At 38.1% G+C, this 72,089-nt stretch overlaps 3 protein-coding genes across 3 annotated transcripts; 2 read left to right on the forward strand and 1 right to left on the reverse strand.

The window, feature by feature from the left end:
- The first annotated feature begins 8,468 nt into the window (after nt 1-8,468).
- On the forward strand, nt 8,469-10,255 carry LOC142181893 (uncharacterized). The gene is made up of 4 exons (XM_075255537.1): nt 8,469-8,700; nt 9,146-9,462; nt 9,767-9,871; nt 10,004-10,255. Exons 1-4 carry the CDS (start codon nt 8,469-8,471, stop codon nt 10,253-10,255), a joined length of 906 nt encoding a protein of 301 aa, XP_075111638.1.
- A 7,840-nt stretch (nt 10,256-18,095) lies between these two features.
- Nucleotides 18,096-24,209, forward strand: LOC107785062 (cytochrome P450 90A1-like). The gene is given in 8 exon segments (NM_001325393.1): nt 18,096-18,626; nt 19,205-19,354; nt 19,440-19,694; nt 23,123-23,209; nt 23,303-23,381; nt 23,652-23,758; nt 23,883-24,013; nt 24,098-24,209. Coding segments are annotated over 8 exon segments (1,452 nt in total).
- Nucleotides 24,210-45,189: 20,980 nt separating this feature from the next.
- LOC142181894 (zinc finger BED domain-containing protein RICESLEEPER 4-like) lies at nt 45,190-45,621 on the reverse strand. The gene has a single exon (XM_075255538.1). The coding sequence runs from the start codon at nt 45,619-45,621 to the stop codon at nt 45,190-45,192; it is 432 nt and encodes a 143-aa protein (XP_075111639.1).
- Between the last annotated feature and the right edge of the window lie 26,468 nt (nt 45,622-72,089).

Consider the following 72,089-nt stretch of genomic DNA (forward strand, 5'->3'; position numbering starts at 1 on the left):
GTTAAAAACTGGTTCAGAGTCGAACTGATTTTAAATAGTTTCAGATCCTATTGGCAGGATATCTAGTATTGCTCCTTTTATTCCTATAGACATGATTTCTAAAAAAAAAAGGGTACCGGTTCTTAACCTTATGGACATGATATCTGATTTTAACCATTTAGATCCTAAGAACATGGTGTTTAAATGTGACAATAACATGCAGAATTTAAGCAAGTCATATAGGCAGGTTCCCTAGATGTAGAACATACAGAATTTTAGTAAAAACAGGTCTTATAGATATGGTATCTAAATGCAGAATTAAACATGCATAATTTAAACAAACGGATCTTATAGGCATGATACCTAAGTGCAGGGTTAAACATGCAGAATTTAAAACAACAGATCTTATAGGCATGATTTGTACCCTTAAGCATGCATAATTACCCAGCCCTTTTCACTAGCCAACCCCAATGTTTATTACAAATTATTACAAACTGAATAATGAATTACATCAAGGAAGTATAAAAGAAAAGTTACAACCAGAGGAAGCCTGATTCTTGACTTCCTCTTTGAGTTATGGAATAAAACACCTCAAATGCCATTGTCTCAAAGCCTTTCTCAGATTTGAGTGTGTCAAAGTTCCCTAAGGGTTTCAAGGGGACCCCGGGAAGTGCTCACACTCAAGTTGCATAATCAAATAGAGATGAGTGCAGTGTGGAAGGCCAGCCCTTATGTGTCCAAGTTCAGAGGGAGCTCATGGGTCCCAAGGCAAGGCTCACATAAGAGGGGCAGAACTTAAGTCTAAGAATATGGTGGAAGTGCAGGAGTAGAGATTTAAAACTGAGTGGAGAATGTAGAGGGGAGAGGGGTAGTTTGGAAAGCAGTAGTAGTAAAAGCTAAAATTATACAACATCAGTAATAGCACAAAGGGGGCAGGGGTCTAGGAATACATTGCAAGTGGCTTATGACCCTAAGAGGGGTCAAAAATCTAGACATGCCCAGCAATAAGTTATGCTGGTATGCCCATAAACCAGCCAGGGGATACACACATAAAGAGGATAGGAAGTATGTGATCAGGGAGGGTCAGGTTTGGGTCATGCACATCAATGTCTAATGCTGGCATGCCCTCAAACCAACCAAGGAATACAAACACATAGAGGATATGGGGGGTTTGGGGTTCATAAATGACTGATAGAGTTCATATATAGGGTAAACATGAATTCAGAAAAGGAAGGGGCAGATTATAACATGCTTAACAATGCAACTTGATTAAAACACAAACAGAAATAGGCAAGAGTGAGGGAAATAGCAAAGAAAACATGTTGTTGTTGATGCTGGAAAGTTAATTAGAACATACCAGTAAAGAAGCAAATGCAGAAAGAAAAGCGAGCAAGTTCCCACAGCCTAGCCTTGGCTTTCAGTCGGCTAGACAAGGTAGTAACACAAGTAGTAACAGAGAAAAAAAGAGAGAGAGAGTTTGAGTGAAGTGTGTGTTTTGAACTCAAGTAGTTCATGTCTGAAAGGAGAGGGGTGCAGGGCATTTATAGACTTTTGAAAACATGTGAGAAATAAGATAATAAGTAAAGTTCAATACAAATATGAAAATAATCAACAGTCAGAATCAATCAACCAAGTGATTTCCCTTTAATTGAGGAATCACTTGTTTAACGGGGCTAACAGATTCAAAATAAGGAAAGAAAATTAGTTTGTAGGCAGAATGATTATTGCCATAAAAGAAGTAGTAAAACATTAAGTAAGCAATCGAGTCTAAGTACAGAAATACACTTATTTTGGGAAAAAGATTCAGTAAAGCAAAATAAAGAAAGAATCAATTAACTTTAACAGGCGAGTGAAATTAGAGTTTCACAAAAGAAAGGTTTGAAATCAGCCCCAAGATTGAAGATCAATCAAAGAAGGAACCTCAACATATAAATAGAGTGCACAAACACTAGACATGTGAAGCCAAACCTATTGGCAAAAGAAACAACATGCAATAGTAGCACAAAGTTCAGTAGATAGCAAACATTCGAAGTATGATAGTCCAGTAGGTCAAGTCACATTGAATCAACAGTGAAAAAAAATAGAGTATCGAAAGCATGCAAAGGGTCTCACAGTAACAGATGAGAAACCCTTTGAAAATTTAGGGTCTCAGGCATAGTCGAGTTTTAAAGATAGTAAAAACCCAGAATTAGAGGAATCACATAAAGAAAAGAGATTCAGAAACAAGGAACCTCAAGTCGAGTCAGGTATTCAAACGAACAATTTCAAACCCAAAGACATAGGTTCCTTCAACAATAATCAAGCTTAAAAGATGATAATCAAATAAATCGAACAAGAACTTAACCAGACAAACACTTATCCAACAAACAGTTTCAAAACTCGAATGAACCCAAAGTAACTAGGGTTTTCAATATGCTAACTCAGATAGGATAATAACATGAACAAAACATAGTAAAATCACAGACACATTATAATCAGAGAAAAAGATTTTGAAAAGAAAACTTGAAGGAAAAACCCTAATCGGAAAAGATGAAGAGTCTTTTTTTGAAAACAAAGTTAAAGAAGCTTCGAGAAGATGTTTAAAAACTCATGGCAAGCATGGATCTAAGGTACATTTGAAAGAAGTTGAAAAGGTCTTAGAGATTAGGACTTCAGAAGAACCCAAAAACAACGAGAAAGGCCATGAAAGTTACCGATCTAACCAGGAGAGTCAAAGGTCTGACTTGAATGGCCATGGCTGGCCGGAGAAAGGTCAGGGATGACCGGAGAAGGGTCATCGAGCAAAGACTGGGCCAAATCCCTTCAGAGTCTGGTCATGAGACCACAGAACCAAACACATAGAAGCCCTGAAAGGCTGGTATAGGTCTCCGATGACCTCGGAAGGCCATGGATTAGGGTGGATTAGGGTAGCGGCGGCTAGGGTTTAAGGGTGTTGTAGAGAGGATTTGGGAGATGAGGGATATCAGAGGTGGCATATGGTAACAAATGAAAGGGTTTGGGGGGGTAGTTCGGAATTAATTAAGGCAAGGGTAATTATTGGCCGTTGATCTGAATGATCAACGACCCGAATTAAAACGGGTAAGTGGGTGGTTTAATGAAACTGGGTTTGGGTCGGTTTAAATTGAAATTGGATTGGGGTTCAATTGAGGTAGAATTAGGTTACAATTGAAATAAAATCTGGCTAGATTTTAAATAGCCATTTTTTCCCATTTATTTTATAAAAAATAGTAAATTAAATTCTGAAAATAAATTGAAAGTACTAAAATGATTTGTAACACATAATTATCAATTTAAAAATACTGGACTTAATATTTATAAATATAAACGCAATTAAATCTTAAAAGGGGCTAATATTGCAATTATATGCAATTTAGCTTTAAAAATACTAAATAAATTTGTAAAAATATGCAAAACATATATTAGCTATATTTTAATATAAATATGAGAATCTAATAAATGAATCACCAAAATGATAATTTTGGAATTATTATTGGATTTTTATGAATAAAATAGGGGAATAAATTGATTTTAAAAACTTTTAAAAATTAAGGAAAAATAATAAAATATCTGGAAATACTTATATATGCATACATATGCTATTTTGAAGGTACTTGCATATTGAAAAATATATCGGGAAAATTGGGTATCAACATGTTATACATCATATTAGTGCGGGGTGATAAAATAGAGGCTTGCATCCAGTGTTTTATGCGATAAGAATGTGCCTCCTAAATTTATAGGTAAGTTCTACAGAGTATTAGTTAGACCGACTATGTTGTATGGGGCAGGGTGCTGGGTTAGGCAGTCAAGAATTCTCATGTCTAGAAAATGAAAGTGATAAATGAAGATGTTAAAATGGATGTACGGGTATACCAGGATTAATAAGATTAAGAATGAGTATATTCGGGCCAAGATAAGAGTGGCTCCCATAGAGGGAAAAATGATATGATTTATTCTTTTACTTGAGTAGGGACCCCTGCCAGATAGATTGAACTCTTTTCCATGTTGGCTTTGAGGCATGATGCGTTAGAGAACTTGGCAAAACACTCCATCATGAGTTGTATAGAGATAGAATCTGTCCAGTAACACATCAATAAATCATGCGAAGCAGATATGCACAATCTCCATCTTTGAATACTTTGGATGGTAGTTGAAGTCTGAATTTAGCTTCAATTGCTTCAGAGCTCTATTTAGGTATTTCATCACTAATATAAAGAGATAAGGTGACATTGCATCACCTTCTCTCAGCCCCTTCTTTGTATTAAATCTGGGAGTCAACACCCCATGATCAAACTAACATTCCTCACATACTCCATAATGAGCTTGACCAGTCTAGTAGGTAAACCAAGCTCCAATAATAATCCTTCCAAGAAGATCCACTCCACAGAATCATAAAGTTTCCTAATATTCACTTTGATCAATATCCAGGAGGTGATGATTTCTGGGAATAACCTTTCAGCAGGTCATGTGCTATGATCACACTATCCATAATGTTCCTCCCTTAAATGAAAACTGATTGTGAGGACCCTATTATTTGATCTACTACTGGCTTCAGTCTTCCTGTCAATATATTTGCTATGATCTTGTAGAGGGTTGTACAATAAGCAATTGGTCTATATTCCTTGATAAAGGATGGATTTGGAGACTTTGGTACTAATGTAACAGTAGTACAAGTCACCTATTTCAATAATTTTTCAGTTGTAAATAATTCTTGCACTCCTGTGATTACTTCATCTCTAATAAGTGGCCAGAACTCCTTAAAAAGCTCAGTTGGGTACCCATCTATACCAGGTGCTTTGTCCAGAGGTAAGTCTTAAATAACCTGTATGATTTCCTCTCTAGTTACTGGTAGAAGCATTTACTGCTGCTGTGCCAGTGTCAAGTAGGGACCATTTATGGCTATATTCACATCAAGTCCATATAGAACTGGAGCTGCTTCGCCTAGTAATTTTTGAAAGAAACCCAATAATTCCTTTTGTATCAGTGATGGATCTGTTAGTCTCATATTGGCTTCATTATAGATAGATAATATTTTGTTCGTTGCATGTATAGCTTTCAAGTATGCATGGAAATACTTAGAGTATGAGTCACCATAAGCAATTCAGGTTGCCCAGGATTTTTTTCTGATGACTTTCTCTTTAACTCTATGCCACTGTTTCAGTTGAATAAGTTTTAGATTTTCTTCCTCAATTAGTTGGGTATTAAAGAAATCTTCATTCAGTGATTCTGTGTGTTTCAGCTGCTAAGTTGTGCCAGTCTGAGATCTATAGAGGACATCTTTTTGTGCATGTCTTTACTTGGCTTCCGATATTAGCTTTAGCTTCCCAATACAGTATACATAGTGTATCCATATATGTCCTGTGCCCAAGTACATGCAACTACTTCTCTGTATCCTTCCTGTTTCAGTAGAACATTGAGCTGTCTATAAGGTCTTTTCCCTTTTGTTCTTTTGGTTTCTGTATTTACTATTATAGGAGTGTGATCCGAGTTCTCTGATGGCATGTAATCAGCCTCAACTCCATTGTAATAGTTGAACCAATCTACATTTTCAAAAGCCTAGTCTATGTGATTGTAAATTCTCTGCCATGCTTCTCTTTTGTTACTCCAGGAGTATTGGCTTCCTTTTTTGTGAGTTGCCCAACACCAATATCTTCCACATATTGCTGAAAGTTTGCAATATCTGAGATATACCGGTATACCATTGATCATGTCATCAACAAGTAGTATACTATTAAATCTCCAATGATAAGATAATATCCAGTGATCATTGTATTAATATGTCTCAGCTAACTCCATAAGGCCTTCCTATCTGCTATATTATGCATTCCATAAACAAAAGTAATAGAACTAGTGAATGTTGACTGCCTATCCTTGACTTGACAATGAATTAGCTGAGATGTGAGTCTAATGTTATAAGTGTTACTGTATTAGACCTCCATCTAATCCAGATTCTACCATTAGGAGCAGAGTTAGAGTTATCAATAAACTTCCACTCTACACCATTTTTTTGAATACTAGGAGCCTTAAGCTTCTTAACCCTAGTTTCCAAGCACCCAACTAAATCTATCTTGTTCTTGTTCAGAAATCTCTTAAATTCTCTTTGTTTAAAGGACTTGTTAAGTACTTTAATATTACAAGCACAAATAATTATTGAGAAGGGATGGGGAGAGGGGGCAGTTGTAGGGTTGATCCATTTCTCTAACCCTTGAGAGGATCCTGCATTTAGCCCCTGATCTAGAAGCCTTTGGTCATTCTCCTGTATCCTCACCACAACACATTGGTTTCTTTTAGCAAGTACATCAGAGTCAATGAGATGTTCTTTCCTATGCTTTGTCCCATGATATACAACTGCCTGTTTTCCTCTACCATTTATCTGGAACTGCAGGTCATCAATCTGTTGCTAAATAGTTTCAGTAGTGACCTCCTCTTTATCTTTAAGAGGCACCTTTTTAACTGGTTGCCCTGTAGGTTTAGATTTTCACTCCCATTTGGCCTTCATATTCTTCTTGTTGTTAGGTTTGTCAGCTGTTCGTGTTACCCCTGGTTTCTTATTGCATTCACCAGTTAGGTGCCCAAAATGGTTGCATTCCTGACTAAATTGTGGTGCCACTCATGCTCAATAACCTGCTCCCATAGTTTCCCATTTGATCTTTTTGTGGTAAGCCTATTAGGCATTGTGTGGGTAATATCTATTTCTATAAAAAACCTATCATAGGATATCCTTTCACATTGAGCAGTCAATTTATCAGTGCAGATTAGTTTACCTAGTGAGCTTGCAATTCTCCCTAGATTTTCCTCCGCTCATCACTAAATTGATAGACCTGGGAATGTGAACCATACTGGAATCACACACATAGGTTCATTTTGGATATTGAAATCAAGATCCCAATCCTTTAGAATCATTGGTTGATTGTTAAAGGTATAAGGTCCACTTTGCATAATTTGAAGTTTATCTTTCATAGATTCAAATCGAAAGAGAAAATAGCCATCATCATGAAGAAATACCTTTGGAGTTGCTACATAATTCCACACTCCATAGGCAAACTTCAATATCTCTTTGAACGGTGGATTTTCCCAATCACATAGCCAATTAAGGTTATTTTCCATTTCTGACATTGTTGATCCAATTCTTCTGGATTAAGTTTAACAACTTTAGTTCCATCCCTGATTTCTGGTGGGTAGAAGTTTAGTTGTAAACCTTGTTGTTGTACCCGATTTCCTTTGACCACATCTGCCATTGTCTTCGTGTTTTCTCTAGAACTAGCAGAGTAAGTCAATTTCCTTGCTGTTGTAGCCATGGTTACCTCTAGTGGATGCACTTTCGCCATCGGCAGCGCTTGAAGTACCGTAGGTGCACTTTCCATACCCGGCATCCAATGAGATAATTGCATAGGGGGTAATTGTTGAATCATCCCGGTTTCCGGAATTAGTTGATTATTATTATTATTATTATTATTATTATTATTATTATTATTATTATTATTATTATTATTATTATTATCATTATTATTATTATTATTATTATTATTATTATTATTATTATTATTATTATTATTATTACGAAAATCATTAGCACAATGTTGTTTGATTTTTTTACCCTTTAAAAAATCAATTTTATATTGAATAAAATATTATTTTGAATTACTTTTCTAATATTTAGGATTTTAAAATTAAGTCAAATTTTATTTACTGAATCGTTCCTTAGATTATTTGAATTATATAAGAAATCCTAAATCTTTCCTAAATCTTGTTTGCTTTTCAATTAATAAAAGAATAATGTCACTATATCAATTTATGGTACAGATTAGGAATATAGTGATAAAACTTCTTTTCAAGTTTTCTCCATATCCACACGTTACGTTTGTCTATTTTTCCCCTTAAATATAATTATTTTTTTAAAATAGAATAGAATAAATCTGTTAGTGGTAAATATTTATACAATTATGAGAAATAAGTATATTAACATAAATATACATTCTATGTTAGATATAATGATAACTGCCATTAATATTGTAAATGTTTGGGCAGAACATGAAGATTTTCAGAATATTGTAAGGGAAAGATGGCAAGGAGAGAATCAGTCTTGTAAACTAGCTACTATGTGGTACAGGCTGAAAGCAATGAAACCTGTATTTAAGAACTTAAGCAATAGAAGCTTCAGAAATATAGCAGAGAAGATAAACCAAGCAAGAATAGATCTTATTGAATACCAGCAAGAAATGAATAGGGATTATTCAGACCAACTAAGATGATGGAGAAAGAGGCCAGATTTCGACTAGAAAAATGGTCAAGTATTGAAGAGAAGATTCTGCAGTAGAAACCTAGAGCTCACTGGATTAATGTAGGGATGGAAACAATAAATATTTTTTTGCAATGATGAAAGACAGAACAAGCAGGAAAAATATTACTACACTAACAGCTCTGAATGGTGAGATCCTACCAGATCCTAAAAGTATCAAGAAGGAGATAGTGGATTTTATAGGGCCCTTATGGGAATTGCAGCTACAACTCTTCCTGTTGTTAACATGCAAATTGTGAAAAGGGGGCCTCAACTGAAACATCAGCAGGTAGTAGAACTGATCAAAGATATATCCAAACATGAAGTAGTTGGTAATGATAAAGCTCCTGGCATTAATGGTTATAATGCAGTCTTCTTCAAAAAAGCATGGGAGATTATCAAGGTTGATGTATATGAAGCAGTAGTGGAGTTCTTTGCTACTGGTGTGATGCCTAAGGCCATTAACTGTACTACAGTTACTTTACTACCCAATATCACCAACCCTACTACCATAAAGGACTACAGACCCATTTCTTGCTGCTCTGTGTTGTATAAGATTATCTCCAAAATCTTAGCATCAAGGTTGCAGAAAGTAATGAACTACCTGATTGATAGAGCTTAGGCTGGGTTCATTCTTGGGAGAAAAGGAGTTGATAATATCATTTTAGCACATGAACTGATTGAGGCATACTCAAGGAACCATATATCACCTAGATGTATGATCAAGGTAGATTTACAAAAAGCTTATGATAATGTGGAATGGAGCTATGTAACACAAGTCATGGAAGGTCTGGGGTTTCACTTAGTGGGTGTCATCCTGTATGCATAGTATGAGTTACTCTGTCTTGATAAATGGTGAGCTAACTGAACCTTTTCTTTCTGCTAAAGGACTCAGACAGGGGGATTCAATATCCCCATTTCTATTTGCTTTGGCAATGAAATATCTAAGTAGACTTCTCACTAATCTGAAGAATGAAAAGCAATTTCATTTTCACCCAAAGTGCAAAAAACTGGGCATTACTCACTTGAGCTTTGCAGATGATCTGTTATTGTTTTCTAGAGGTGATAATCAATCTGTTGCAATGCTGAAGCAATGTTTTGATCAGTTCTCCACAGCATCTGGACTAAAAGCCAACCTCAACAAGAGTTCGGTCTATTTTGGTAGAGTGTGCAAGGTAGATCAGGATATTAATCCAACAGCTGGGGTATACACAAGGTGAATTACCATTTAAGTACTTGGGGGTCCCTCTTACTACCAAAAAGATGAAGGTGGCACAATGGCAATCAATGAATGAAAAAATAGTAGCTAAAATATCATTATCGACTACAAGAAAGCTATCATATGCTGGTAGAGTTCAACTTATTCGAACTGCTCTCTTTGGAGTACAATCATATTTGTCTCAAATATTCCTGATGCCCTCCAAGGTGATCAAGCTTATTGAAGCATACTGTAGAAGCTTCATGTGGTCAGGAACTAATGTCATTACCAAATGTGCATTAATATCTTAGGACAAAGTTTGTCAACCTAAGAGTGCTGGAGGGTTGAACATCCTAAATCTTAAAAGCTGGAATAAAGCAGTCATTCTCAAGTTACAATGGGACTTGGCAACAAAGGTAGACAGATTATGGATCAAATGGGTTCACATGTACTACATAAAAGGGCACCCTATTGCTACAGTCAAAGGGCCAAAGCAAGCGAGTTGGATGGTTTAAAAGATCATCATTGTTGTTGGTCCAAATACACAGATGCAGGGAGATAATGGCAAATGCAGCAAGATCAAACAACTATATCTGCAGCAAATTGGATCATTAGCTAAAGTTGAGTGGAAAACAATCATGTTCAAGAATCTAGCTAGACCTAAAGCATTGTTCTCCATGTGGCTGATCATACAGGAAAGAATGATGACAACTGACAGGCTAATCATATGGAATATTAACGTGGATCCAATATGTATTTTTTATGGAAATCATCCAGAGACTCATGCTCATCTATTCTGAGAATGTACTATCACCACTAGACTATGGGCAGGAATTTTCAATTGGCTACATATCCAGGTGCAAATAAAGATGTGGAATCAACTAGTAGCCTGGTTTGTGGAGAAAGCAAAGAAGAAATCTGTTGAAGGGCATCTTTTGTGAATGGTTCTAGCTGAAACATTGTACAGTATATGGAATGAAAGAAACCATAGAGTTTTTGATAAGGTACACAGAGATACTAAGAGCATCATTAGAGAGATAGCATACACATGTAATATACGGGCTGTAAGCAAGCTTAGAGAAGTCCTGCAGCAAAAACTTCTATAGGGGTACAAGAGCTAAATGTGTAAAAACAGGGTAAAATAGTCTGGTAAGGATAGGAGTACAGGGTAAAGTTATGTATAGGCCGAGCTGGCCACTATACGATGTAATTTGATTTTTTGGTGATTAATAATATTGTGAATTACCAAAAAAAAAAAGATAACTGCCATTAATGTTTTATATGCTATATATTAAAATTGATTTTCTAAATTTTCAATGAGCTAATATCTTGAGTTTATATAATTTAAGTATCTTAGTAAAAATAAAAAAACAAAATAGAAAAAGAATAAGTATGAAATATAACTAAAGTCGACAATATTGACCAACACTTCTTCAATTTTCCTTATTCTTAAACATAGATTTATAACCATCATAAAATTAAAACTAATTATTTTTATATGATTTAATTATTTTAGCAAAAATAAAAATTAAAATAGAGAAAGAATTTTTGTGAAAAAATATGTTTTGATCCTTTAATATATATAATTGTATGTCCATTATCTTTTAGTCAAACACTCCTTTTATTAAATTTATGTATCAACATTTAAATACACAATCTAATTAACACTATGGCTATGTGAAATTATTTTAATATCCATAATTATTATACGATTTTATTTAATATCAAATCGTAGAAAGACTTTCAAAATGATAATTAAAAATTGCATATCAAGTATACATAATTGTCACGACCCAAAACTAGCCTGTCATGATGGCGCCTAACGTGGTACTAAGCAAGCCGACATTTACGAATTTACTCCAACACTTATAGCAAAAATGGACTTAAATTAGTTTAAAGAGTAAAACCTCTCATAAATAGGATAGAAAATCCAAAACACAACGCAAAACTCGCAACATCAGGGTGTCACTGAGTACATGAGCATCTAAATATCACAAGTCTGAAAAATACTGTCTAATATAGTCTGAAACTAAATACAATAAGCAAAAAATATAGGGAAAGAGAAACAAGGTCTGTGAAGCGTCGGACATCTACCTCAGAATCTCCTAGAAGATCAACTGTGCGATGAACTAAACATCCACCGTGTTCGAAAACACCTGGATCTGCATACGAAGTGCAGAGTGTAGCGTGACAACCAACTCAGTAAGTAACAAGACTAAATAAAGAACTGAAATTAGTGACGAGCTCGGCAATTATAGTTCAATTTCAGCAATTTCAACATAGGAAAATATGCATGCTTTCAAGTTTGACAACTTTAGGTCAAATCAGTTACCTCATGTCAAGTTCAATTAAAACAGAACGTAATATCTTTCAAAAAACTTTAAGACAGTGATATATGGCAGCTAACTGCAACAATATTGAAATCAAAAGCATCCTCTCAGAGTAATAGTCACTCAATCTTTCTCAATAGCTCAGCACTCGGCACTCGCACTCAGTAGGTATCTGCGCTCACTAGGGGTGTGTACTGATTCCGGAGGGGCGCCTTCAGCGTAAGCGATATATCAAGTCAATCATGGCATAAATCAATAAAATACATTGCGACGTGCAGCCCGATCCCATAAATATCTATAAATACACACACACACACACACACACACACACACACACACACATATATATATATATATATATATATATATATATATATATATATATATATATATATATATATATATATGTATGTATGTATGTATGTATAGCTCACAACTCGGCACTCATGCCCTAACTCAGTCACCAACCTCTCCAGTCTCTCGGGCTCTCAGAAATCATGAAAAACAACCCAAACAGAAATGATGTAATGTATCAACAAGGAATAAAAGAGACTAAGATATGATACACAAGTAAAACTGCGACTGAGTAGAAGACAACAAATAATTCAATAAGTACACGACCTCTGTGGGTCCCTACAGTACCAACACATAGCCTAAACATGATTTCTAACATGATTTGCAGTCAAATTTCTACAACACATGGAGAACATACAGCTAACAACAACTTATTCAACTTCACAGTTCCACGGAACATACCAAATCAAAATTCCTATGGTGCACGCCCATACGCATGTCATCTAGCAAGTGTATCACTTCCAAACTAGTCACAAGACCCATAATACGAGGTTTCATACCCTCAAAACAAGATTTAGAACTATTACTTACCTCAATCCGAGCAAATCTCTACTCCAACACACCTTTGCCTCCCAAGTCGGCCTCCAAATATCCCGAATCTAGCCACAAACAGTACGATACAATCAACAACGAGCTAAAGGAATCAATTTCACAAGAAAATACGAAGTTATTAATCAAAAGTCAAAAATTGACTCAAAGACGCCCCCGGGCCCACGTCCCAAAATCTGATAAAAAATATAAAACCCGATAGCCCATTCCACCACGAGTCTAACCATACCAAACTTATCAAAATCCAACACCAAATTGTCGCCCAAATCCCCCAAATCAACTCTCAATATCCCTAGCCTCAAACCCCCAAATTTCACCTCAAAATCATACAATGTAGGTGGGAAAATCAATAGGGAACCGAGATTATTTAATAAAAATGAGCAAAAGAGGCTTACCTCAAGAATTCCCTCGAAAACCCTCGCAAAAATTGCCTTAGACCGAGCTTAAAATGTTATAAATGGTGAAAAATCTCGGAACCCCCATTTATGAGACACTGCCAAGCTTTTTGCACCTGCGGTCAGTTAACGGCTTTTGCGGTAAAATCCTCCGCTTCTGCAGTATTCACTTAAATCCTCCACGCTCGTATCTGCGCTCCAGGTTCCGCACCCGCGGAGGCGCTTCTGCGGCCTTCTTTCCGCTTTTGCGGAATCAGTCCCCTCTCTCAACTCCGCATCTGCAGAGCCTTGCTTGCACCTGCGGGCTCGCAGATGCGGTCAACCCCTCGCACATGCGCCCTGCCCAGGCCAGCCCATCTCCGCACCTGCGCAAATCCAGCCGTATTTACAGCATCGCACCTGCGGCAAATACCTCGCAAGTGCGATCACACCAGAAGAGCTCCTGCTTCAGCAATGCACTAACTTTCAATTTCGATCCGTTAACCATCCGAAATAACCCCGAGGCCTTCGGGACCTCAACCAAACATACCAACAAGTCCTAAAACACGATACGAAGGTTGTCGAGCTCTCAAATCACCTCAAACAACATTAAAAACACGAATCGCACAAAGATTCAAGCCTAATGAACTTTGAACTTCCAATTTCTACAAGTAACGTCGAAACCTATCAAATCACGCCCGATTGACCCTAAATTTTTTACACAAGTCACAAATGACACCACGGACCTACTCCAACTTCCGGAATTTCAATCTGATCCCGATATAAAAAAGTTCACTGCCGGCCAACTTTCCAAAAATTCAACTTTTGCCATTTCAAGCCTAATTCAACTACGGACCTCCAAATCAAAATCCGGATACACTTCTAAGTCCAAAAATCACCCGATGGAGTTAACGGAACCATCAAAACTCCATTCCGGAGTCGTTTACACATAAGTCAACATTCGGTCAACCTTTTCAACTTAAGCACCCAACCTTGAGACTAAGTGTCTCGATTCATTCCGAAATCTCTCCAAACCCGAGCCGACTAACCCGATAAGTCACATAACAACTATAAAGTACAAAAGGAATAGTAAATGGGAGAACAAAGCTACAACTCTCAAAACGACCGGTTAAATCGTTATAATAATTTACTAATATTTATATAAAATTTCAAAGTTTTATACTTATTGATGAGATACACGCCCATAGCGCATATCCTAAAAATAGTAATAATAATATTGGTGGTGGTGTTATTCTGCGACTGGAGCTGGAGTTTATTTGGAAGTTAGTCAATGGGCCAGGATACATGAATATCGTTTATATTCATTTCTCAGGCTGGAAAAATCACTAAATAATAGATCTCTAATAACTGAAATCAGAAGGTGGGGAGAAAAACTTTCAAATTTCTTCTCAATAGCTGGGCGCAATAAATAAGTAGAAACTTATAGAACCACGCGAGAAACTCGCAAATTCACATCAATAATTTAAATTGTCACTTTGTAATGCGTATAAAATTAGGTAATTGGTGATATAATTCATTGAAAAAGGTACATACCCCTTTTAGATAGATATAGTATACAGATGGATGATCAAAACCATTTTCCCCTCCAACTTTTTATTAAAATTTAAAAGTCGAACTCCTCTGTAATTTTAGTTTATAGATTTTTTTTCTCCCGTATCCCAAGCAATGCCAAGTTTTCTCTTTAAATTATGAATTCCCCCTCATGTAATATTTTAAATTAAAATATATTATTTTCTACTTAATTCTTTATCTATAATTCAAATGATACCTATCTTACTTCAAATAATGATTTAAAAAGTAATTGACCGATGATTTGTAACGCAGTCTTAAAAAGAAGGGATTTTTACCTTCCTGTACTATATATGAAACTTTATTCTTCCTAATCAAGTTTTAATTTAATTACATGGTTATATACAATTTACAAATTATATACAAATAAATTTTAAATGAGTATTCCTTTATATTTGGAATTGAATAAGGAATATTAATTATTTCTTTTCCCTTTATGCTTGTCCCCTCTCTTTCTCTCTTCATCTCTCTACTCTACTTCTCTATTTTTTCCCAATTTTTAATCGTTTTATTATAGAGTTTTAACTTAGCAATTTCCTTTCATGCTGCACAATTGATGTTTGAATTAAAATTGTCAGTCAATAAATTTTGAAGGTATTTGATTCTCCACCATTGACAGCCATTAAAAAGTTTCGAAGCTTTGAATTCGAATTTGGATTTTCAAAAACTATTATTTGTTTGGATTGGGTATTGTTGCAAACAATTGAGAATATTAATTGGAATTTATATCTCAATTTTGAGGGGGTTTGGTGAAGCTTAGACTTGAGTTTGGCCAAATTTTAGAAGAAGAAAAAGAAGAAGAAACTATTATTTGTTTGGATTGGGTATTGTTGCGAAAAGTTGAGAATATTAATTGTAATTTATATCTCAATTTTGAGAGTGTTTGGTGAAGATTAGACTTGATTTTGGCCGAATTTCAGATTGAAAATATCAGATTGAAGAAGAAGAATACATGACATACAATATACTTACGAAATTATATTAAAATTGTATTATAGTTATATGTAAATCGTATTTAAGTTGTATTATATTGCAGTTATATATATTTTTTATTTGAATGTTGTATGAAAGTTGAAAAATAGTTGTATAATATATGAATCATTGTAAGAAATTTGTATTTAAGTTATAAAATACAATCTTTTTACGAAATTATATTAAAGTTATATGTAAATTGTATTTAAGTTGTATTATATTGTAGTTACATATATTTTTTATTTGAATATTGTATGAAAGTTGAAAAATAGTTGTATAATGTATGAATCATTGTAAGAAATTTGTATTTAAGTTATAAATACAGAAGAAGAAGAAGAAGAAGAAGAAGAAGAAGAAGAAGAAGAAGAAGAAGAAGAAGAAGAAGAAGAAGAAGAAGAAGAAGAAGAAGAAGATATATTAAAGGTGTAGTAAAATTGTATTCTGTTGTAGTTATATATATTTTTAATTTGAATGTTGTATGAATTTAAAAATAGTTGTATGATGATAAAATCTAGTATATATATATATATATATTTTATTTGAATGTTGTATGAAAGTTGAAAAATAGTTGTATAATGTATGAATCATTGTAAAAAATTTGTATTTAAGTTATAAATACTATCTTTTCACATAAAGTTGCTGATATGTATCAAAATTGTATTAAAAGAGAAAGTTTTGATTGGAATTTTAGAGAGGAAGAAGAACACACCACTTATAAATATATACAAATCAGATACAAAATATATACAAGACATATTGTATAAAATTTGTATGAAAATTGTATTTAAGTTGTAGATGTATTTAACTGGGTAAAAATAATGTATGAAAGTTGTAAATATATTGTATACTATATAATTAGCTGTATAAAATTTATTTTTAGTTTATATATTATTGTAGATGTATCAAATTTGTACGAATTTTTTTTCCTAATTTATAAATGTATCAAATTTGTACGAAATTTAATTGTTTCTCACTGAAAGAATACAATTTACGAGCACCTTGTTAATACTCCTATTTAATAGTACTAGTTAAAAGTCCTAATACTTAAAAATAATCAGTTACTGTCACCCTAATTAATAGTAATAAAAAGAATTAATTTGAGAAATTAAGCTTTCTTTCTCTTGGTCATCGTTGCCATCTCTATGTTGCAGGAATTAAAGTGATTTGTTGCGCGAATAAAGTGAATTGGCCAAGAATAAATCTGCTATTCAAAATCTAGAGATTTTCAATCTCTCTTGTATTTGTATATATGGTAACATTTTTTTGTTAACCTTTTACGCTTATAGAAAGAGGAGACGAGAGAAAATAGGAAAAGAATATACCTAAATCCCTTGATTTAAGACACTAATAATGAATAGTACATTGAGAGAGGCGGCAGAAAATAAGAAAGAGAAGAGGAGAGAAAAAAATGGTGTAATTTAATCCCATAATTTAAGGCATTAATTAATAATGGATTGTATATAAATTGTAAGCAAACCTTATTTAGGATAGGATTTCCAAAATTGGGATAATTTTGGTAATAAGGTTTTATATAGTGTATAGGAAAGAAAAAATCCCTAAAAAAAATTAGTCCTATCATTTACCGTTATACTATATGTTTATCAATATAATTTCGAACAAGTAATCAAAGTCCTCTACGTATATCCGAAGTTGAGATTTTCACATTTATCACTTTATTATGTTCTAAAATGGTCACTTTTAGAACGGTTATTAGAAAATAAGACTATGTTTTATATTACAAAATACAAATTTAGCTTCTTCAATTCAATCTGCAAAGAAATAAAACATGAAAATATTTAACTTTATTAACTTACGTATTGCCTCAATGTAAATAACAATCTTAGCTTACATAATTAATAAAAATTTAAAATTTGATTGTACGTTATTGCGTTAAGTTTGTGACTAGTACATTTTGGTGATCTCTTGATTACTCGGCTATTCTATTGAAAATGTTAGTAATAAACAGTTCATTATTTTTACTAGTACAAAATCATCCATTTAAAATTTAAAAACAAGTTTATAATAAAACAGGAAAGGAAAAGGACATAATGGAAAATTGCATTAAAGGATAGAGAAAAAGGAAAACTGGGTTATAATTGGAAGAGAATTTATATCATAAGGTCATTTAAATGTAACCATGGATTGGTTTCTATAGAAAGATTAATCAATAACCTTAAAAGGAGGACACACAATAAGTAACATTATAATAGTAGTATTAAAAAGTCTTTCCACTAAAAAAGGAAAAATATCCTGTGTTGCCATCCCAAGCCTTGATCCACCCCTCCACATTCTCTTTCTTTCCCCTAGACTAGATTTCATGGTAGATTCTCTCTCTATCTTCTCCATTAATAACCTTGTATTTCTCATTTTCCCATGTTTTCACCCTTCACTCCCTCACTACTACTACTACTACATAAGAAGCCACCCATAAACCATTTTCTCTATGTGAAAAACAACACAACAAATTAAACATGGACTTCATTATCTATCTTTTCCTCTCTTTCTCCATCTCCCTTATCACCTTTCTTCTCCTCCGGGCAGCGGCGGCCGCCCATTTTCGCCGCCGTAAAACCCGTCTCCCTCCGGGAACACTCGGCCTCCCTTTTATCGGAGAAACCCTCCAGCTAATCTCCGCCTACAAAACCGAAAACCCTGAACCGTTCATCGATGACCGGGTTTCTAAATACGGCAATATTTTCACCACCCATATATTTGGTGAACCGACGGTTTTCTCGACTGACGCGGAGACGAACCGGTTCATTTTGCAGAACGAAGGCCGGCTCTTCGAATCTAGTTATCCGAGTTCCTTACAGAATTTGCTAGGGAAGCATTCGCTGTTGCTCATGAGAGGCAGTCTTCACAAAAGAATGCATTCTTTGACCATGAGTTTTGCTAATTCTTCTATTCTTAAGGACCATTTGTTGGCCGATATAGACCGGTTGGTTAGGCTTAATTTGGATTCCTGGACCGGTCGTGTCTTCCTCATGGAGGAGGCCAAGAAGGTAATCTATATCGTCCTACAAAATATTTTTCATTTAAAAAAATCAATTAATTTAAAATTTTGTTGTTAATATTCCAAAAAGGCATATAAAAATTTCAATTAAAAGAGAGTGATAAGTGTATTATTTTAGTGAAATACTCTTTTTTATTAAGCTATTAAATGAGTTTGCAAATACCACAAATATAAAAGATGAGGGAAGTGTCGATTTTTGTAATTCAACGAATAAGATGTAAGCGGCGCATGCCAAGCAAAAAAGGAGAAATGAGTTTTCATGGGTTAGAGAATAAAGAAATGGATAGATGAGTCAGATTTCATATGCTTGGTGTTGGTGGGGTACGTATATCATAAGTTGGGCTAACTTTAGTGTACACCAAAGGAGTAGTATTATGCATGTAATAAGTAGACAGGGGCGCAATATATGGTATGTGGTAGTAATTATCACGAAAGCATAAAACCACATGTGCATGTCCATCAGAAAGAATGTGATGTTATCATTCTCCTTCGTTTTTAATATTATGCCTTTAGTTTTCATCTAAAGTTAGAAGGTTCCATTAGTATTAACAAGTGATGGATGTGCAGATAACGTTTAATCTAACAGTGAAGCAACTGATGAGTTTAGATCCATGCGAGTGGACAGAGAAGCTGATGAAAGAGTACATGCTTGTGATTGAAGGATTCTTCACCATTCCTTTGCCCTTCTTCTCTTCTACCTACCGCAAGGCCATTCAAGTAAGTGGAGTATTATATATATAATTGTGTTTTTGGAGAATATACTACTCCTATTAATTAATGATTGGTTGTTATTCAATTTCAGGCGAGAAGGAAGGTGGCGGAGGCGTTGGGATTAGTGGTAAAAGAGAGGAGGAAAGAGAGAGGAGGAGGAGAGAGATTAAAGAATGATATGTTGGAGGCCTTGTTTGAAGGGGACGGCGTCGAAGGATTTTCAGATGAGGTAATTGTGGATTTTATGCTGGCTTTGCTTGTCGCTGGCTATGAAACTACGTCTACTATTATGACCCTTGCTGTCAAATTCCTCACTGAGACACCCCATGCTCTTTCCCTCCTCAAGGTGCTCTTTCTCTCCCTCTCTTCTTTTCATGATATTAAGCTTTTGTTAGATTAGATATATGAAATTTATTACAATCTTAAATATATATGTCATTTTTCCTTCAATTGTGTGGTACGGTGATCACTTGATTAATGAAATGGATTAGGTCTTATTTTTTTTAATTTTAAACAGCTAATTTCTTCTCATTGAAATTTGCTGAGGTGCACTTAAATTGGCACAAATACCATGATTATAAATAAAATGTCATGTCACAGTTATTAAAAATAAATGAGCATATTAAAGTTAAATAAATGTTAAATCTAAAAAAATTAACCATCTTTTTGAACACATAAAGATGAAGAGTCATATTATAAAATAGAATTAACTATGGAGACCTAAATAATGATGAATTTTTGCGTAGTGGACCCTAAAGTTGCTACCACATGTTGGTCTTGTTTTTCTTCTTCAATAGTAGATGAATTATCTTCTTATCTAAATTCTCATCCAAGCAGGATCTCCACACATTCCCCGCTCCCCGCCGCCTACAACAATACACTTGGCATCAATTTCCACACAGTACAAACCCAAGGAATAATTTCTCCCCCAAAATTTAAAGTCCTCATATTCTCGAAAATGGCAGTCTCCCTTTACAACCAAAAACCTTTGATCTACGTAATTCTTTATTGACCTTTTGCTAGACTCAGTACTCAAGAAACTAAAATCGCGCCACCTTTTAACTTATTTAATTTGTAAACCAATATTTTAAATTCTAAAGTATATTTTTCTTTAATTTTTTTCTTGGGGTGGGGAGGGGTTTTGTTTCTCTCAGCTGGTGATCCTCTATCCGAATCTTCCTCCAATTCCTCGTTTTTTATTTCAATATATTCACTCGCTTTCAGTTTTAGTAAAAGAAAAAAAAAATACTTCGTCATATGCTATGTTCCTTGGATGCATGTTTCAGTTTGACCTTTTCCCTACTCTTATTATATATTTAAATTCAAAATGAGATACACGAATCTTTTAGCTAATTTTTATAGGAATAAAAGGTTTAGCATGTAATTAGGAATATTTAAACCCCAAAAAATGAATATAATTTCATAAAATGGCCTTTGTGGCCGACAAAGTAGAGAGATTGGCAATTGGTATACTCAAGAAAAAAGATTGTTCGGTAGCCCCATGTGTCCCTAGCTAGACTCTTTGTTATATCAACATCACACGTGCATCTAAGTTCATACCACATACCACATTGAATCCAATACCCTTTCTAGAAATATCAATATGCCCCATTACTTTATCTTAATTTGCATGTATTATTTTATTGGTAATTGCTGGTATTATGTGACACAACACAACCCAAAAAGATAAGTGGATATCGAATGCATTTTGGACCCTTGCGAGCCTAACTTGGAAATCTTTAATGTGTTTTTACTTGAAATACAAAAAAGAATTGACGCATTAACATATATTCCCATATGTCCACCTTATTATTAATATTTATATTAACCAATAGAACATAACATAAATTGTAAGTATGTGTCATTAATTGTTGGTGCAGGAGCAAGGCGCTTTTGTTAATTAAAATACTTCTTCTATCCCATTTAGATACTCAGTTCAACATGCTAAACTATTTAAAATAAATTTTGAGTAGATTAGATAAAAGTATTCCTTCTGTTCCAATTTCTGTGATGCAATTCAACTTTCAAGAGGTAAATGAGTTTTTTTTTACTATTATTTTTTTCATTTTCCTTTTAAATATTCTGAATTATTAATTATTGTGACTTATAATACTTTTTATGTAGTTTTAAATATGTAAATTTTATTTTAAAAAACTTAGAAATTTTATGTCCAAATTTGCGGTCTAAGAAAGTTGACTTTTGAAATTCAAACGTATCACGTAAAAACGGAGACAATATAAATTACAACTTTTAATAATTTAAAATATTTGAAGAGAAAGTTGTATTAAAAAATTGTTTGAATGTGTCATGTAAAGTGGTACACATAGTTGTTAATTTTTCAATGGAGAGCATAGTTTACATGTACTAAGACATGTGACCTATAGTCAAAAGTTAGGGGTGAAAGTAGTCAGGTAAAGAGGAGAATAGTCAGAGAAAAGCAGTAGCATCTGGTCTATGCTCTGTAGAATAAAGGAAAAAACTGGATAACTAGGGATACAACCACTGGACAAAATGATGTTGCCTTCTCCTTAAAGCCTGAACATACTTTTGCACGCCTACGTTTGTCTTTTTATTTTCTCTTTAAATATTTTATCTAATAAATTGGGTTATTTAGTTACACATAAACCATCAATTTTACATGTTGTAACCTATTGTCTTTCTATATATATGTTGATATAATTTATTATGTGCAGTTACATATAATTATTTGTTTGATGATATAATAGTGCCTAAGTATTTTTTATATTGCTAGTGTATAGAAGCAGAGGTGGAGCTAGCACGCCGGTTACGAGTTTGGTCGAACTTAGTAATTTGGGTTCAAGCTCTGTTTTTTCTTGAGGAAATATATATTATTAATTTAGAACTTAATAACTTAAAAAAATAAAATTTCGACCCATTAATTTCAAATCTTTGCTTCGCCCCTATATAGAAGCTAAACTTTTATTTAGTCTTTGCAAAGTTGATTAATTCTTTTATGGCTTCTTAACCTTTTTAATTAGTTCCACTAGGATTCTCTTTATGAATTTTTTATGCATATCCTTTAAATTTATGTAAACTTATTTTCTTTTTGGTTCATTTAAAAAAGATGAAGTTTTCATAGCCATATTTAAGATCATAAGTTTTAATAGAACTATAGCCACACAAATATTATAATATATTTAAAATCACAAGTTTTATAAATCTTTTGTGGCTCGTGCGCTCTCAAATAAGAGCAATAGTTGATTTAGACTATTGTAAGTTGAAAAAGGGAAAGAGTTTAGGAAAAAGGTGTATGCTGATTTTTCAAATTAGAAGTCAGAAAAAGTTGACAGCATATTGGTGAACTTGAACCACGGCTAACTTAGATGACTTGTCAATCTGATTCCTAATTTCTTAGGAGGGTTGAGTCTATTGTCTGCTCTGTGTGTGTTAATTGCAGCCACATGCCCACCATTTTTAACTTTTCCTTTCGTATTACCTCATCCCAATAACTCTGATCTTTGTTCTTTTTTACTCTATCCTTAAAAGCTCAAGTCCCTTTTTTTGCTTTTTATAATTGTAATATGGTTTGATATTTTAGCATTAATTAATTTATTCTCTCGCTTTTCAAGTCATTATTTTAACAACTTGCCTATACCAACTGAAATTCAATAATCTATCAGACTTTTTACGCTTGCTAATTGAGTCGTATTTATTTAATAGAGGAGGAGGAAATAATATCTTTTTTGAACACAATATTAGCCTAGAACTTAGCGAAGATGAATTATTGATTATATTTAAAACTTGTTTTGGCAGGAGGAGCACGAAGAGATCAGGTTAAGAAAAGGTGATGTTGAGTCTCTACTGTGGGAAGACTACAAGTCCATGCCCTTCACTCAATGTGTAAGTGCTTTATTTAACAAACTCATTATTATTTAGCTTAAATTTTCTTATCCGTTCAGCCCTCATGATATACGCCTATGCTTTTATGTTCAGGTTGTTAATGAAACTCTACGAGTAGGTAACATAATTAGCGGAGTATTCAGGAGAACTATGACCGATATCAATATCAAAGGTAAGATGCTCGTCTTCTTGTTGGTGAAAAGGGGCGATTTCCCTCTCAATGTGTGTAACGTGGCACTTCCGATATGACTGTGTCACAATGTCAATAGCCATCAATAGCGTATTCTCGTCTAATGTCATTAATTTGGGGGACGACCAGGCCTATGATTACTTCAATTACCATATGCACTTGTTTAGTCATGACAAGACCATGGTTATGTTCTTCATATGATCAATATTTGGTACTTTATCTAATTGATTGAGTCTTATGATATCCTTTCAGGTTATACTATTCCAAAAGGTTGGAAGGTTTTTGCTTGTTTCCGAGCTGTTCATCTAGATCATGAACATTTCAAAGATGCCCGTACATTCGATCCGTGGAGGTGGCAGGTGCGTCACTATGTCCATATCTCTCTTTACTACTCTTTCTACCTGAACTCCCCTGTTACCAAAATAAAGAAAAGTAAAACGTTGACTTACATGAATAAACATTTACCAAAACTTCTGTAAACAGAGCAATGCAGGATCAACGAGCTCACCTAATGTATTCACTCCATTTGGCGGAGGACCACGGCGTTGCCCTGGTTATGAGCTTGCTAGAGTAGAGCTCAGTGTTTTCCTTCACCACTTAGTGACTCGTCATAGGTATGTTCGCCTTGCTATGTCGATATCACTTTCCAAACACAAAGTGTAAAGATGGTTTTGTTGGTGCAAATTTTTGCTTTACAGTTGGGTACCGGCTGAACCAGATAAATTAGTTTTCTTCCCGACGACAAGGATGCAGAAGCGATATCCAATTATCGTCCAACGTCGAAGCTTGTTTGACCCATGTAAAGAATGAGGCATCCGTGTTAGCAGAGAGGAGAAGAGGAGTAGAAAGGCACTTAAGGTTGTAGGAAGCAAAGTGGTAGTGAATGAAATTGCATGAAAATTAAATAAGACAATGATATATAGGTCGAGCATATACATAGGAAATTAAATTATTTTGTAGTGAAGTGAAGGAAGATTTTATTTGTTGGTTTATTTATTTTTTTGAGCTAGTGGTTATAACGTAAAGGGCAGGAAATTCTCAGCAGAGACCAGTTTATCACCTTCCTGCTCCCTTCCTCATGAATCCTAAGATTCCTAACTAAGAGAAAACTTAATGGTTTCCAAATGTAAATGAACACAAGTCTGTTTAACGGCATGTAAGCAATTTCATAGGTTGCCAAAGGCGAGCTATGAAACTGCATACTAGCTATGTGGACGGGTGAGATGTGCGCTAGGGGTGTATATGGTTACAAGATGTACTTTCAAATGCGTGTAAAAATTTATTAAAATAATAATAAATACAAGTGAATATGAACACATAACTTTAAATATATACTGGACATAAATTTAAGTGTAGATTATTAGATGAGCATCTAGCAAGAGAGCACTGTGCAACTAGATCTAGCGGCAGGTCTATTATGCGAAACTTTCAATAGAGAGGCAATCTCAAACTTTGAGGAAATCAGAAGGGCAAAAGGTAGAATCATCTAAGTTTTCTTCCTAAGTCCTCATCAGTGACGAGGGGGCCAAAAAGTTTATCCCATCCAGAAAAGAATAAGTAGATGAAAGTCATGCAAGAAGAGATGAAATCTCTATAGGAAAACGACATGTACATGTCGAACTTTCAATTGGTAAAAGGCCCTCACGTGCAAGTAGGTCTTTCTACTCAAGAAAAATAAAAATGACAAGTTGGTCAAATACAAAACTCGATTAATGGTAAAAAAACTTCGAACATAAGAAAGTTGTTGATTTTGATAATATTTTCTTACATGTTGTCAAATGACTTATATTCGAATAATTTTGGGCTTAGGAACTAGTCTAGATTTTGAAGTGGAGCAGTTGGATGTGGATTTCTTCACGGAGATTTAGAAGAGGATTTATATGAAGCAGCCAAAAGGATTTGAAATAGCTGGAAAAAAAATATGGTGTGCAAATTGAATAAGAGCCTTTATGAGTTGAAGCAGATACCAAGGAGGTGGTATATGAAGTTTGACTCATTCATGAAAAGTCAAACATAAACAAAGACTTTTTCAAATCCATGTGTATACTTCATAAGATTTTCTTACAACAATTTTATGATTTTGTTGTTGTATGAGGATGACATCTTAATTGTAGGACAAGACAAAGAGATGATTGTCAAGTTGAAGGGAGATTTGTCCAGGTCGTTTGACATGGGCCTAACACAACAAACTCTAAGGATGAAGATTGTTCGGGAATGAAAAAATAGAAAGTTGTGGCTATCTCAAGAAAAGTACATTGAGCGTGTAGTGGAACACTTCAACATAATTAGTACTAAGTCCATTAGCACACCTTTTACTAATCATCTAAAGTTGAGCAAAAAGATACATCCTATAACAATGGAATATGCTGCTATGTGGCTTGAGTTAGACAAGCTGAGAAGGATCTTATGCCACATGTGACTGGACTAATGAGACCATAGCTAGAGTTTCTTATCTTACCAGTCGAAAGTCTGATGTATGCATTGGTATGCACCAGACTTAATATTATCATGCAGAACGTTGTTAGCAGGTTTCTTAAAAGTTGGAGAAAAAAAAAACATTGCATGCAATCAAGTGAATACAAAGGTACCTGAGAGGTACTACGAGAAACTGCTTGTATTTAGAGGATGTAATCTACTCTTGAAGGGTTACACAAATACTGATATGGCAGGTGACTTTGATAAAAAAAATCTACTACTAGATACCTGTTTATATTTTACGGGGAGCTATATCATCGCAGTCGAAATAATGTTCCATTATAAATAGATCATCATTTCATTCATTTTCAACACACCAAACATTAAGAGCAAAGTATCACAAATAAGGTGTGAGAAAATAGTCATGAGAAAAATAGAGAGTGAGTGATATTATTGTAAGGTGAGAATATCAAAAGACGATTATATCTTTGAGTGTTATAGTGGTCTTTGGAGTATTTTACTCAGGCCTATAAGTTATAAATTCCTTACTATACTGATATAGTTGCTCTTCTTGGGGTTGTGAATTTCTCCCTTATTTAGAAGGATTTTCAACGTAAAAATATTAGTGTCGTTGTCACTCTTTTATTGTTATTGATTACATATCTTGGTGCTATGTTAGTATCTCGGTTTTATTATAGTGGATATTATTTTTGTAGCATATTTACTTTCACAATTGATTTCAGAGCACAGGTTCTGTTCGTTCACAAAAATGGTATTCAATATCGATAGTACTATACTTAGTAAGAAAATATCTAGAATAAAGTACGATGCAGTGAAATTCAATGGAGATAGTGGTTTCTCAACATGGCAAGAATGATGAGGGATCTGCTCATCCTACAAGGATTATATAAAGCATTAGATGGTGATGCCAAAAAGCCCGATTACACGAGACTTGAGGATTGAGTTGACTTGGATAAAAGATTTCTAGTACGATCATGTTGCACTTATTAGATGGCGCGATAAATAACATCATTGATGAAGATACTGTGGATGAAATTTATACAAGGTTGGAAAGTCTATACATGTCCAAAATTCTGATAAATAAATTATACCTAAGTAGTTATACGCACTACATACGGGTGAAGGTACAAATTTTTTGTCTCATTTAAATGTGTTTAACTGAGTGATCACACAACTTGTCGGCCTCGTAGAAAAAATCGAGGAAGAAGATAAATTCATCTTGCTTTTGAACTCGTTTCCATCTTCGTACGATAATTTGGCAACAACCATCATGCACGGTAAGATCATCATTGCGTTGGAGAATATCACATCGGCTCTTCTACTCAATGAGAAGATAAGAAAAAAGCCTGAAAATCCAGGACATGCTCTCATCATAGGAGGTAGAGTCAGGAGTCATCAAAGGGGTTTGAGCAACTATGGTAAATCTTGAGCTTATGAGAAGTTTAAGAATCGATTTAAATCAATAGACAGAAATTGCTACATTTTTGATCAACCAGATCATCTCGGAAGAGATTACCTAAGTCCAAGGAAGGCCAAAGGTAAAGAAGAATGACAACAATGCAAATGCCACGGTATAAAATAATGACAATGTTATTCTTTTCATAAATGAGGAAGTGGAATTCATGCACATGGCATGTCCAGAGTCAGAATGGGTGGTTGACAAAAAACGTCTTGTTATGGCACACCATTTAGAGATCTTTTTACATATATGTAGCAGGCTATTTCCGAATTATGAGAATGGATAACACAAGTTGCTCAAAAATTATGGGGATAAATGACATTTGTATTAAGACAAGTGTTGAATGAATATTGGTTCTAAATAATGTGAGGCATATACTTGATTTGCGGATGAACTTGATCTTAGGAATAGCCTGCAACCGAGATGGATACAAGAACTATTTTACAAATTAAAAATGGAGACTCACCAAAAGATTATTGGTTATTGCAAAGGGATTTCTTGTGGCACGTTGTAGAGGCGAAACACAGAAATATGTTGAGGAGATTTTTATAGATTTGTGGCTTAGAAAAATGAGCCATATGAGCGAGAAGGAATTGCAGATTCTTGCTAGGAAATCACTAATTCCTTTTGCCAAAGCCACGATGGTAAAACCTTGTGCCTACTATTTATTTGATAAGCAACATAGAGTCTCATTTCAGACATTGTCTCAAAGAAAATTACATATACTTGATTTCATATATTCTAATGTTTGTGGTCTAATAGAGACAAAATCGATGGACAATAATAAATATTTTATGACTTTTATCGATAATGCTTCACGAATATCATGAATTTTCATCTTGAAAACCAAAGATCATGTATTTCAAGTTTTTTAGAAATTTCGCACTCTAGGGTAAAGGGAGACGGGTCGTGTCACTATCCAAAATCTTCTATAGAAGTCGTGATGGCACCTAATTTCTAAAACTAGGTAAGCCTAACACTTAACGTCTATTTAAAACAGTAAAACATGATATGACATAAAAAAGTTTAATAAAAATGTGAAATAAGAGTAATACAAGCCACAACGGCAATACTCAACAAAACTCACCAGATCTAGGTAATATATAGTCACAAGCTCTAACTGAATACACAGGAATATCCGTAAATACAGTGCTTTCTGAAATATATAAACATTAGAATTAAAACAAGTGGGTGACTTCGAGGCATGTTGTCGGATCATGCAAGGATACCTTGAAGTCTCCGGTGTACCAAAAGCCTCACTGTTGCTCAGCCCGATCTGAAGTACCTGGATCTGCACAAAAATATGCAGAAATATAGTACGAGTACACTATAAATCGGTACCGAGTAAGTAACAAGACTAACCTCAATGTAGTAGTGACGGGTTCAAGTAGTTTGATACTCACTAGACAAATAACTTGTATAATAAATATATCAAAGAAGATTGGTAATTGAAATATAAATGAAAATAATAATCATAATCCCTTTAGAACATGTAATAACAACTCAGTGTAATAAAATTCATCTTTGACATGAAACATCAAATAGAGGTAAGGCATGTGATAAAATGTCAAATACGGCCATTAACTCAGGCAATTGCAAAACGTAAGCTTTTAAAAATAATTATGAGAATAAAATATCAACCTCGTCTTAACACAATCACAACAATAAGAAGACACCCGGAAATATCACATAGCATCATCAAAATGTCACCCTTATTACGCTGCAATGCACATAACAATGGTATGCACCCTTATTTCGCCACATGCGCATATAGCCATCCTTATTTTGCCGCGTGGGCAACCCGAGATAATGTCACCCTTATTTTGCCCCACGTGCACAAAAATAGACACAATCGCACGGCCAAAAACTTCGTGCTAACACCCCCAATCAATCTGCTCAACTTGTGCACAAGTGCCATGGTACCATAAAAATGATAATGCCAAGTGCCACAATATCACAACAATGGTACCACAGTTTCCTCAAATTGCTAAGTCAATAAAATGATCATGATCAAATAGTCATAAAGGGATCTCACAAGTTTCTTATAAAGTTCATTATCACATTAAGGTATTTTAATAGCCTATGGTCTATTCTAATCAAAACCTGTCACGACCCCAAAATTCCACCTTTAGGATCGTGATTGCATCTAGTCTCTTAGACTAGGTAAACCTGACACATGATTATATTTAGCAGAGATAACCAACTTAACTATTAATTATAAACTGATAAATAACATAACATAAATGAACTGAACAATAGTTATACTTTTTCAAAAACTAGTTGTACGGAGTCATAAGCTCTACTGAGATACCTGGATCTGTACAAAAATACATAGAAGCATAATATAAGTACATCACAAGCGATACCCAGTAAATATCAAGACTAACCTCGGTATAGTAATGACGAGGTTCAAGTTAAGACGCTCACTAATCATATAACATGTGAAAAATATCACGAACCAAAGATAATTAATTATCTAATAGAATTACACACATGGCAGCTCATGCCCACTCTATCAATCACCCTCGCACGACAAAGACCTCATGCCACAATATAGGTTACACTCGCACGACAAAGACCTCGTGCCACAATATAGGTCACACTCGCACGACTAAGACCTCGTGCCACAATATATACCAAAACCGCATGACAAAGACCTCATGCCATAATATATATCACGACCACACGGCAAAGACTTTGTGTCACAACATATACCACAACCGCACGACAAAAAACTCGTTCCACGACATATACCACAAACACATGGCAAAGACATCCTGCCACAATGTATATCACAACCCATGTCAGTTATCAATAATACGTTCAAGAGAAATTCATCAAGAATCAAATAATGTAATGCATGCTAATAACTCTCTTTTTTTTTATTTTTTCTGTTATGCCACCAAATATTTAACAAAATATGAGATTAAAACTCCACGTAGGTAAATTTACCTTAGCAACTAAAGTAAATGACAGAGATACAGATTAGCACATTGGAAACAACACAACAATATATGTAATGCATGACACAGAAAAGAAGTCATACCACCACACTAACCTCATAAATAAAATACCTCCAGGCCATCACATGTTAACCCTACATAGCCCCCTTGTCTCGCCGCATGCGCAACAATAAAATAAATGCACGTCTTGTCTCGCCACACGTGCATCAATAATTATCCCATCGTGTCTCGTCACATGCGCAAACCTGATATATACATAGAGCCGGTCTTGTCTCATTGTATGTGCTATGTCAATAATAATAATAATAGCATAGCGGAAACCTTGCGCAAATACCCCGACAATCCGCTTAACAAGTCCACGTGTGCCAAAATCACAACAACTCAACATACCAACAATTTTCATTAAGACATCAACTCACAAATCTGTCAACGCAGTGCACAAGGATAATCAATAAGGGAAAAAGGTTGGGTGTTCAACATATATGATAAATTCAACTAACCCAAATAGCAACAATTTCACAAACGCCCAACTTGGACAATTAAGGAAATAAAATCCTAAAGCATAATCTCTAACATGAAATATGAACTCAAGTAATCATCCACAATAGAAAACATGCAATGTAGAGATCTCACAATCAAAATAAGGCAATAAGAGAAACCTCGAGTCAAATCCGGTGATAACCAACACATATACGCCATTGTATATACTCATCATCTTATGTACACGTCGTTCACATAGTACAAAAAATGCAATTAGACCAAATCCTACGGAAAAGTTCCCCCCACAAGGTTAGGCAAGATACTTACATCAAAAGCCCTCAATCAATACTCTAAAAATATTTTCCCTCTAAAATTCACCTCCGCTCTGCTCAAATCTAATCAAAACCGACTTAATAACATCAAACAATCCAAGGGAGACCAATTGCAATTAATAAAGTCAAGATCTTTACACAATTTTTTAAAAGTCAACCCGGGGCTCGCCGGTCAAAACCTTGATCGAAGGGTAGATCTTGACTACCCATATCCCCACGAGTCCAAATATTTGTTTGGTTTTCAATTCCGAGTCAAATTAAACTCTCGAATATCAAATTTTTATTTTTCAAGACATAGTCAAAATCTCCAAAATAACTTCAAATCTCATAATTTACATGTTAAATCTCATAAATAATCATGTTATATAATAAAAAATTGATCAAAATCATTTAACCAATAGTTTTGTATGAAAATCTCTCCTCGAAATAGCCCCCCACCGAGTCTAGGACTAAAAATGTGATAAATGAAGCTAAGTCCCCAAATACACAATATATAACCAGCTGCAGATGTCGCATTTGTGACCTTGAGTACACATTGCTCGCAAAAGCGAACCTTTCCAAACCCTCAGAAGTCGCAAATGTGACATAAAGTCTGCAAATGCGATACAATGATCACAAATGCGGCATGTCCAGTCCCCAACTACCTATCGCAAATGCGATACAAAACCTCGCAAAAGCAGATAGCCTAGAGTCGCAAATGCGACTCCCATATCGCATTTGCGATACATGCCCAGTTCCCCCGAGATTCAAAAAAGTGAGAAATGTCTTGCAAATGCGACCATCTACTCGCAAATGCGAGAACATCACACCAGCAAATATCTGAACCTCACTCAGAACTATCTGGAACACATCCGAAACTCACCTGAGCCCCCAAGACTCTACACCAAACACTCACACAAGTACATAACCATCATACAAACTCGCTTTCTCTCTCAAAGCGTCAAAATGACATCCAAAATCACGAATCAGACACCAAAACACATAAAAATCACAATGAACTTCAAGAATTGCTAGAAACACAACCATGTGTCCAATTCCTATCAAACCAACTCGGAATGATACCAAATTTTGCATACAAGTTCCAAATGACATAGGGACGTATTACAAGTACCAAAACCAAAATTCGAACCCGATAGTCATAAAGCAATCCTTGGACAAACTTAGGAAATTCATAAACCTTCAAATTGCCATCTTTCGCCAAAAAGTGCCAAATCAACCCAGGAGTCTCTGAGTCCACTCCCGGGAATACGCCTAAGTTGAGAATCACTATCAGGACCTAACGAAATCATCAAAACTTTGAGAATCATTCTAAAACGGGAATCATACTTTCAAATCAATCTGAATCACTCGAAAACCGAAACTGGCCATTCACACAAGTCATAATACATCATACGAAGCTATTCAAGATCTCAAAGCACCGAACATGACGCTAAACTTCAAAATGACTGGTCGGGTCATTACAAAACCACACATAGTACCCTAATACATACTCATCACATCATGTACACATCACTTATCACATCATAGAAATCAACAATTAGGATTAGCACCTAAGAGGTATTTCCTCCATACAAGGTTAGGCAAGATACTTACCTCAAATTAACCAAATACCGATGGCTCAACTTGACCTTCTTCCTGAACCTCATCACACCCTTCATAGGCGGTACTCTTAGCAGAACCCTCTCATCCACCATGAATGCCACATCATAAGCGCTCCGATTAGCATAACTCTTCTGCCTAGACTATGCTGTGCGAAGCCACTCCTGAATCAACTTCACCTTCTCCAAAACATCCTGGACCAAGTTAGTGCCCAACAACCTAGCCTCCCAAGCTCAAACCAACCAAACGGAGAAAGACATCACCTCCCATATAAGGCCCTATAAGGAGCCATTTAGATGCTTAACTAGTAACTGTTGTTGTAGGTAAACTCTGCTAGTGGTAGAAACTGATCCTATGAACCGCCAAAATCAATAACAAAGGAACGTAATGTGTCCTCCAATATCTGAATAGTACGCTCTGACTGTTTGTCCGTCTGGGGATAAAATTTCGTACTCATCTCGACATGTGTGCCCAACTCTCGCTGCACATCTCCTAAAATATGATGTGAATTGCGTGCCTCGATCTAAGATAATAGACACTGGCACACCATGAAGCCGAAAAATCTCCCAAATATAAATGCGAGCCAGTTGCTCTGAAGGGCAGATAGTCATGACTAGAATGAAGTGTGTAAACTTGGTTAGCCTGTCCACAATAACCCACACAATATCAGATCTCCTCAAAGTCCATGGATGTCCAACTACAAAATCCATAGTGATACGCTCTAACTTTCACTCCAGAATATCAAGCCTATGAAGCAAGACACTCGGTCTCTGATGCTCGTACTTCACCAACTGACGGTTCAAACACTGAGAAAAATACTCAACAATATCCTTCTTCATCCTCCACCACCGATAGTGTTGCCTCAAGTCCTGGTACATCTTCGCGTCACCCAAATGAATGAAATACCGCGAACTATGGGCCTCCTCAAGTATCCACTCATGCAACCCATCTACATTTAAAACACGGAACCGACCCTGCATTGTCAATACCTATCATCCCCAATTATAACCTCATTGGAATCACTGTGTTTCACCATGTCCTTAAGGAAAAGCAAGTGGAAGACAGTTGGACTACGAAAGCAAGAACTCTGCTGTACTCCGAAATATCTAACCTCACAAACCGATTGACCGAAGCCTAAACATCCAATGCTAATGGTCTATCTATAAATGGAATATAAGTAGGAATTCCGGAACCCGATCATTAATTAAAATCAAAATGTCAATTCAAAAAGTTAATCCGGGCCTGCACCCCAGAACCAAACAAAAACCACACATTTCGAATATATGTTTTTCATCCAATTCCAACCTCAAATCGACCCTCAAATCACCAAGTCTCACCCTCCAAAATCATAGTAAAAAATCCATATATTTCACCTTGAATTCTCGTAAAGTAGGTGTAATAATCAATGGTAATCAATATCTAACACCAAAAGTAAGTAAAGATCACTTACCCATTCAATTGTGAAGAAAAGCACTCTAAATTCGCCCCTAGCTGAGCTCCACAACTCCAAATATGGGAGAAATAACAAAACCTTTCTAATATAAAACTTCCCAACAAAACCTCACCTGCGGTCTACTTAGTCGCACCTGCGATGCCGCATCTACGAAAAAACCATCGCTGATGCAGAAATGACAAACTTCTCGTCTACACGCTTCTGTGGACCCCAAGCCATTTCTGCGGCTCCGCTTCCGTGGAAGAATTTACGCACCTGCGCACCATGGTCTACATCTGTGGACTTCCTCTTCCATCCTCTTCCTTCACACCTGCAGCTCCGCATTTGCGGCCAAGCCCTCCGCAGACGCAAAAACACCAGAAGATCATAGTCTTCAGCAATGCCAACAAATCCATAAATGTTCTGATTATAATCTAAAACAACAACGGGGCCTCCGGGACCCTGTCCCATCATACCAACCAACCCCAAAATATAATAGATACCTACTCGAGGCCTCAAATCACCCCAAATAACTTCAAAACCACAAATTGTACCTCAATTCAAGCCTAAGGAAACTAATGAACTTTTCAAATTCAAAACTTATGCCGAAGAAGCCTAATAAACTTGTAATGACCTCAAATTTTACATGCAAGCCCTAAATGACACAACATCACAATTCCAACTCCCGAAACCAAAATCCGAATCCGATACCATAAAGTTCAACTCCCAGTCAAACTTAACAACCTTCCAAACCTTCAACTTCCCAACTTTCGCAAAAAGCACCATCTGAACCTACGGACCTCCAAATTCACATCCGGATATACGCCAGTTCAAAATCACCATATGGGTCTGTCGGAACCATCAAAATACTATTCCAGATTCGTCTACACAAAAGTCAAGCTTCAGTCAACTCTTAGAACTTAAGCTTCCAACCTTGGGACTATCCCAATTCACTCCAAAACCTCGCCGAAACTAAACCAACCACCTCGACAAATCACGTATCTACAACTACACATAAGAAAGGCATCAAATAGGAGAAACGAGGATAAAATAGTCAAAAGGACCGACCGAGTAGTTACATTCTCCCCTTCTTCAATAAATGTTCGTCCTTGAACGAGTATATTGACATACCTGAAGTGCCAAAATGGTGAGGATATCGACTCCACATATCATGCTCGGTCTCCCAAGTCACCTCCTCAACCTGTTGACCTCTTCACTGAACCTTTATCGATGTAATGTTCTTTGACCTCAAATAAATGACCTGCCTGTCAAAAATAGCCACCAGGTCCTCAACACAGGTCATCCTTATCCAATTGTACTAAGATAAAACCTAGCTCATGTGACGGATCACCATAATACATCCGGAGCATGGAAACATGGAACACCGAGTGAACTCCGGATAAGCTGTGTAGTAATACAAGTCTCTAGGCCACGTCACCAATTCTCTCAAGAATCTCTTAAGGGCCAATATACTGAGGGCTCAACTTGCCCTTCTTCTTGAACCTCATCAAACAATTCATAAGCGATACTATAAGCAAAACCCTCTCATCCACCATGAATTCCACATCACGAGCCCTTCAATCAGCATAACTCTTCTGCCTAGGTTGCGCTGTGCGAAGCCACTCCAGAATCAACTTCACCTTCTCCAAAGCATCATAGAAAAAGTTAATGCCAAACAACCTAGCCAATATATCGAGGGCTCAACTTGACCTACTTCCTGAACCTCATCGCACCCTTCATACCCTTCATAAGCGATACTCTTAGCAGAACCCTCTCATCCACCATGAATGCCACACCGCAAGCCCTCCGATCAGCATAACTCTTCTACCTAGACTGCAATGTGCGAAGCCACTCCTTAATAAACTTCACCTTCTATAAAGCATCATGGACCAAGTTAGTGCCCAACAACCTAGCCTCCCAGGATCAAACCAACCAAACGGAGAAAGACATCGCCTCCCATATAAGGCCTTATAAGGAGCCATTTAGATGCTCAACTGGTAACTGTTGTTGTAGGCAAACTCTGCTAGTGGTAGAAACTTATCCTATGAACTGCTGAAATTGATAACACAGGCACGTAACATGTCCTCCAATATCTGAATAGTTCGCTCTAACTGTTTGTCCGTCTGGGGATTAAATGTTGTACTCATCTCGACATGTGTGCCCAAATCTCGTTGCACATCTGTTGATACCTAATTTTCCCTATATTTTTATATGCATAAATACCTTCAAAATAGCATATACATGCATATATAAGCATGCACAAGGTTTTTATAATTTTTCCCATAATTTTAAGGATTTAAATTGATTTATTTCCTTCACTTTTATTCATAAAATCCCCAATAATTATCCCACAAATTATTGTTGTGGTAATTTAGTCATTTAATTTCTATATTTATGCCAAAATATGGTTAAAATATTTTTATGCATTTTTTTATAATTGTATTTCGCATTTTTAAAAGCTAAATTGCATATAATTGCAATATTAGCCCCATTAATGTATTAATGTATAATTACAACGCAAAATTGATCTCCTATATTTTTAAAATTTTAAATATCTATATTAAATTATTTTTGTACATGAAATTATTTTTTAGAAATTATTTATCATTTATTATAAATTATATAGGGAAAATTGGCTATTTAAAATATAGCCAGATTTGCATTTCAATTGTGGCCCAATTTAAACCCAACCCCAGCCCAATTTTAGATTAAAAACACCCGGCCCAAACCATGAACCTGCCTACCCGACCCATCAAATCCTGGCCGTTGATCTAAAAGATCAATGGCCCTCGTCCGTTCTTACCATTTTTTATTCCAACGACCCCCTAACCCTATCTCATTTCCTAAATCTACCGCCTCTGTATTATCTCATCTCCTCTCCTCTCTCAACCCCTCAACCTAACCCTAGCTTCTTCAACACTGACTCCCTTCTCCGGTCTTCTCCGGTGATCTCCCTTCAACTCCTAAGCATCCAATGGCTTCTCTATTGCCATGCTCGCCTTCTCTAAGGCCTTCATGGGCCCTGGGCCACGCTGACTTGCATCTAGAGTTTTCCATCTGGTCTATTCTTGGCTACTTCAGTATGATATCAAGCGAAATCATGTTGTACTTGTTACGATCCTTGAGATTTTAGACAGGTTCTTTCATCTCTACTCGGGTTTCTTCTGAAACCCTAATTTTTGCTTACATCTCCTAGATTTGTACGATTTTTAAATGATTTGAGTCTGTTTCTTTGATGTTTTACACTATCCTTGTAACTCTTTACAAGAATCATCGATTTCAAAGTATTTTCACCTTCTTCTCAAATTAGGGTTTTCGGAACTTCTTCTAAAACTTTGTTTAAACCGATTCTTTATGTTTAAACTTCTATCTCTTGCATATTTTGACCGATTCTATGATTTTACTACCTGTTCAACTTGCCTATGTTGAAAACCCTAATTTATTACTTCTAATCTTGGGTTTCTGAGTTTTGTTTTGATAACGTGTTCAGTTAATCTATATGTTTCTGTGATTCTGTGATTTTACCCTATGATTGCTTGTTAAGGTTCCTAATTATGGCTATCCTTGCCTATTGTGTGATTTTACCCTATTTTATTCACTAACGTTTCTGATTCTTCACTTCTCCTACATGTATCATGCTTATTCTACTAATTCAGAATATGCTCTACATGAATCCCTAATTTATTTATGATTTTTGTCCTACTCAACCTCTTAGAGTTCTGGATTTTGCTTACTATGTGCTTGCTCTTATAAAGTTGTGCTAAATCAGTGTTATTTTCTACTTTTGAATCCTTGAGTCTTTGTGATTGATCTTTCACTGATTTCGCATGATATCTCTACTGATTTTTAACCTTGTAAAATATTTGCTGACCTTATTCTACGGTCAATTATGCTATTAATTGATTTCTTAAGTCTTTTCCTTGATTGAAATATGCTGAACCTAGCCTCTATTACATGTTGGGTACTTGTACTATGCAGGAAATATTTCCTTATTTGTTGTGCTCAACCTTATACGATTTCCTTCCTTATTTGCCACATGATTATTACCATTTGAAGTTGACTCCTCAATTAAAGGGAGTGCTTACCTTGATTTCACGACTGATTGATTCTAAGTCCCCATAATTACTGATGAACTTTGATTTTTACCTTATTTGCTACCTGCTTTCAAACTATATATACACAGTAGGGGTGGGCATATATCGGGTAAAACCGATAACCCGAACCGTTAATTACTTATTGGGTTATCGGTATTGGGTTATTGGGCTAATGGTTCGGTAACGGGTTAAAACAAATTTCTTATTGGGTTATCGGTTCGGGCTCGGTTTATCAAATCTATTATTGGGTAAACCGATAACCCAATAAGGGTTTACTAATTTACTAGTATACCCTTTAGTCTAGTAATAATACTAGGGTTTCATACTTTCATTTTCATTAGTCTGTTTGTCCGCCTCCTCACAGTCACAGCCTCACTAACTCCTTTCCTTTCCTGTGCTTGAGCCTTGAAGTCCTCAGTCCTCACTCCACACTCCTCAGTTAAGCTGAAGCCCTCAGTGACAAGTTAAGCTCAAGCCCTCAGTGCTCAAGCCCTCAGAGTCCTTCATTTCTAAGGCGGAAAAGTCCTTCAGTATCAAAACACTGAGGCTCAGTCAGTCAGTCAAGCCCTTAGTCCACAGTCCTCACCCAGTTCTCTACTAGTCCGCCACCTGCCACACGGCTGAAGCAGTCAAGCCCTCACCAGTTCTCTGCCTCATGACTCACGCAGTCACGCCCACACGACTGAGCCCGTCAAAACTCAGTTTTCTATATCTTTTTCCGGCAGAGCGTTGCACTAAGGTTAGTGTTTCATATCCCATTTCTGAATTCGTCTTAGTTTGGTATCTTAGAAATCAATTTTTGCATATTTTCCTTTTTTATGAAGCTCGAAAGAGTGGGGGTTACAAAAGAAGTTAACTAAATGGGAAATCGAAAGGACGCAGAAGCGGGACCAAACTAAGACTGATTGGTCTTAGTTTCCCTAAAATGTTTGGTTTCTTGAATTTATACTACACTGATTGTTTGGTTTCCTTTTTCATACTATACTGATTTATACTATAACATATTGTTTGGTCTCAGGTGCACTATCACATATTGTGCAAATTGTGTCCTGTCTACATACCAAGTATTGAGCATTTATTAAAAAAATATGTGTTTCATTTTAAGATTTTAAGCTAAATATGTAGTTATATATGTTTCATTTTAAGATTTTGTTGTCTCGCTACTTGATTTCTTTTAAATCAAATTCACAGTGACACAAAAACATGGCTGAAAATATCATGATTGATAAGGTGATTGGTGAAAGTGGAGCTTCTAATTCAAATGCCACATCACAATCTCAATCAGTTCAATCGAAAGCAAAAAAACAAAGAAAAAAGAGGTCTGTTGCATGGGAATATTTCGACCAAATTATTGATCCGGAAGGAAATCAAAAGGGTGTTTGTAAACATTGCAAAAGAGAATATTTTGCCGATTCAAAAGATAATGGTACGAAATCACTCCTTACACATATGGCCAAGTGTTTAAAAATGCCTTTAGATGTTGCAAAAAGTCAATCAAAACTAGGCTTTAACCCTATTCCGGGGGGTAATAAGGGTGATGTAGCCGTTGTTCCTTGGAAATTTGATCAAGAACAATGTAGGAAGGCTTTGTGTCGTATGGTGATCGTTGATGAACTTCCTTTCAGCTTTGTTGAAAAGGAAGGTTTTATGAATTTTATGAAAGTTGTACAACCTTTTTTTCGAATTCCTTCACGTAGAACTGTGACTCGTGACTGTTTTGATCTTTTCAATGATGAAAAACGTAAGTTGGTGAAGCTTTTTAAAGATCAGAGAGTTTGCCTTACCACTGATACTTGGACTTCCTTACAACGAATAAATTATATGTGTATTACTGTTCATTGGATTGATAGTGAATGGAAAATGCATAAAAGAATTGTCAACTTTTGTCCAATTTCTAGTCATAGGGGGAAGATATGGAAAATAGTATTGTTAATTGTTTGAAAGAGTGGGGGTTACAAAAGATTTTCACTGTCACAGTTGATAATGCTAGTTCAAATGATGTAACGGTGAAGGAGCTTTCTAAGAAGTTAACTAAATGGGGGACCAATTCTATGAATGGTAAGCACCTTCACGTGAGGTGTATGGCTCATATTATGAATCTTGTTGTTCAGGATGGTATAAAAGAATCAATTGTGTCTATTGAACGTATTAGGCAAGCAGTGAGATATATCAGGCAGTCTCCTGCTAGGTGGAAAAAGTTTCAGGAATGTTGTGATGAAGGAAATCTAGTTAGGAAATCTTTATGTTTGGATGTTCCTACAAGGTGGAATTCTACATACTTAATGTTGAACAGGGCTATTGAATATGAGAGTGCAATTTTTGAATATGTTGATCCTGATATTGGCTTGTCACATCATCTTGAGTTTGTTGATATTGTAAATGGAAGTCCTGCAGATACACTTTTGAGTAGTGATTGGGAGGATGTAAAGAAATTGACAAAATTTCTTGAAATCTTTTATAAGCTTACTGTAAAGGTATCTGGCTCACTTTATGTTACATCAAATCATCATTTTCTTGAAATTTGTGAAGTTGCTGTTTACTTGAAACAATTGATATTAAATGAAGATGTTTTGTTGGGTTTAATGGCAAAGAAGATGAAGGAGAAATTTGATAAGTATTGGGGTGATCCAGAAAAAATGAACAAAATGATTTTCATTTCATGTGTTTTGGATCCTCGGTACAAGTTTGATTCTGTTAGTTTTGCACTTGCGAAGATGTTCGAAGAGAAAGGGCCAATTATCGTGAAGGGAGTACATACATACATGACTTCATTGTTTGATGAGTATGTAAAGTCTTATTCGAAAGATAAAGTTTGTCGTCCCTCTTCATGTTTATCTAACTCTTCATTGGACACAATGGAAACTTCAAATGGATCTTTTGGTTCTTTCTTTGAAGAATTAAAAAGACATAAAGCTGGGATTGGAGGTTCAGATTCTAAATCAGAATTGGAAAAATATCTAACAGAAGAAGTTGAAAATGAAATAGCAGACGGTAATATATTGCTTTGGTGGAAAGTAAACTCACCTAGATTCCCCATTCTTGCTGAGATGGATCGGGATGTATTATCTATTCCTATTTCAAGTGTTGCATCTGAATGTGCATTTAGCACTGGAGGGCGTATTCTTGATTCATTTAGGAGTTCATTGACTCCTAAATTGGTGGAAGTTCTCTTGTGCCTTCAAGATTGGCTTCGAAGTGAGCCATTACCTGTAAGTGTTGAGGAAGATTTAGATGTTCTCGAGCAACTAGAACAAGGTAGCAATATTTTAATTTGTTTGATTGTATATTATTTTTATAAATAGTTTATTTAATATTTTTGTTGTTTGACTTGTTAATATATATTATCATAGATTTTGCCAATCTTGGAAACGAACCCTGCGATGATGATATGTAGAATCTTAGATAGTTGTAAGTTAAAACTTTGGTAAGTTAATTATTCAACTTATATGTTATACATAGTATGATTACAAATATTACTTGCTTAATATATTTTCTTGTTATGGTGTGGGCAGGTAAGAGTGTAGTTACAACCGGTAGGAAGATAATTGGAGCAACAAACCCATTGGAGTCTGCTGCTGGCACCATTCGTGGTGATTATGCTATTGACATTGGGAGGTAAAACATCTAATTTCCCAGTTTAGTGTTTGCTATAACGTACATTTGTCTCAAACCAATGTGCCAATAGTTAGGATCATTATGTCTTCAAGCACTCCTTATCGGTTTACCCGATAAGGTAAAACTAAAACTAAGATTGCTGATTGTTGAACGCTGAATATTACCTAAAATTAAGAGTGCTGAACGCTAATATTTGTACAAAGTAAATTTTGTACAAAGTTTACTGGAAGCTGCTATATATGACACTTCAAGCTAAACTACAGCTGAGTAACAAGAATCAAACTACAGCTGCTATATTGAACACATAATAATGACACATAAAAAAAATATGATAACAGAAAACTGCACACAAAGCTGCACATAAAACTAACATTTCTCACAATAATTTCAGTTTAAAGTTAAACTTCTCACTGAATAATTTCAGCACACAAAGCTGTACATTTTTTGCCTCAAACTAAACATACCCAGTATGGCAGTACCTCAATTGCCTGTGCATACAAAATGCAAACAGCTCAACTTCCAATCTAACAAAAATAGGAGATAAAAAGATCCCAACTTTCACAACCCAAAAACAGATGTATACACAGTAATGTCCAAACTCCAAAGTAATAGTTCAAACACATTAATAACAATGCAAAGTAGTATCAACCTTAGGATTAACAAGTCCAATTGTCCAAAGTCCAAACATAATACATAAAACAAGATGACAATAACTACATCTTACTTTCCACCATCCATCATCACCTTCTTCAATCCTTTCATAGTGACTCCAAACATGTGAGATAGCTTTGAGACCACAAAGTCGAGGCATGGTTACACCTATTAAACATAACAAGAAAATATATTAAGCAAGTAATATTTGTAATCATACTATGTATAACATATAAGTTGAATAATTAACTTACCAAAGTTTTAACTTACAACTATCTAAGATTCTACATATCATCATCGCAGGGTTCGTTTCCAAGATTGGCAAAATCTATGATAATATATATTAATTTCCTTCTTAGCGCTCTTAACAGAATTGTGGCTATCAACGAAGCCATAAAAGAAAAGGTGAACTTGGCACAAATGCCATTTTCTGTTGCAATGCTCAGCACTATGACTTTGGTGAAAAATCATTAGCAACTGAACACGAACAGAATCTGATAAATTCTGCACCCAATGATTATCCAAGGAACAGATTTACGTTTTTTTAATCGCTGAGCAATCAACATCACTATCAGGATAAGAGCTCGAAATACCGAATTACATAACATCATTCAACAGAGAAGTTGTCAACTGAGTTTTAACATGGTGTTAGGAGTGCTGGAAGACATAATGATCCTAACTATTGGCACATTGGTTTGAGACAAATGTACGTTATAGCAAACACTAAACTGGGAAATTAGATGTTTTACCTCCCAATGTCAATAGCATAATCACCACGAATGGTGCCAGCAGCAGACTCCAATGGGTTTGTTGCTCCAATTATCTTCCTACCGGTTGTAACTACACTCTTACCTGCCCACACCATAACAAGAAAATATATTAAGCAAGTAATATTTGTAATCATACTATGTATAACATATAAGTTGAATAATTAACTTACCAAAGTTTTAACTTACAACTATCTAAGATTCTACATATCATCATCGCAGGGTTCGTTTCCAAGATTGGCAAAATCTATGATAATATATATTAACAAGTCAAACAACAAAAATATTAAATAAACTATTTATAAAAATAATATACAATCAAACAAATTAAAATATTGCTACCTTGTTCTAGTTGCTCGAGAACATCTAAATCTTCCTCAACACTTACAGGTAATGGCTCACTTCGAAGCCAATCTTGAAGGCACAAGAGAACTTCCACCAATTTAGGAGTCAATGAACTCCTAAATGAATCAAGAATACGCCCTCCAGTGCTAAATGCACATTCAGATGCAACACTTGAAATAGGAATAGATAATACATCCCGATCCATCTCAGCAAGAATGGGGAATCTAGGTGAGTTTACTTTCCACCAAAGCAATATATTACCGTCTGCTATTTCATTTTCAACTTCTTCTGTTAGATATTTTTCCAATTCTGATTTAGAATCTGAACCTCCAATCCCAGCTTTATGTCTTTTTAATTCTTCAAAGAAAGAACCAAAAGATCCATTTGAAGTTTCCATTGTGTCCAATGAAGAGTTAGATAAACATGAAGAGGGACGACAAACTTTATCTTTCGAATAAGACTTTACATACTCATCAAACAATGAAGTCATGTATGTATGTACTCCCTTCACGATAATTGGCCCTTTCTCTTCGAACATCTTCGCAAGTGCAAAACTAACAGAATCAAACTTGTACCGAGGATCCAAAACACATGAAATGAAAATCATTTTGTTCATTTTTTCTGGATCACCCCAATACTTATCAAATTTCTCCTTCATCTTCTTTGCCATTAAACCCAACAAAACATCTTCATTTAATATCAATTGTTTCAAGTAAACAGCAACTTCACAAATTTCAAGAAAATGATGATTTGATGTAACATAAAGTGAGCCAGATACCTTTACAGTAAGCTTATAAAAGATTTCAAGAAATTTTGTCAATTTCTTTACATCCTCCCAATCACTACTCAAAAGTGTATCTGCAGGACTTCCATTTACAATATCAACAAACTCAAGATGATGTGACAAGCCAATATCAGGATCAACATATTCAAAAATTGCACTCTCATATTCAATAGCCCTGTTCAACATTAAGTATGTAGAATTCCACCTTGTAGGAACATCCAAACATAAAGATTTCCTAACTAGATTTCCTTCATCACAACATTCCTGAAACTTTTTCCACGTAGCAGGAGACTGCCTGATATATCTCACTGCTTGCCTAATACGTTCAATAGACACAATTGATTCTTTTATACCATCCTGAACAACAAGATTCATAATATGAGCCATACACCTCACGTGAAGGTGCTTACCATTCATAGAATTGGTCCCCCATTTAGTTAACTTCTTAGAAAGCTCCTTCACCGTCACATCATTTGAACTAGCATTATCAACTGTGACAGTGAAAATCTTTTGTAACCCCCACTCTTTCAAACAATTAACAATACTATTTTCCATATCTTCCCCCTATGACTAGAAATTGGACAAAAGTTGACAATTCTTTTATGCATTTTCCATTCACTATCATTCCAATGAACAGTAATACACATATAATTTATTCGTTGTAAGGAAGTCCAAGTATCAGTGGTAAGGCAAACTCTCTGATCTTTAAAAAGCTTCACCAACTTACGTTTTTCATCATTGAAAAGATCAAAACAGTCACGAGTCACAGTTCTACGTGAAGGAATTCGAAAAAAAGGTTGTGCAACTTTCATAAAATTCATAAAACCTTCCTTTTAAACAAAGCTGAAAGGAAGTTCATCAACGATCACCATACGACACAAAGCCTTCCTACATTGTTCTTGATCAAATTTCCAAGGAACAACGGCTACATCACCCTTATTACCCCCCGGAATAGGGTTAAAGCCTAGTTTTGATTGACTTTTTGCAACATCTAAAGGCATTTTTAAACACTTGGCCATATGTGTAAGGAGTGATTTCGTACCATTATCTTTTGAATCGGCAAAATATTCTCTTTTGCAATGTTTACAAACACCCTTTTGATTTCCTTCCGGATCAATAATTTGGTCGAAATATTCCCATGCAACAGACCTCTTTTTTCTTTGTTTTTTTGCTTTCGATTGAACTGATTGAGATTGTGATGTGGCATTTGAATTAGAAGCTCCACTTTCACCAATCACCTTATCAATCATGATATTTTCAGCCATGTTTTTGTGTCACTGTGAATTTGATTTAAAAGAAATCAAGTAGCGAGACAACAAAATCTTAAAATGAAACACATATAACTACATATTTAGCTTAAAATCTTAAAATGAAACACATATTTTTTTAATAAATGCTCAATACTTGGTATGTAGACAGGACACAATTTGCACAATATGTGATAGTGCACCTGAGACCAAACAATATGTTATAGTATAAATCAGTATAGTATGAAAAAGGAAACCAAACAATCAGTGTAGTATAAATTCAAGAAACCAAATATTTTAGGGAAACTAAGACCAATCAGTCTTAGTTTGGTCCCGCTTCTGCGTCCTTTCGATTTCCCATTTAGTTAACTTCTTTTGTAACCCCCACTCTTTCGAGCTTCATAAAAAAGGAAAATATGCAAAAATTGATTTCTAAGATACCAAACTAAGACGAATTCAGAAATGGGATATGAAACACTAACCTTAGTGCAACGCTCTGCCGGAAAAAGATATAGAAAACTGAGTTTTGACGGGCTCAGTCGTGTGGGCGTGACTGCGTGAGTCATGAGGCAGAGAACTGGTGAGGGCTTGACTGCTTCAGCCGTGTGGCAGGTGGCGGACTGGTAGAGAACTGGGTGAGGACTGTGGACTAAGGGCTTGACTGACTGACTGAGCCTCAGTGTTTTGTTACTGAAGGACTTTTCCGCCTTAGAAATGAAGGACTCTGAGGGCTTGAGCACTGAGGGCTTGAGCTTAACTTGTCACTGAGGGCTTCAGCTTAACTGAGGAGTGTGGAGTGAGGACTGAGGACTTCAAGGCTCAAGCACAGGAAAGGAAAGGAGTTAGTGAGGCTGTGACTGTGAGGAGGCGGACAGACAGACTAATGAAAATGAAAGTATGAAACCCTAGTATTATTACTAGACTAAAGGGTATACTAGTAAATTAGTAAACCCTTATTGGGTTATCGGTTTACCCAATAACAGATTTGATAAACCGAGCCCGAACCGATAACCCAATAAGAAATTTGTTTTAACCCGTTACCGAACCATTAGCCCAATAACCCAATACCGATAACCCAATAAGTAATTAACGGTTCGGGTTATCGGTTTTACCCGATATATTCCCACCCCTACTGTGTTGCACCATGTCCTTAAGGAAAAGCAAGTGGAAAACAGTTGGACTACGCAAGCAAGAACTCTGCTGGACTCCAAAATATCTAACCTCACAAACCGATTGGCCGAAGCCTAAACATCCAATGCTAATGATCTATCTATAACTGGAATATAAGTAAGACTCCTGGAACTCGATCATTAATTAAAATCAATATGTCAACTCAAAAAGTCAATCTGGGCCTGCACCCTAGAACCAAACAAAAATCACACATTTCGAACACCCATTCTGATACGAGTCCAAATATATGTTATCATCCAATTCCAATCTCAAATCAACCCACAAATCACTAAGTCTCATTCTCTAAAATCATAGTCAAAAATCCTTAAATTTCACCTTGAATTCTCGTAAATTAGGTGTAATAATCTATGGTAATCAATATCTAACACCAAAAGTAAGTAAATATCACTTACCCATTCAATTGTGAAGAAAATCACTCTAATATAAATATGCCCGGCAAAACCTCACCTGCGGACTACTTCGTCGCACCTGTAATGCCGCATCTACGGAAAAACCAAAGCAAATGCAGAAATGACTTACTTCTCGTCTAGCCGCTTCTGTGGACCCCAAGCCATTTCTGCGGCTCTGCTTCTTCGGAAGAATTTACGCACCTGCGCACCATTATGCATTTGCAGACTTCCTCTTCCAGCCTCCTCCTTCACACCTGCAGCTCCGCATTTGCGGCCAAGCCCCGCGCAAATGATAAAACACCATAAGATCACCGTCTTCAGCAATGCCAACAAATCCATAAATGGTCTGAACACAATCTGAAACAAGCCCGGGGCCTCCGGGACCCTGTCCCATCATACCAACCAACCCCAAAATATAATAGAGACCTACTCGAGGCCTCAAATCACACCAAATAATAACAAAACCGTAAATTGTACCTCAATTCAAGCCTAAGGAAACTAATGAACTTTTCAAATTCAAAACTTATGCCGAAGAAGCCTAATAAACTTGTAATGACCTCAAATTTCACATGCAAGCCCTAAATGACACAATATCACTATTCCAACTCCCGGAACCAAAATCCAAATCCGATACCATCAAGTTCAACTCCCGGTCAAACATAACAACCTTCCAAACCTTCAACTTCCCAACTTTCGCAAAAAACACCATGTGAACCTATAGACCTCCAAATTCACATCCGGATATACGCTAGTTCAAAATCACCATACGGGTCTGTCGGAACCATCAAAATACTATTCCAGAGTCGTCTACACAAAAGTCAAGCTTCGGTCAACTCTTAGAACTTAAGCTCCAACCTTGGGACTAATCCCGATTCACTCCAAACCCTCACTGAAACTAAACCAACCACCTCGACACATCACGTTACCATAAATACACATAAGCAAGGCATCAAATAGGAGAAACGAGGCTAAAATAGTCAAAAGGACCGACCGGGTCGCTACATTTTCCTTTTCTTAAATAAATGTTCATCCTTGAACGAGTATACAGACATACCTGAAGTGCCAAAAAGGTGAGGGTATCAGCTCCACATATCATGCTCGCTCTCCCAAGTCACCTATTCGACCTGTTGACCTCTTCACTGAACCTTCATCGATGCAATGTTCTTTGACCTCAAATTCTGGACATGCCTGTCAAAAATAGCAACCAGCTCCTCAACACAGGTCAAATCCTTATCCAATTGTACTAAGATGAATCCTAGCTCATGTGATGGATCACCATAATACTTCTGGAGCATGGAAACATGGAACGCCGGGTGAACTCCGGATAAGCTGTGTGGTAATGCAAGTCTCTAGGCCACGTTACCGATTCTCTCAAGAATCTCTAAAGGGCCAATATACTGAGGGCTCAACTTGCCCTTCTTCCTGAACCTCATCAAACCCTTCATAAGAGATAATCTAAGCAAAACCCTCTCATCCACCATGAATGCCACATCACGAGCCATTCGATCAGCATAACTCTTCTGCCTAGACTGGGCTGTGCAAAGCCATTCCTGAATCAACTTCACCTTCTCCAAAGCATCATAGAAAAAGTTAGTGCCAAATAACCTAGCCAATATACCGAGATAATAGACACTGGCACACCATGAAGCCGAAAAATCTCCCAAATATAAATACGAGCCCGTTTCTCTGAAAGGCAAATAGTCATGACTGGAATGAAGTGTTTAGATTTGGTTAGCCTATCCATAATAACGCACACAACATCAGATCTCCTCAAAGTCCATGGATGTCCAACTACAAAATCCATAGTGATATGCTCTCACTTCCACTCCGGAATATCAAACCTATAAAGCAAAACACTCGGTCTTTAATGCTCGTACTTCACCAACTGACAGTTCAAACACCGAGAAAGATACTCAAAATTATCCTTCTTCATCCTCCGCTACCAATAGTGTTTCCTCAATTCCTGGTACATATTCGTGTCACCGAAATGAATGAAATACCTCGAACTATGAGCCTCCTCAAGTATCCACTCATGCAACCCATCTACATTCGAAACACGGATCCGACCCTACATCCTCAATACCCATCATCCCCACTTATAACCTCATTGGCATCATCGTGTTGCACCATGTCCTTAAGGAAAAGCAAGTGGAAGGCAGTTGGACTATGTAAGCAAGAACTCTGTTGGACTCCGAAATATCCAACCTCACAAACCGATTGGCCGAAGCCTAAACATCCAATGCTAATGGTCTATTTATAACTGGAATATAAGTAAGACTCCCGGAGCCCTATCATTGATTAAAATCAAAATGTCAACTCAAAAATTCAATCCGGGCCTACACCCCAGAACTAATCAAAAATCATAGATTTCGAACATCCATTCCGATACGAGTCCAAATATATGTTTTTCATCCAATTCCAACCTCAAATTGACCCTCAAATCACCAAGTCTCCCTCTCCAAATTAAGAGTAAAAAATCCCTAAATTTCACCTTAAATTCTCGTAAATTAGGTGTAATAATCTATGGTAATCAATATCTAACACCAAAAGTAAGTAAAGTTCACTTACCCATTCAATTGTGAAGAAAAGCACTCTAAAATCGCCCTTAGCCGAGCTCCACAACTCCAAATATGGGAGAAATAACAAAACCTTAATGATATAAAACTGCCCGACAAAACCTCACCTGCGGTCTACTTAGTCGCACCAGCGATGCTGCATCTACGGAAAAACCATCGCTAATGCAGAAATGACTAACTTCTCATCTAGCCGCTTTTGTGGACCCCAAGCCATTTCTGTAGAAGAATTTTCGCACCTGCACACCATGGTCTGCATCTACGGACTTCCTCTTCCAACCTCTTCCTTCACACCTGCAGCTCCGCATTTGCGGCCAAGCCCCCCGCATATGCAAGAACACCAGAAGATCACAGTCTTCAGCAATGCAAACAAATCCATAAATGGTCTGAACACAATCTGAAATAACCTCAGGGCCTCTGGGACCCTGTCCCATCATACCAACCAACCCCAAAATATAGTAGAGACCTGCTCGAGGCCTCAAATCACACCAAATAACATCAAAACCACAAATTGTGCCTCAATTCAAGCCTAAGGAAACTAATGAACTTTTCAAATTCAAAACTTATGCCAAGAAGCCTAATAAACTTGTAATGACCTCAAATTTTACATGCAAGACCTAAATGACACAACATATCTATTCCAACTTCCGGAACCAAAATCCGAATCTGATACCATCAAGTTCAACTCCCTATCAAACCTAACAACCTTCCAAACTTTCAACTTTCACAAAAAGCACCATGTGAACCTACGGACCTCCAAATTCACATCCGGATATACGCCAGTTCAAAATCACCATATGGGTTTATCGGAACCATCAAAATACTATTACAGAGTCCTCTACACAAAACTCAAGCTTCGGTTAACTCTTAGAACTTAATCTTCCAACCTTGGTACTAATCCCGATTCACTCCAAAACCTCTTCGAAACTAAGACAACCACCTAGACAAATCACGTAACTATAATACACATAAACAAGGCATCAAATAGGAGAAACGAGGCTAAAATAGTCAAAAAGATCAACCAAGTCGTTACATTCTCCCCTTCTTAAATAAATGTTCGTCCTTGAACGAGTATACAGACATACCTGAAGTGACAAAAAGGTGAGGATATTGGCTCCACATATCATGATCAGTCTCCCAAGTCACCTCCTCGACCTGTTGACCTCTCCACTGAAACTTCATCGATGCAATGTTCTTTGACCTCAAATTCTGGACCTGCCTATCAAAAATAGCCACCACCTCCTCAACACAGGTCAAATCCTTATACAATTATACTAAGATGAAACCTAGCTCATGTGACGGATCACCATAATACTTCCGGAGCATGGAAACATGGAACACCGGTGAACTCCGGATAAGCTGTATGGTAATGCAAGTCTCTAGGCCACATCACCGATTCTCTCAAGAATATCTAAAGGGCTAATATACTGAGGGGTCAACTTGCCCTTCTTCCTTAACCTTATCAAACCCTTCATAAGCGATATTCTAAGCAAAAGCCTCTCATCCACCATGAATGCCACATCACGAGACCTTCGATTAGCATAACTCTTCTACCTAGACTGCATTGTACGAAGCCACTCCTGAATCAACTTCATCTTCTCCAAAGCATCATAGAAAAAAGTTAGTTCCAAATAACCTAGCCTCCCAGGCTCAAACCAACCAAACGACAAAAGACATCGCCTGCCATATAAGGCCTTATAAAGAGCTATTTAGATGCTCAACTGGCACCTATTGTTGTAGGCAAACTCTGTTAGTGGTAGAAACTGATCCTATGAAACATCGAAATCAATAACATATGCACGTAACATGTCCTCTAATATCTGAATAATGCGCTCTGACTGTTTGTCCGCCTGGGGATAAAATGTCGTACTCATCTCGACATGTGTGCCCAACTCTCACTGCACATCTCTAAAAATATGATGTGAATTGCGTTCCTCGATCCAATATAATAGACACTGGCACACCATAAAGCCGAAAAATCTACCGATTATAAATGCGATCCAGTTGCTCTAAAGGGCAGATAGTCATGACTGGAATGAAGTGTGTAGACTTGGTTAGCATGTCCACAATAACCCATACAACATTAGATTTCCTCAAAGTTCGTGGATGTCCAACTACAAAATCCATAGTGATACGCTTTCACTTCCACTCCGGAATATCAAGCCTATGAAGCAAAACACTCGGTCTTTGATGCTCGTACTTCACCTACTAACATTTCAAACATCGAGAAAGATACTCAACAATATCATTCTTCATCCTTCGCCACCAATAGTGTTGCCTCAAGTCCTGATACATTTTCACGTCACCCAAATGAATGAAATACCGCAAACTGTGGGCCTCCTCAAGTATCCACTCATGCAACCCATCTACTCTTGGAACACGGATCCGACCCTTCATCCTCAACACCCATCATCCCCAATTATAACCTCATTGGCATCACCATGCTGCACCATGTCCTTAAGGACAAGCAAGTGGAAGACAACTGGACTACACAAACAAGAACTCTACTGGACTCTGAAATACCAACCTCGCAAATCGATTGGCCAAAGCCTAAACATCCAATGCTAATGGTCTCTCTATAACTGGAATATAAGCAAGACTCCCCATTCTCTCAGCCTTCCTACTCAAAGCATCGGCCACCATATTGGCCTTTTTGGCATGATAGAGAATGGTGATATCACAGTTTTTAGTAGCTCTAACCACCTTTGTTGCCTCAAGTTAAGATATCTTTACTTGAATAAGTATTGTAGACTCCTGTGATCTGTGAACACCTTACATGACACGTCGTAAAAATAATGCCTCCAAATCTTCAACATGTGAACAATGACTTCCAATTCCAAATCGTGCACTGGGTGGTTTTTCTCATGGGGCTTCAACTGACACAAAGAAATCACTCCACCCTCCTACATCAACACACACCTGATGCCAATTCATGAAGCATCACAATAAACTATATAAGAACCTGATGTTGAAGGCAAAACTAGAACCGAGATACAGTCAAGGTAATCTTGCACTTTTGAAAGCTCTCCTCACATTCGTCAGACCACCTAATGGGGCACCCTTATGGGTCAATATAGTCAAAGGTGCTGCAATGGACGAGAAACCCTTCACGAAACGGCAATAATACCCAGCTAATCCAAGGAAACTCCGGATCTCAATAGTAGAAGATGGCTTGGGCCAACTCTGAACTGCCTTAATCTTCTTCAGATCTACCTTAATCCCCTTATTGGACACCACGTAGCCCATGAATGCCACAGGATCAAGCCAAAAATCGCACTTAAAGAATTTAGCATATAGCTTCTTCTCCCTCAAAGCATGCAACACGATCCTCAAGTGTCCTCTCGGCTGCAAGAATACACCAATATATCATAAATGAACAGGATGATGAAGGAATTAAGATATGGCTAGAACACGCTATTCATCAAGTGCATAAAGGCTTCCGGGGAATTGATCAGCCCAAAAGACATCACCAAAAACTCATAGTGACCATAGCAAGTCCTGAAAGCAGTCTTCGGAATATCTGAAGCTCAGATCTTCAACTGATGGTACTCCGATCTCAAATTAATCTTCAAGAATACCTTTGCGTCCTATAGTTTATGAAAAAATAATCAATACATGATAGTGGGTACTTGTTCTTGACTGTAACCTTGCTCAACATCCTGTAGTAAATACACATCCTCATAGACCCAACTTTCTTCTTCACAAATAAAACTAGATTATCCCAAGGCGAGACACTCTGCCTGATGAAACCCTTATCAAGCAACTCCTGAAGTTGTCCTTTTAATTCCTTCAACTCCATTGGTGCCATGTGATATGGTGGAGTAGAGATGGACTGAGTGCCCAACACCAAGTCAATACTAAAATTACTATCCCTATAGGGTGGCATGCCCGGTAGGTCTACTAGAAACACATCTGGAAACTCTCTCACTTTCGGAACTGACTCAACGATAGGTGTATCAACACTAACATCCCTCACAAAGGCAACAACCCCTTCTCCACCATCCGTTGTGCCTTCAAAATGGATACCACCCTACAAGGAATATGATCAAATGTACCTCTCCACTCCAACTGCAACAAACCTAACATAGCCAATGTCATGGTCTTAGCGTGATAATCCAGGATAGCGTGATATGATGATAGAAGTCCATGCCCAAAATCACATCAAAATCCATTAAATAAAAGGTCCACCCCAGTCTCAGAACCCCCGATAGTGGCCAAACATGACTGATAGACACGGTATACCACAATTGAATCCCCTATAGGTGTAGACACATAAATAGAAGTACCTAAAGAATTACAAAACACGTTAAAATATTAAGCAAAATAGGATGACACATACGAATAAGTGGAATCCGGATCAAATATAACTGATGCATTTCTATGACAGACTGGAATAATACCTGTGATGACAACATCTGATGCAACTGCCTTTGTCCCACTAGGGAAAAACATAACAATGGTACTAGCCACCCCTCTAGGACAGCCTTTACCCAACTGTCCTCTACCCATAGCTAGCTATGCAGGGGGAGTATCAACCGGAGCAGAAACCATAGCCTGAGAACCATATGAAGGCCCACCCCTCCAAAGTCAGGGAAAATCTCTTATAATGTACCTAGTATTACCACACTTGAAGCATGGCTGGCTGGTACTGAGTCACAACCGGTCATCTAGAATAACCATTGAAGGAACCCCTTATAGGAGGTGCACTAAAATATGGCTGCCCCACATGAGTACCCTAAGGTCCCTGACTAGCTGGAGTATTACGAAAAACCTAAAGTGCAGATTGAACTGGTAGACTGATAAAGCCTCTACCATGACGGATCTTAACCCCAGAGTAGGAGCCCCTAAATCCTCCAGAACCACGAGGCCTCTTAGTCTCCCTATCCTTCCTCTCATGACCTCAGATATGCTCTAACCTCCTAGAAATCTCCACAACCTATTGGAATGGAGTATTAGTCTCCACTTCCCAAGCCATCCTAAATCTGAGACTATAGCTGAGTCCCCCCTATAAATTTATGGACTCTCTCTAATTGTGGAAACCAAAGAAGGTGCATGAAGAGATAGCTAACTAAACCTCATGGCATACTTAGACAAGGTCATAGTCCCCTAACACAGCTGCTCGAACTCTGTGCGCTACCCATACTTGAGGGTCTATGAAACAAACTCCCTTAGAAATAGATTAAAAAATTGAGCCCAAGTGAGTGGTGCTGCAATAGCTGGTCTACTCTCCTCATCTGGCTGCTACATCTATATGCCGACCCGCTAGCTAAAAAGTTGTACGATCAGCCTTGCTCACCTCAACTATGCCCATAGTGAGCAGCATACAGTGACACTAATCCAGAAAACCATATACATCCTCAGAAGTTTCGCCACTGAAAGTAGGAGGATCATACTTCTTGAACCTCTCTAACCTCTTCTGTTCCTCGGCCTGACCTCAAGCGAAACCGCAATTATGGGCTATGACGGCATAACACCTGGAGCATGATCAATATGGGCCCGCTACTCTAGAGTATGGGCGGCAGGAATATGAGCTCCTCCCCCAACCTAAGAAGTAATTGGTGCAACTAGGATCTGTGAGCACGTGATTTTTGTTTACACGACAATTACTCCAAAAGGAAATCAAAATAATAACAAATGGCCTTGCCATATAATTTTTGGAATTTACGTAGCATTTTTTGTTAGCTATTTGTAGTCTTTGTCCATGTCTATTTAGTCTTATCCAACAAAAATACAAAAAATATATATATGTCGCGTGTGAGGAATTAATCAAACTACAATTTGTTCTTAAAAGGAAAATCATAAAAAATGTGCGTCTTTTATTCTATTTTGTTGTCATTAAGTGATTTTATTTTAATTAAATGTTTAATGTGAGTGATAATGGTTGTTTGAGTATTAATTAATATTGGTATGGTTTTATCTTGATTTTATAATTTAGTTAGGAATTTTTATTTTTATAAGAAGGAAAATATTGGATTTGGGCCAAAATTTCAAATGAAATTAGGCCCAAAGCAATACAAATGACCCAGTCCAACCAGGTCCTCTGCAAGACGCTCCAAACGACGCCGTATAGGCATCATCTTTTTGAGCCATTGATTAATTCAGAGGAACGGCCCAGATCAGGCCAATCCTTTACTCAAACGACGCCGTATAAGGCCGTCTAATCTCAACCGTTAAAACCCAATCCCATCCAACGGCCTCAGGTCACCCCCATGAACCCGACCCGTTCAACCTCGGACTAACCCAACCCCTGACATTTGAAACGACACCGTTCCCCACCAGCTGAAAGATCCTGGCCCTTTATCTCGCCTGATCCGACTGCCAGGATCTATCCACTCACTAACTATATAAATCTAAAACCTTAACCCACGCCCCATCCAAACACCCCCCTTCATCGTCCTCACCACAGACCCAAACCCTTTAGAACCCTAGCCGCCCCTGTGCACCTTCACCGTAAACCCGGCGGCAAGGACGCCGGTGACCACCACCTTAACACCCTAGGACCCCCTCAACCCCCTGAACACAGATCCACTAACCATGGGTCTCGAATCCTCCCCCACCATCTCAAATCTTCATTTGAAGATTTGAGTCGGACCTTGACCTACACCAAACCACCCCAGATTCACACTAGACAATCCCCTGACCTCCCTCGTAACCAAACCAAGCTTGGTTTGGTCCGAATCTACCCACAAACCCCAAAAACCCAAATCTGAAGAATCGAACCCTAGAACACCAAAATTTGTGGAGTCAGATTGGATTTAAACGGAAGTTTGGGGTCTAGTAGATCCTAATCAAAGTGTTCTCGTTCGAAAACACCTTGGTTAGGATTTGTCCGACCTCAAATGGGAAAATCAAGCTCGAGCTTGGGTCATCCATGTTAAAACATGTTCTGGTTTGTTCACTGTTTCCTTTTGTTATCTATTTAATGTAGATTAATTTATCAGCAAGTTTGTTTAGTTTGTTTGTCTATTTTTTTGGGATTTCTGTTGTCATCTTGTTTCCCCATTTCCATAAGACCTTTTTATTTGGTCGTTTGTTTATTCTGTTATGTTGAATTCGTATAGTAGTATACATATTTCAATGTGTTTAACTTCGTCGAATCAATAAGGCCTGGTTTTCCCCTGTATCGTGCAAAATGGTCAAGAACAGTCTATGCCCTATTTGTGTTTGTTTGATCGATTGTTTGTTCCATGTTATAATTAGTTTAGTCGATTCGATACGTGTCGTCGATTAGTTTCAGCTGTTGAATGGTGACAATTTGATTCATTTTGTTTTGTTTCCTGCCGAAACTTTGTTTGAATCCAACTAGGAACTGGTTATAGTTTGGTAGTTGTTTAATTTGAATCAGAAACATTTATGAGTTAGGTTATAGTTTCAGTTCAGTATTGAGTTTTGAATTGATATCATGTGTATTCTTGGGCAGCATGTGCACTATGGTTCTTTAATAATTAGAGCAAATGGGACAGCATGTGCTGTCAGGCCATATTCAGGCTGCCCATACCCTTGTTTAGTTTAATAAGATGATCAAAAGGGCTGTCAGGGGAATATCATGGGAGGGGTTTTACTTTTTAAGGGTTTGAGTGGAAAAACAGCAAAAAAGAGGGGATCTGAATGGTTTTACAAACTGTAAATGGCCTGATACTGGGCTATAAAAGAAGGAGAGTTTCCATTAGTTAAGGACAGACATATATATACCAGATACACACAGACATATAGAGACACAAAGAGATATAGAGACAGGGCATACACACACAGACACAGATACACACACACATACACAGATACACACACACATACAAAGAGAAGCTGAAACTAGACAGAAACAGCTTTGAATAAGAAAGAGAGGTTTTAGAAATCAGGGAGGGAGATAGAAAAGAAATTCTTGTTTGTTTGAAACTGAAAACACTGTTGTTCCTCATCCTTTTGTTTGAAATTTAGCATCAAGTTGCTACTGGTTCTGTCGATATTTAGGATTCTTCTTTGAGTATTTGAAAATCGACATTGGGTACTGTATCATCGGTTTATTTGCTTTGGTTCGTGTTGCCTGGGATTGTCATTGTTGCTGTGTTGCTTTGTCGTTGCTGCTATCTTGTTGTTGTTGCTGCTGATTTTCCCTATCTTCTTCTTCTTCTTCTTCTTCTTCTTCTTCTTTGCATTTTCAGCATTCCAGGTACACATTTCGAATCCCACATTGATGTAACTGTTACAGTTGAAAGCATGAAGTGAAAGATGTTGAAGAAGTTTGATTATTTGCTGCAATACTCATGGTATATTGATGGGCTCGTGTAACTTGCTAGTTTGTAATTCAATAGCATAAAATGATAGTTAGTTTACACTTAACTAAAGTTTTAGTCTTTTTTTTTATTATGATTCATAGTTGTTTGATTGTGTGAAGGATGCAATTATGCAATTCGTAGAATGCATGAATAGTTGACATAGTGATAACTAGATTCCTTTTCAGCTATAATTGTATGCATAGGGTAGAATGCTTCAACCTTATTAAATACAACGCAGTTTTGATTTATTTTAAGTCTTTTTATCGGATCCCGTTAGGCAGTATATAGGACCCCGTTCGAATTCCATTAGTAACAATTTCTAGTAGTTAATTCCCTTAATCTAGTCTAAATAAGTTAGTTAAATTCAACTCAAGAAATATTTGGAGTAAGTTTAGCCTTTCATCAAATTTCGCATGCAATCCCCTTTATCAAATTAAAGCATGCTTACCCATGGAATAAGGCACGAAACAATTCCCGTAAATAATTAATCAGATGACTAACAAGAATCCAAGTTAGGCCAAACATGTAACTTAATTAGAATGTGTTTTCTTTCTTCCATTTATTTTAGAAAACCAAAAAAAAATAGGAAATGTAGTCATGCCAAGATTATCCTTTTAAAAATAACGAGACGAGCCTCGCCAAATGAGAGACACAAACTGCGGGGCCCTCATAAGTGTATATATATTGAATACTTAGAATTTGGGATGGACTGTTTAGTGAATTTCACTGCCTTCCCTAAATATAATAACGCGTTAGACTCTTTATGCGCGACTTAATTAAATTACATTCTTAAATTCGGGTGCGCATTTATGTGACCGAAATTCAAATCTCAACGGAGTCGAAATGTGTTAACAACTACGGGTGCATTGATTGTGACGTGGTTCGAGATGCATTTTCACGACGTTGCAATTCTATAAAAAATAAATGATAATAATAAAAGCAGTTTAAACTTAATAAAAGCACATAAGTCACAACATGTATTTAAATCAGATATTTAGCCATTATAACAATTTAAGCGACCGTGCTAGAACCACGGGATTCGAGGGTGCCTAACACCTTCCCTCGGGTCAACAGAATTCCTTACTTAGAATTTCTGGTTCGCAGACTTCATTTGGAAAAGTCGAATATTTTCCTCGATTTGGGATTCAAGATAAACCGGTGACTTGGGACACCAAAAGCCAAACCTTTCCCAAGTGGCGACTCTGAATTAAATAAATAATCCCATTTCGAATATTGTCACTTAAATTGGAAAAACTCCCTCGCGCATCTTACCCTTCGGGGCGGGCGCGCAAAAAGGAGGTGTGACAGCTCTGGCGACTCCGCTGGGGATTTAACCCAGAACCTCTGGTTCAGGGTTCAAGAATTCGAGCTTAGAATAATTGTTATATTTGGCTTTATTATCTGATCTTTACTATATGTTTGGGCATAACGTGCTAAATGTTGTCTTTTACCGCTTTGATATTATCTGAACTGTATATAAACTGTGCCGAAACCCTTCTCTTCTTACCTCCGGGGAGAAGCTCGCTGGTCGAGACTCCCTATTCTGTTAGTGTCAATACCTGAAATAAGAAAGAGACCGGACAAGTTACAAAGCCGGACGATCTCGCGGGTCCCTGGTACGTAGCCCCCTCCTCGACTCGAGTTGTCCGCTCGGGTACACAGTCTAGACACATAAACCCAGGTTATAAACCTAGTATAACAAAACCTCATGCCGTATCCCTAGTAGGAACGCTTATTTGCATCATGTTGCATTTGACATAGGGGACTCAACACAGGGGTTGGGTCCGTCTAGGACATGCAACCTGAAATGAAAAGACCATCCTGCTGCATCCCGTTTGTTTTGCGCATTTATTTGCTTCAGTTCTGCATGTTGACCGGTTCCTAAAAAAAAGAAGAAACTTAAAAAGGGAAGAAAATAGCAGTGTAGGGAGATAATTACTTATTTTGGAAAAAATAAAACCAATGTCCAAGTAATGTCAAAACCTCACCGGCATTTTCTAAAAAAAAAAACAAAAAAAATTTGTCTTCTAGTTTGATTTATTAAAAAAAAACATATAAAAATTTCCTTTTAATCACTTTCAAAAAAAATACTGTTTTATTTGTAGTATCTTTTGGAAAATATTTCATTAGTATTCGTCCCTTTTTCAAAAAAAATGAAAATAAATATATCTATAAAACAGTTTTCCTCCTTTTCTTTAAAAGATTTCATTTAAAAAAAGAGGTTTAGTTTATTTCCCCTATTTTTGATCCGACTGAACTACGCCGGTTTGATTCTCACCGGATGTGAGATACGTAGGCAACCCCCATCGGGTTCAACCCCACCTTTTGCTAAGATAGCCAAAACCAATAAACAAAAACAAATGTGTCAAAATAAGTCGGGTGATGTTGTTTTGTCATAAATAGCCGAATGTTCCCAAAAGGGACGCCGGAAGATTGACTTTGCATAAACAGCCACTTTTTGGGTCATGTTTAGTATTTTTGTCCAGTTGACCCACACAGCCTTAAAATCTTCATCCCCGAAGTGCTGAAAGGCCGTGTTCGAAAATCTGATCTCTTTTTTTTTTTGAAAAATAGTCAAAATATTTTTTTTAAAAGTCACCTTAACAAATGTGCAGGATGAGCACGATGCAAAATGAACACTTTTCGATAATGACTAAAATCCTTGTCAAGTTACGGCTATGGTGGAATGATCTAGGTGCTGAAGGGCAAGATGAGGTCAAGAAATATCTGAAAGGTCTCACGGGTTTACTGGAAATCCAGCCTCGGGGAGATATCATAAGAGCTTTGGTCACCTACTGGGACCCAGCACACAATGTTTTCCATTTTTCCGGTTGTGAACTCACCCCGACTCTGGAGGAAATGGCTGGGTACATCGGAATTGCTGAACTTCCATTAAGGCAAAGATACTTGGTCGCCCCAAGGGCTGTCATGGTATATCGGTTTCTAGACTCACTAAAGATACCCAGGACAGTCCACAACACAGATTTGGCCGCCGGTTTTTGTACTCCATGCTTCATATACGACAGGTACGGTCATGTAGGAGGATTCAACAATCCGATTAACAAGTTGTGCAGCAAAGGTATTCGTCAAAAGTGGGACAAGCACAGATGGGTGGCTTTCATGATAACGTTTTTGGGCCTTCTAGTATTTCCGAGGAAAGATGGAAACATTGATCTGAAGATATTCGGGGTCGTCAGTACTTTACTCACTCAAAATGACAGTACTCTCGCGCCTATGGTGGTATCCGATATCTTTCGAGCTCTTACAGCTTGCAAAGCCGGGGGGAATTTCTTCGAAGGTTGTAACTTGATGCTACAAATGTGGATGACTGAACATCTCTGCCATCGTTCTGAGCTTTTGAGCCATGGTTCCTCAGAGAAAACTTGCATAGAAGAATTTTACACGAGAATCAAAGAGATCAGTCTGCCCAAAGGAGTTATGGCATGGACCTCATTCTTTCAAGCTTTTACTGCCAGCCAAATACAGTGGACATTGGGATGGCTGCCTGTTGACGAGGTCATATATATGCCAGCAACTAGAACTCATTTCCTGTTGATGGGACTTAAGAGCATTCAACCTTACACGCCATGCCGAGTCTTGAGACAGCTTGGAAGATGCCAGATAGTACCACACGAGGAAGATCTTAGTGCTCAAACAATTGAGATAAGTCCTGACGGACAATTTCCTGAAGCAAAAATCCGCCAGATCTGGAATGAATGTCAATATTTGAAAGCAGATACTTGCGTGCGGGATCGGGCCAAAAGTGAGATGGCACCAGGCTACCTTGCATGGTACAAAAGAGAACTCGAACATGAAAGGCCGGCTTAAAGACCCCACATCCTGAATTTCGCCGAGTCATCGCAAAAGCAGTGGGATTGGTTGGCGAAAGAAAGAGGCTATCATACCGAAATCAGCAGGTTGAAGCAACAAGTGGAAAGCCTGAAATATGAGCACAACATGCAAGTTGCTACCGATCTGGGAGAACAGAACAGGTTGACTCAGGAAAACGGGATGCTCAGGGCCCAGATCAAACAGATAAGGATGGATGCTGATAAACAACCAAGGAGTCGATCAAACGAGCAGTTGATAAAAAGGCTGAAAAGTGAAGTCAGGGAATGGCGAGATAGTTTAGAAAGGTCTGAAAACGTCATGGCAGAGCTCAAGGCACAGTGGGATACAAGAGCATATAAACATCGCCGATACTTGAATTAATTGAAAGGCGACCACGAGAAAACTGTTGCCAAAATGAAGAGAGAGATGGTTGCACTTGAGGTTAAAGCAGTTAATCAGGCCGAGGATTTCCAAATCGAGAGTAGATACTGTTACGACTTGTTAGCCCAGATGAAGGTAGAAGTGCGGCAACTGAAGAATCAGCATATACAGGATTCTCAGGTTTTCAAGACGTGCAGTGGTCAGATAAAACGCCTGCTCATAGAGAAGAAACAAACTAGAGATAGGATCAGGACCATTGCCCACGCCATCATCAGACGATGTCTACGGTGTGAGAACATGACCAGCATTACCGTTCTCTCGGCAGTGATGGGTTATGTCAAGCAGACCATGCATGAGTTGGAACAACTTGAAAGGGATCTCACACCTAGGACCGCGGCAAGGCCGAACGATACCCCGCGGGCACCGATTTTCGAAGCCTTAATGTATTCATAGGTCGAGTCTGTATCTTAGCATCTTCTGTCCGTCTTCTCGCATCAGGGTGCATTAGTCTATTTGAGTCTATGTTTATTTTCAAGTTTTATTTTTCCTTTTTCGAAAATGTTGCTTGTAATAGATCGTTTCAGTAATAAAATGTGTGTTTCTTTTACATTCATCTGTTTTTGAACTACGTAATGATCTGATTCACGTGGCATCGTGATACGTAGGCAATCCTCATCGGATCCGGTCACATTTTAACCACGAAAATTGAAAACAATAACAAAAAGAGAAAGAAAGAAAAAAAACATAACAAAAAAAAATATAATAATAAAGAGGGAAGCCTAAAAAGAAAACCGGAATGACGCATGCTTTCGTCGCAAACATGTAGGAATCCACTTAACTGTATAGGTGCATCATGCCCCAACGTGAGATTGCCTATCTGTTATTTGTTTTGAACTAACCGTTCGTTTGTCGTTGAGTTCCTCCAGGTTTTAGAAAAGGCGGTTGGTTTGGTGAAAGTCTGGCCTCACACTCATACTTCACGAGGTCGAAAGGGAGCGTTCAATTACCTGTTGTTAAGTCAGGAGGCGGTGCTCACACTTACTTCACAAGGTCAAAAGGAAACATAGAAATGTCTTCAGAAATTCCTTTGCCGACGATTCCTGTTTCCGAGGAGAGTTCGATCTCGGCTGTCTTCACGCCCGAGTCCGCAACCGCGGAGGAGAATAGAATCCTGCGGCTCCGCATGTTGGAAATGCTGGATGACTGGAATAACGGAAAAGAGCCACCAAGTGTCGTCCCTGGATTCCCTGAGTTGTTCTCCAGGACAAGCGGGACTTCTAACGTCCCCATAAGCTATCCGGCTGCCCCATTTGGGTACCCAGCCATTTCGGCCTTCTCTGCTGGATCGCCCTCTGATTTTCATCCTCGGGTGTCAACAACGGATGTAAATACAAACATCTTTACTGCACCTCCCTGTCCAATCACGACACAACCTGCTACACACAAGCCAAATTTTGACTCATACTCGTTTACATTCCAAGCACCATCTTTCTCAATGGAACCAACTCGGTTCGCCACCAGCACTCATCCTCCACAGCCTCAGTGCGAGTTTGCACCTGGGCAGGATCAGAACCCCAAAATTGCTGAACAAAAAGAGATGGCCAAAAGAATGAGAAGCCTTGAGCAGAGTTTGAAGAACATGCAAGGTTTGAGCGGACAGAAGAGCGTCTCCTATACCGATATATGCATGTTCCCTCACGTGCACCTACCAGTGGGTTTCAAGACCCCAAAGTTTGAGAAGTACGACGGGCACGGTGACCCCATTGCTCATCTCAAGAAATATTGCAACCAATTGCGGGGAGCCGGCGGAAAAGAGGAATTGCTAATGGCATATTTCGGGGAAGGTCTGGTAGGAATAGCCTCAGAATGGTACATGGACCAGGACATATCCCGATGGCATATATGGGATGATCTCTCCAGAGATTTTGTGAGACAATTCCAGTATAACATCGACATTGCACCAGACCGAAATTCTCTGTCAAACTTGAAGAAGAAACCTTCAGAAAGCTTCAGAGAATATGCTATTAAGTGGCGCGAGCAGGCGTCGAGGGTGAAGCCTCCCATGGACGAGATAGAAATGGTCACTACTTTTCTCCAGGCTCAAGAGTCCGACTATTTCCAAAACATGATGTCAGCCAAGGGAAAGCCTTTCGCAGAAGCGATTAAGATTGGGGAGATGGTGGAGAATGGTCTGAAAACGGGTAGAATTTTGAGTCAGGCAGCCATAAGGGCAACCTCCCAAGCTGTCCAAAGCGGGTCCAGAGGAATGGCAAGAGGAAAGAAAAAGGAAGAAACGGCCATGGCAGCATCAGAAGCAAGGGAATATCATAATCCCAGGCCCCGTTTTCCAGAAAGGACCCCACAACACTACTACCCCCACCAAAATGTGGCATATGCTCCTCAACCCTACATGGTCATGAACACCCAGCCTTATGTCCATCCGCCGCAGCAAGCCAATCGAGGCCAAGCTCCACCTCCCAGAAATCAGCCTCCATACCGCAACCACTATAACCCACAGCCTCCGCAAAATAACTTCCGCCCTTAGGAACCACCTAGAAGGCGAACTTTTCACACCCATCGGTGAACCATACTCTACTTTGTTCCCGAAGCTAGTCCAGTTGGGTTTCCTGCAGCCAGTCTCTCAGACAAGGCACAATCCGGCATCACCTTCTTACAAAGTCGGTGTTAGATGCGCCTACCATTCAGGCGCGGAAGGGCATGATCCAAATGACTGCTGGGCTTTGAGAAGGATAGTCGAGAATTTAATAGAGCAGGGGAAAATAGTACTAAGGGACGAGGAGGTCCCAAATGTGACTAACAATCCATTGCCTGCTCACAATAACGGGACGCTGATTGGAATGATCTGCGAGGACAAAGAATTTGATCCTGCTTTAAAAGCCATAATCGCCATCGTCGACGCAAGGAAAAAGCCTGAGATAGCCCCGAAGCTAGAGAAAGGGGAAAGGAAGGCAAGTACTGTCAAGGGCGACACCAAAGAGAAGGTGGAGAAAAAGACAGTAACGATGGTGCCCGTAAGGAATGAAGTTCTTTATGTCCCACGAGGTCGAGCAGAGAAACCACAGAGTTTCGAAGTCAAAAGGCAAAACCAATGTACGTACCAAAAGGGGCCTATGTGGTCCGGGGAACGATTCAACCACCTCGGCTGAATGAGCCAGTGGTTATCGGACGCGTGCCACAGAAGCCGATGACCAACCCGTCCACAGTGCCATGGAACTATCAAAGAACGTTGGTTACGTACAAAGGTAAAGAAGTCACGGGATAACTTCCGGAAAATACTTTCATTGGAAAGTATTCGAACACTCAAGAGCTAAACAACGCCACACGGAGACGCTTCCCTCCGAAGAAGCCTGTAAGTGTTGAAGAAGCGGAAGTTTTCTTCCAACAAATGAAAATGCCAGACTACGAAGTAGTAGATCAACTACGCAAGTGCCCCAAGCAAGTGTCCATGCTATCACTGCTGATGAGGTCAGCCGAGCACCAAAAGATCTTACTCAAGACCCTGAACGAAGCATACGTACCAGTTGAAACCTCAGTTGAACAACTGGAATGGATGACGGAGAGGTTCTTCGCCGTTAACCAGGTCTCTTTCAGCAAGAACGATTTACCCCCAGAGGGAGCGGCACACAACAAAGCTTTGCATCTAACAGTTAAATGCGAAGACTACTATGTCAAGCGGGTAATGTTGGATGGAGGTTCAGGTGTTGACATTTGTCCGCTCTCCACACTACAGAGAATGGAAATTGGGACCGGAAGAATCCGCCCCAATAATGTCTTCGTAAGGGCTTTTGATGGCGTCAAGAGAGACACCCTTGGGGAAATAGACTTGGTGTTAACCATAGGACCCGTGGAGTTTGAAATAACTTTCCAGGTGCTTGATATGGATACGTCCTACAATTTTCTCCTCGGCAGACCTTGGATTCATGTGGCAGGAGTTGTGCCTTCCACTCTTCACCAAATGGTGAAGTTTGAGTACGAAGACCGGGAAATTGTGGTCCACGGAGAAGATGAGCAGTCTATTTATCGGGACCCATCCATCCCATATCTTGAACCAAGGGAAGGGAGCGAGCACACGGTCTATCAGACTTTCGAAGTTGTGTTAGCAGAGCAGTATGAAGAGGGAAGACCTTTCCCCCAACCTTTCTTGTCTAACGCATCGATCATGGTGGCTAAAGAGATGATCCGGCAAGGATTCAGGCCAGGGAAAGGGCTCGGACGAACATTGCAAGGAATAACGGAACCCATCACCTTGCCTTCGGCCAAGAAACTTTTTGGGATAGGTTTTCAACCCACTCCAGAAGATGAAGAATGGGCAAAGAAGAGGAAGAATGGGGGGTGGAAATTGCCTCGGCCACTGCCGGATTTATATGAAACTTTCGTCGGACCAAGATACACTGAAGAAGAAGACGATGAGGTTTTCACGGCTGAGGAAATCGAGGAGATATGTGGGGCAATGAGAGAAATGCTCTACGAGGTTCACATGGTTCAACCAGGAGAAGGCACCACCACCACCGAGATGCTATATATGGGGCCAAACACCAAACTTCGAAACTGGGAGGCCACGCCATTCCCAACTAGGCAGAAGTCCGGGTAGACCTGTCCTGCCACCTTTCCTGCATCACGAGTTATCTCCAGGATATAACTTGGATGTTTTCTTCCCTTAAATTGTTGTTTTGAATTCCTGAGTTGTAAACATTGTTGTCTTCCAAATTCCAAGAAAAATTAAAAAAAATCATCATTGTTTTTTCATTTTTTCCTTTGTTCTGATTTTTGTTATTTTTCCTTTATCTTTTCTTTCAGTTATAATAATGCGGCTTTAAATATGACATGCTTGCGGACTTCACGCCCAGATCACAACGAGCTATTTAATTGTGAAATAATGAACCCAGAACCAGAATATGATGAAGAAGAGGCTTTTAGGGAAATAAACCGAGAATTGGAACACTTTGAGAATAAACCTAAGCCAAATCTGAATGACACCAAACCAGTTAATTTAGGAACTCCTGAAGAAATCCGAGAGACCAAAATAAGCATTCACACGGACGAGAAAATGCGAGACGCGATAATTCAACTCCTTTTTGAATTTAAAGATGTGTTTGCTTGGTCATACGATGACATGCCAGGACTAGGTGTTGATCTAGTGGTTCATAAATTGCCAATTCACCCTGATTGTCCTCCAGTTCAACAAAAGCAAAGAAAGTTCAAAACTGAGGTCAGTGACAAAATTAAAGAGGAGATCACCAAGCATCTGAAAATGGGAGTGATTCGGGTAGTCCAGTATACAACATGGTTGGCAAATGTAGTTCTAGTACCGAAAAAAGATGGGAAGACTAGGGTATGTGTGGATTATTGAGATCTGAATAGGGCGAGTCCCAAAGACAATTTCCCATTGCCCAACATCCACATCCTTGTTGATAATTGCGCCAAACATGAGATACAATATTTCGTAGATTGCTACGCGGGGTATCATCAGGTATTGATGGATGAAGAAGACGCCGAGAAGACAGCCTTCACTACACCTTGGGGCACTTACTGTTATCGGGTTATGCCATTTGGTCTGAAGAATACCGGGGCAACTTACATGAGGGCCATGACTGCCATTTTTCATGACATGATGCATCAAGAAATAGAGGTGTATGTGGACGACGTGATAGTCAAGTCCAGGACGCAGGATAATCACATCCAAGACTTGAGGAAGTTCTTCGAGAGATTGAGAAAGTACGATTTGAAGCTGAACCCAGCCAAATGCGCTTTCGGAGTCCCATCGGGCAAGCTTTTGGACTTCATAGTGAGCAGGAGAGGCATCGAATTAGATCCAATAAAGATAAAATCTATCAGGGATCTACCTCCCCCAAGAACGAAGAAAGACGTGATGAGTTTGTTGGGCAGGTTGAACTATATCAGTCGATTCATTGCCCAGCTAACTAGCACGTGTGAGCCCATATTTAAGATGTTGAAGAAGGATGCAACGATCAAGTGGACGGATGAGTGTCAAGAAGCTTTCGACAAAATCAAAGAATATCTTTCAAATCCCCCAGTTTTGGTCCCGCCGGAGCCAGAGAGACCCCTGTTCTTGTATCTGACAGTTTTGGAAAATTCTTTTGGTTGCGTCCTCGGGCAACATGACGTAACCGGAAAGAAGGAGCAGGCGATCTACTACTTGAGCAAGAAATTCACCAGCTACGAGGCCAAGTATACTCTGCTAGAAAGAACGTGTTGCGCTCTAACGTGGGTTGCTCAAAAGCTGAGACATTATCTCCAAGCTCACACTACTTTCCTCATAAGCAGGTTGGATCCTTTGAAGTATATATTTCAGAAACCAATGCCTACTGGAAGACTGGCCAAGTGGCAAATCTTGCTTACTGAATTCGACATAGTCTATGTCACCTGCACGGCAATGAAAGCCCAGGCGTTAGCCGATCATTTGGCCGAAAATCCAGTCGATGAGGAATACCATCCATTGAGTACCTATTTTCCAGATGAAGAAATAAATACCGTAGAAGTGGTCTCAGAGGACGCTCATGTTTGGAAGATGTTCTTTGATGGAGCCGTAAACGCCAAAGGTGTAGGAATCGGGGCGATTCTGATCTCGCCCTCTGGTCAACATTATCCTGCTACAGCTAGATTGCGTTTCTTTTGCACGAACAATACAGCTGAGTATGAAGCCTGCATCATGGGCATGCATATGGCGATCGATCAGGATGTCGAAGACTTACTGATTATAGGAGATTCTGACCTGATTATCCGGCAGGCCCAAGGTGAATGGGAAACTCGGGATGTCAAGCTTATCCCTTACCGACAGCACGTGGAGGATCTCGGCAAGCATTTTAAATCAATAGAGTTCAGGTATATCCCGCGATGTCACAATGAACTAGCAGATGCACTTGCTACCTTGGCTTCGATGCTACCCTACCCAGGCAACGCCCATGTCGATCCCTTGGAAATCCAAATCACGGAGAGACATGGTTACTGTAACGTAATCGAGGCAGGATCGTGCATACAGCCATGGTACCATGATATCAAGAGGTTCTTGAAGACACAAGAATACCCCGAGCATGCTACTGGAGATCAAAAGAGAACCATTAGACGGCATGCAAGTGGTTTTTTTTTGAGCGGTGAGTTGTTGTATAAGAGGACCCCGGACCTTAATCTACTAAGATGTGTTGACGCCGAAGAGGCAAGAAGGATCATGCACGAAGTACACGCAGGAGTGTGCGGACCTCACATGAACGGGTATGTTTTAGCAAAGAAAATCCTTCGAGCAGGTTATTACTGGATGACCATGGAAAAGGACTGCTTTAGCTTCGTTCGGAAGTGTCATCAGTGTCAGGTGCACGGTGATTTGATTCATGCCCCTCCCACGGAATTGCATCCCATGTCTGCACCTTGGCCATTTGTTGCCTGGGGCATGGATGTCATTGGTCCGATCGAGCCGAAGGCCTCAAATGGACATAGATTTATACTGGTTGTCATCGACTACTTCACAAAATGGGTAGAGGTTGTCACTCTCAAGTCGGTCACTAAAAAAGATGTAGTGGATTTTGTACATTCAAATCTTATCTGTCGTTTCGGTATTCCTGCAACTATCATCACAGATAACGCAGCGAACTTGAATAGTCACTTGATGGGAGATATATGCGAGCAGTTTAAAATAACACATAGGAATTCCACTCCTTACCGGCCCAAGGCCAATGGCGCTGTAGAAGCAGCAAACAAGAACATCAAGAAGATTTTGAGGAAGACGATCCAGAGTTCCCGACAGTGGCATGAGCAGTTACCGTTTGCATTGTTGGGATATCGCACTACGGTACGCACGTCAGTAGGGGCAACCCCTTATCTCTTGGTTTATGGGACCGAGGCTGTGATACCAGCAGAGGTAGAAATTCCTTCGCTTCGAACCATTGTCGAAGCAGAAATCGAAGACAGCGAGTGGGTTAAAACTTGATTGGAGCAGTTGACTTTGATTGACGAGAAACGAATGGCTGCGGTTTGTCACGGGCAGTTGTACCAACGAAGAATGGCTCGTGCTTACAATAAGAAAGTCCGACCCAGGAATTTCGAAGTGGGTCAACTGGTACTGAGGCACATTCTACCACATCACCAGGAAGCGAAAGGAAAATTTTCTCCAAATTGGAAAGGCCCATACATTATCAGAAAGATATTGCCAAGAGGAGCATTGTATCTAGGTGATATTGAAGGAAATGATCCCGAAACAGCGGTGAATGCGGATGCAGTCAAAAGATACTATGTCTGAATTATACTCCAATGGTCCTGCCACATTTGAAATGATGAAGGTTTTATTCCCACTACCCCAAACATTATCAACTCTCTCTACAAGCCCTTTGAGCCGATTACATTTCTTTGGATATCTTCGGAAAAAAAAACAACAAACAAAACAAAACATTGATCAAAGTTACCTGAACTACGTCTGACTTGATTCCGAAAGGATACGTAGGCAGCCTCTCTCTGAGGTTCAGTCACACCACCAATAAAATCCCATTTACCCTGAAATTGAAGCCGGGGCACACCAAACGGTTTAAAAGTCGTAGTATCATCTACTTTTCTTTACCAAGCACAAGCCCTTCGGATCAATTACCAAAGGTAGGGGGAAGCCAAGAAGTGTCACGAATGGAGGCCGATACACTCTAAATTGAGAGAAATGAAATGAGAGAGTCTTGTCGGTGAAAACCTTCGGGCACCGCAAGGCGACGGGAGTAGAAAAACCAAATGAGAGAGCTTGTTTAGTAAAAACTCGCAAAAAGTGCTATCAAGCGACGACAGGAAGAGAAATGAGAGAGGTCAACTAGCGAAAACCCGCAAAGGGCGCTGTTGGCCGAAAGGATGACCCCGCCTCAGGAAGTCTCCGCAAAAATTCCACCGGTTTGGAAACACAGATCCATTTTGGTTCGGGAGGAAAGGCAAGTTCATTGAAGGTCAGGCGTCCAGTCCAAAAAGCATGTCATGTCCATTTAAAGTCATGCATATTTCCCTCAGATAAGTCCTTCTTGTCCCGAAAGGGACACTTCTTTTCTGAAATTTGCTTTCCCCATTCCTTGTTTTACTTTTCTTTGAATTCCTTTCATTTTTTTAACCCCAAGTTCCAGATACACTGGAAAGGATAGGTGGCAGGATTGGTTTCACGGAGTTCCGTTTCGCAAAGGAAAATACCCCGCTTTAGTGGTACGTTTGTCCAAACCCGATGGATCCTGATTTTGACTGCATTCGAAGTAGAGCCACAAAAAAAAAATCCCCACAGGGTTTCCCTTTGTACAAATCCCCACAAAGCCTCCCTCTGTAAACATTCCCCAAAGAGCCTGCCCCAACAAATCCCCAGCAAGTCTGCCACAACAAATCCCCAGCGAGTCTGCCACAACAAATCCCCAACGAGTCCGCTTTGTAAAAAATCCCCACAGAGCCACCTTCAGACAAATCCCCACAAGGGTCCCGCCTTGTACAAATCCCCACAGATTCCCACCAGTAAAAGTTCCCACTCAAAATCCCCAAACAAAATGGGATGGAAGAACCAAAACCTTACGTGGGAAAATCATCACAGAATCAGGAAATGCGAGTCTAAGCAGTCTAAAAGGGTTTCGCCGTTGAGTACAATCGATGGCAGAATTTCTCACCAGAAATGATGACGCAACAAAACAACTGGAACCATCAAGGTCACCGAACCAACCGCCGTTTCCAAACTAACAATTGTTATTTGTTTGAAAAGTTGAAACATGTATGATCCAAGACAACCGTGCAAGAAGCAGGTGTTGCCCAAAGAAGGAAAAGAAATACACAAGTGCGAGAAACAGTTTGGCAATAAGGAATCCGCTCAAAAG

The sequence above is a fragment of the Nicotiana tabacum genome, chromosome 6 (assembly GCF_000715075.1).
Source record: "Nicotiana tabacum cultivar K326 chromosome 6, ASM71507v2, whole genome shotgun sequence".
In the NCBI taxonomy this organism is placed as follows: Eukaryota; Viridiplantae; Streptophyta; class Magnoliopsida; order Solanales; family Solanaceae; genus Nicotiana; species Nicotiana tabacum.

Bases quoted from the DNA above. Each gene is read 5' to 3' on its own strand.
- LOC142181894 (XM_075255538.1), bottom strand. From the start codon at position 45,621: ATGGCTGAAAATATCATGATTGATAAGGTGATTGGTGAAAGTGGAGCT.
- LOC142181893 (XM_075255537.1), top strand. From the start codon at position 8,469: ATGGGAATTGCAGCTACAACTCTTCCTGTTGTTAACATGCAAATTGTG. The intron at 8,701-9,145 runs GTGTGATGCCTA...TTTCTGCTAAAG, and splicing joins AGTGGAGTTCTTTGCTACTG to GACTCAGACAGGGGGATTCA. The intron at 9,463-9,766 runs GTATACACAAGG...TTAATATCTTAG, and splicing joins ATATTAATCCAACAGCTGGG to GACAAAGTTTGTCAACCTAA.